This window comes from Sciurus vulgaris (genome assembly GCF_902686455.1).
Source record: "Sciurus vulgaris genome assembly, chromosome: 8".
Classification (NCBI taxonomy): Eukaryota; Metazoa; Chordata; class Mammalia; order Rodentia; family Sciuridae; genus Sciurus; species Sciurus vulgaris.
Window position 1 is genome coordinate 12,162,812 of NC_136468.1, and position 63,316 is coordinate 12,226,127.

The window sequence follows — 63,316 nt, forward strand, 5'->3', positions numbered from 1 at the left end:
ATTGTGAGTTGAGCTGCTATGAACATTGCTTTGGCTGTGTCTCTATAGTATGCTGATCTTAAGACCTTTGAGTATAAACTGAATATATATATATATATATATATATATATATATAATTCAGCTTTAAAGAATGAAATTATAGCATTTGCTGGTACATGGATGGAACTAGAGAATATCATGCTAAGTGAAATAAGCCAAACCCAAAAAACCAAAGGCCAAATGTTTTCTCTGATATGGAAATGCTAATTCACAATAAGGGGTAGGGTGCTAAGGAAGAATAGAGTTACTTTATATTAGGTACAGGGGAGTGAAGGGAGGGGAAGAGGTATGGGGGTAGAAAGGATAGTAGAGTGAAACAGACATTATTACCTCATTTACTTATATGACTGTATGACTGATGTGATCCTACAATATGTATAATCAGAAAAATGAGAAATTATACTCCTTTTATGTATGATTTATCAAAATGCATTCTAGTGTCATGTAACTAATTAGAACAAATTAAACAATTAAAAAAGAAAAATATGGGAAAAAAGTAATACATATTGCAAAAAAATTTTAGTTCATTTTATACTGACATGGAAAGATATTGATATATATAAAGTCAAGTGAAAATTGTAGATTGAAAAATAATATGCATATCATGGCCTCATTTGAGTTTATATGTGTTATTTAGATATAGAAAATATCCTGGTGGTATGTATATCAAACCATTATTGTTAGTTACTTTGGGAGAGTGGAATTTGGGTTGGAGAACCAGAAGGAAAACATACTTTCGCATTAGATTTTTTCACATATTTCTTTTGCAATTAAAAGCTAAATGAAAATAAATACAACATTTAAAATTTAAAACAGTATTCAATGAATTAAAATAAGATGTAAGGAATGAACTAAGAGGAAAAATACAGAAAGTGAAAGAACATTTCAACAATGAAATTGAGATTATGTAAAAGAACTAAACAGAAATCATGGAAATAAAAGACTATAAATCAGATTAAAAATTCACTTGAAAGCATTACCAATTCATTAGAACACAAAGAAAAGAGATTTTTCAGGTCTCAAAAAAAGAGCATATAATATTGAGAATAAAGTCAAAAATGAAGAAAAGATGTTAAGAGACCATGACAAAAATATTCAAGAAATCTGAGATAACATTAAGAGAACAAATATAAGAATCACAGGCATAGAAGAAGGTGCTGAGATACAAACTAAAGAAGTGCACCAGCTTTTCAATTAAATAATATCAGAAAAACTTTCAAACCTTAATAATAAGGAAATTGAAATGCAAGAGGTATTTATTCATTTATGACCCCAAATAAGATAATAAAAAAGAGCCTCTCTAAAACACATTATAATTAAAAAGCCTGATATACAGAACATGGATAGAATTATAAAAGTTGCAAGATAAAAATAATAGTTCACCTTTAGAGGTAAGCCAATTGCACCATACTGATCTCTCAGACCAGACACTAAAAGTCACCATGGCTTGGAATAACATGTACAAAGTCCTGAAAGATATTAGGTGCCAAACCAATATTTCTATCTCCAGCAAAGTTATCCGTCAGAGTTTAAGATGAAATAAGTTTATATAACATAAGCAGAAAATAAAAGAATTCATGACCACTTAGTCAACACTACAGAAAATACTTAATGAAATATTATACACAGAAGAAAGGCAAAACAAACAGAAGGACAAGTGATTTTATGAATCTCACTAGAAGAATCATCAAGTAAAGGAGAATCAAGTCTGAATTAAACATTATAAGTAAATCAAAATGGCAGGAAATAAAAATTATCTCTCTTCAATAACACTGAATGTAAATGGTCTAAACTCTCCAATCAAAAGACATACTGGCAAAGTGTACTAAACAACAAGGCCTTACTACACATTGTTTACATGAGACTCGCTTTACAGGCAAAATCATACACAGGCTGAAGATAAAAGATAGAAAAAGATACAGCATTTAAATGGAGATTGAAAATAAGCAGGAGTAGTTGTTCTCATATCTGACAAGGTAGACTTCAAACTAAAATCGATCACAAGAGTCAAAGGTCACTTGATGCTGGTTAAGTGAATCATCTAATCATAACATATAATGGTTTAAAATATTTATTTTAACATATAATGGTATAAAATATTTATTCCCCAAATAATGGTGTGCATATTTACATAAAATAAACTGTAATCAATATAAATACTCAATTAGACCACGGTATGATAATACTAGCTTATTTCAACACACCTTTCTCATCCATAGATAGGTTATCTGAGCATAAACTAAGTAAATACACTTCAGAACTAAAAAATGCTATTAATTAAATGAGCCTAACTGATATCTAGATGAAATTTCATACATCAAAAACCAAATTCACTTTCTTTGCAGCTGCACATGAAAACTCCTTTTATGACATGGATCATGTTTTAGGATCATATTTTGGGACACAAAGCAAGTCTTAGCAAATATAAAAACAATAATAATAAAAAGATTATTCCTTGTATCCTATTAGATCATAATGGAATAAAATTAGAAATCAATAACAAAATAAAAAATGGAAAGCATTTTAACACAATAGATTGAATACTACTCTTCTGAACAAAGAATAGGGCATAGAAGAAATCAGAGCAGAAACAAAAATTGTTAGAAACAAATGAAAATAGGGATGCAATATATCAAAATCTCTGAGACAATATTAAGGCAGTTAAAAGAGGACAGTTTATGGTACTGAGCACCTACATAAAAAAAAAAAAAAAAAAACAGACAACAACCAAGAAAAAAATAGAAAAATCCCAAATAAATTATCTAATGTTACACCTCCAGACCCAAAAAGGCAATAATGACCTCATTAAAAAATCAGCAGAAGACAAAAAATAATTAAGAATGGAGATCGGATTAATGAAACTGAGAATAAAATTACAAACGATCAAGACAACCAAGTTGGTTCTTTGAAAAGATACACAAGATTGATAAACCAAAAGAGAGAGAAGATACAAATCAACAAAATTAGAGATGAGAAGATATATATTTCCAAAGATATTTCTGAAATCCAGAGGATCATTAAAAACTATTTTGAAAATTTATACTCCAATATGTTAGAAAATATAGATGATAGGGACAAATTTCTAGACAAAAATGACCTATCTGAATAGAAGAAATAGAATATTAAAAATAATAAAAAAATAACAACTAAACAGACCAATACCAAGCAAAGAGATTGAAACAGCAATTAAAAAGCCCTCCAACAAAGAAAATCCCATGACTAGATATATTTTCAGTTAAGTTTTACCAGACCTTTAAAGAAGAGCTTATACCAATCTTCCTCAAATTATTCCATGGAAGGGAAAGGAATGGAATATTTCCAAATTCATCCTATGAAGTCAATATTACCCTGATAACAGAACCAGAACAGATAAATCAAGGAAATAAACTATAGACCAACAGAAATTCTTATAAAATATTACCAAACCACATTAAAGAACAAATCAAGGAGATAGTATACTGTGATCAAGTGGGTTTCACCCCAGGGATGCAAGGTTTCTTCAGCAAATGAAATTAATAAATGTAATTCACCACATCAACAGAATTAAGGACATGAATTAAATGAACATCTCAATGGATACAGAAAAGGCCTTTGACAAAATCCAGCACCCTTTCATATAAAAAGTGCTGAAGAATCTAGGAAAATAAGGAGCTTATTTCAATATTAAAAGGCTATATATGACAAACTCAAAGTCAAAATCATACTGAATGGAGAAAAACTGAAAGTTATGTCTTCTAAAATCATGAACAAAATGAAGATGTCCATTCTCACCACTCCTTTTCAATATATGTCTTAAAATTCTAGTCAGAGCACTCAGGCAAGAGAAAAAAAGTAAAAGGATGCAAATAGATTTTTTTTAAAAAGTCTAATTATCTCTGTTTGCTGGTGACATGATCCTATATTTAAAGACATAAAGAAGTCACCAGAAGACTCCTAGATCAATAAAAAAAATTCAGCAAAGTAACATGATACAAGATAATCATACAAAAATCAGTGATTTCTCTATAGTCCAGTCATGAATTTGCTGAGAAAGAAATCAGGAAAACTATTCTGTTCACAGTACTCTCAACAACAACAAAAATATGTGGGAATAAATCTAACCAAGGACGTCACAGACCTCTACAAAGAAAATTTCAGGACATTGAAGGAAGAAATTGAAGAGAACCTTAGAAGTTGGAAAGAACTCCCAGAGAAGCAGAATTAATATTATCAAAATGACCATACTATCAAAAAGCATTAGGTAGATTCACAGCAATCTTCATCACAATACCAACAATGTTCATCTCAGGACTAGAAAAAGAAAACCATTTTAAAATTCACATGGAAGAATAGAAGAACTAGAATTGCTATCCTGAGCAAAAAAAGTGATACTGGAGACATCACATGCCTGATCTTGGAATACACTACAGAGCTATGGTAACAAAAGCAATATGGTGTTGGCATCAAAACAGCCATGAACAATATTGGAATCTATAGAAGACACAGACACAAACCCACATAGATATAGTCATCTGATTCTTGACAATCGTGCTAAAAAGTTCCTTGGAGAAAAGACAGCCTTTTAAAAAAATATAGTAATAGGAAAACTGAGTATTCATATGTAGAAGAATGAGGCTAGATCTCTAACTTCCAGCCTGTGTAAAAGTCATCTCAAAATGAATCAAAGACATAAGAATTATACCAGAAATGTTGCAACTGCCAGAAGAAAACATAACGTCAACACTCCAACATATTGATGCAGGCTCTGACATCCTTAATAAGACTCATAAAGCACAAAAATGAAACCAAGAATTAATAAGTGGAACAGCATTAAAATTTAAAACCTCAGCAGAGCAAAAGAAATAATTAGGAGAGTGAAGAGAGAGCCTACAGAATGGGAGAAAATATTCTTTGTAGAATATACAAAGAACTCAAAAAAACTTACCACCAAAAAGTCAAATAACCCAATCAATGAATGGGTTTAAAAAAAAAAAAAAAAACAGATATTTCTCAAAAAAGAAAATACAAATGCCCACCCCCCAAAAAATGTGAAAAATTTTCAACATCTCTAGCAATCAGAAAACTGCAAATCTAAACTACATAGAGATTTCATTTCATTGCAGTTAGAATGGCAATGAAGAATACAAATAAAAATACATGCTGGCAAAGATGTGGGGAAACGCACACTAATATACTGTTGGTGGGCTGCAAATCAGTGCAATCAACTAGGAAAGCAATTTGGAGATTCCTCAAAAGACTAGAATTGGAAACATCGTAAGATCCAGGTATCCCACTCTGGTATTTCTGCCAAAGAACTAAAATCAGAGTACTATCATGATCCATGCATATGGATGTTTATAGCAGCATAGTTCACAATAGCCAAATTATGGAACTAATCCAAGTGCTCATTGAAGATGGATGGATCGAGAAAATTTGGTATATATATATATATAATGAATTGAGAAATTTTGGTATTTTCTCAAGCATGGAACTGCAGAACATTGTGCTAAGTGAAATAAGCAGGACCCAAAAAGTCAAAGGTTGACTATTTTCTCTCATATATGGAACAGAGAAAGAATCAGGGAAATAAAAGGGTGAGGTAGAATTGCATGAGAATAGAAGGGAAATCAGTGGAGCAGAGAGAGGGAGGGCTAGAGGAGGGATGAAAACTGGAGGCACGGTGGGATGAAATTGATTCAGTAATGTCATGTACACGTATGAATCTATCATAGTGTCTTCCACTTTATGTATATCCATAAAGCACCAAGTTAAAATAAGAATTAATAAATAAATAGAAGAAGGCCAGGAGGGTAGAGGAAGGGGAAGCCGGGGAGGAGAGGGGAGAAGAACACTGGAAGTACTGAGGATTGAGAGGGAGCCAACTGTATTCCATGCTTGTATTCATATGCCAAAATGAACTCCACTGTATATAACTATATTGCACTAATAAAAAGAGAATCGCTGTGACAGGCACACCAATATGCACTATCAACTTATACCTTGGTATTGCAAAGAGTAGCATGAATTTAACAAATGACTTCATCCTAGGAATTATGCATATGATTTGAGCCAGATTCTCCCAGAAATGTAGCTTGCTTGGTTTATAATTCCTCGGCATGCATATCATTGTCATTGCTGCAGTTTACTTAGGTTAAAATTAGTACATATTCCCCATTTTGTCTTTTAACAAAGGCCTTAGAAAGCAAGTGGAAAGGACACCCTTCCGATGGTAGATGTTGATGATGGGGAGATTGTGTATGAAGAGAGTTAGGCTATATGGGAACTCTATAGTCTGTTCATTTTTGCTGAGAACATAAAACTATTTTAAAATATAAAGTCTGTTTAAACGGAAATAAGAGAAATTGGACTTCTAGCTTTCACTTAGTTTGTATAAAGCTGAAAAGGGCATTGCTTTCATTGTAAAAGAAGAAAAAATTTGATAATCCATAATACTGTAATTATTCTTAAACTAACAAGAAAGTTGAGGTTTCAGGAAAATTGAGTTGCATGAAATTTAAGAAGCAAGAGTATCTCCGAGAGACATGGGCTAGGGGTTCTTTCTTACCTGGGTCAGAGCAAGAGATGAAACGGAGCCACCTTATAAGCCAGTAAGTACAGCTTTGAAAAGTCCTATGGGTATAGGGTGCTGAGGACCCACTGATAAAAGAGGAGTTCACGCCTGTTCTCAAAATTTTCTCCTCAGACTTTGTCTCATACTCAGAAGGAGGTTCAGGGGTTGGAGAACAGAGAAAGATACCATCTTGGTCCAGGTGGAGGTGAAGGCCATCTCAGGTGCCCTGGACAGACAGAAGGCACCTCCCTCCTCCTGCCAAATGTGCCCAAATTCATCACCCTTTCCCGAAAAAAAAAAAACTCTCAGAAAACCAGGAAAAGAGAACGGTCCTCAAACTGATAAATCCTATCTACAGAAGCGTACAACTGAAATCCTACTAAATTGTACTTTATTCCCTAAAATAGGGAATAAATCAAAGATGTCCTTTCCTACCAGTCCTGTTAGCACTGTGATAAAAGCCCTCATTAGATTTGTAGGACTACAGAAATAAAGAACATTCATGTTGGGAAGGAGAATTAATGTTGTCTCTACTCTTTGAGGGCATTATTATTTATATAGAAAAATCCAGTTTATTCATAGAAATCTACTAAAACTAATTATGAATTTAGCAAGATCACTACCTATGAGATCAATTCACAAAACTCATTTTTACCTTTCAGTACTAACAAATTGTGGAGCACATGATAAGCATGTAGGAGAGCCCTGGGTTCAATCCCAAGAACCACTAGAAAAAAAAAAAAAAAAAAGGTATAAATCTGTTAGGATATGTGATAGATGTGTATTCTGAAACTATAAACCAGATAAAAGAAATCAAAGGCCTTAATAAATGAGGAATTAATCACTTCATTCACAAAGTGGAAGATAACATTTTTTTAAAAATCAATACTTTATCACACTGATCCATAGATTCAATGCAAGACCAATCAATACTCCAGCAGGAATTTTTATAGGAATCAACAAACTGATTCTAAACTTTATAGAAAGGCAAACAATGTTGAATGACTGAAACAGTTTTGAAAAAGACTAAAATTGGACAACTGATACCACCTGATTTCAAAAGTTATTATAAAGCTACAGTAATCAAAACAGTGTGGTACAGGTAAAAGGACAGATAAACTGAAGAGTCCAGATATTTATTCACACACATGAGATCAAGTGATTTTCAGAATGGTACAAAGAAAATGTACTGGGGAAAAGGTTGACATTTGAATAAATATGAATGGACAATTGGAGTTCTATGTTCAAACAAGGACCCTGCATTCAAACCTTGAACCATAATTAAAAATTAACTCAACATGGATCAGAGACTTAAACACCTAGATGAGAGGTTTAAATGTACAGTTAAGGAGACTTAAATGATGTTGAAAATCTTTGTGACCTTGAATTAGGCAGAGATTTCCCAGATAAGATACCAAAATCATGACCTATGAATGAAAGAAATGGATAAATTTAATTTCCTCAAAATCAAAACTTCTGCTTCCTGAAAGTCCACTGCTAAGAGAATAAAAAGACAAACCACAGATCGGGTGAAGATGTTTGCAAAACACATTTCTCCTAAAATACTTGTACCCAGAATATTTAACGAATCCTCAGAACCCAATAGAGAGTAGGTAACAGTGAAAACTGGATAGAAGGTTTGAGCAAACATCCCTTCAAAGGCTTGCAGATGGCTGAAACACACAGGGAAATGTACTCAACATGATTAGTCCTTAAGCACACGCAAATTAACAGTATAATGAGAAGCCTCTTCCCACCTTAAAACAATGATAACACTAACAAGTGTCCTCTGTGAGGTGGAATAGCTACAACTCTCATATGTTGCTGATGCAAATCCAAGTGGTAAAACACTTATCAAAACAATTTGGCATGTTCTTATTAACTTAAACATGCCTTCACCATACCACCTGCCATCCAACTCTGACATAAGAGTGGATTCCAGACAAACGAAATAAAAACAAGAACTTTCAACAGTTTCATCCATAAGTATCAAATATGATCCCAGTGTACTGTAAAATAATAAATGAACAAATCATGGCATATCAATACAATGGAATATTACAAAGCAGTAGAAGAAGAGTAGTCTAATGACAAGTATGGAATGTGACTATGTCTCCAGTGCATTATGTTAAAGGAAAAAAGACATTTAAAGCATGCATGTTATATGATTCTATTTAAACTATATTTAGCTATAGGCAAGTATATAGACAGAAATCTGATCAGTGATTGCCAGAGGCTGGTGTTCAAATGAATGGATTGAGTTCAAAGTAGCACAAGAGTCCGGGATGAAAAATCTTTTCAATATCTTGATTGTAGTGATACTTACTTGATTGAATGCGTCTTTCAAAACTCACAGAATTGTGCAAAAACAGCATAGATTTTACTATTTGCAATTTATACTTACTACAAGTATACAGTTAAAAAAAGGGAATAGGCTGCATTATTTATTAATCCTAGCTTAACATTAGGTTCAAAAACTCAAAGAATTCCATGTGTTGACTAAATGTTGTTTTATATTATATGACGAATACCTGAAGCATTTCAATTATCATATTCTGAGTACTTGCTATCTACTTTAAAATGCAAAAAACTAAAACAATTCTAAATGCATTCGCAATAATTACAAAATCCAATTTACCAGTAATCATTTGGGCTGTGAGTTACTTGAAGGGAAAGACCATTTGATTTTTATAAGAAAACATTATTAGGTATACAAAGGAATCTTACATTGCCTTTCTGGAAGGGAGAAGCTCTGAAGCCAGGAAATGCACTGACTTCAAGTCCATTTCTTGTGGTTTGACTGGACAGAAGATAGCATTTAGAGGATTTAGTGAAACACAGGATTAGAGAAAAACGGGATTAAATTCATGTACATCCCATGTGACTGTTCAAGACAAAATCTCCACAGGAAAAGGGTTGTCAGTTTCCAAGTGGACAAGCACACTCACTTACCTTGGGTGTCAGACAACCACTTTCCCTGAGCACACCAGTGGTCGTGGCAGCAAAGATGGAGAATACCTATTAGTTCAGCAAGTTGGATTCCAACTAGCCAGGACTCACTCAGTTATCATCTCTGCTAAGCTTCTTCCTCTGCTAAGTGGCTGCACCAACTCCAAACAGCCAGTTGAATGAGACACTCAGATTGTGGTCTCTTAATGCCATTGTCCCCTAGAGAGAGATTTGTTGTGCTGTTGACCTTGGAGGTAAAAGCAGTGGCCAAGAGCCAAGGAATGGAAGCATCTAAGGAGGGAACATAAGAAACAGACTGCCCCCTAGAGCTTCCAAAGAGGAATGCAGCCCAGTTGATATTTTGATTTTGGCCCAGTGAAACCTATTTCACACTGACCTCCAGAAATGTAAGTTAATAATCATGTGTTGTTTCAAGTCACAAATTTTATAGTATTTTCTTATAGCAGCAATAGGAAACTCACAAAGATGCTCATTCATCAATATGGGACATTTGAACATCGATAAAGATGAAATCACAGTAGATGAAGATAGATCAAATAAATTTTGATTGATGATTACTTAATGATAATGAAAAGCATCATCAGATGTGCTGTATTAAAAATAGTAAAGAAAGGGGAAAAATCAAATTTTTTTCTTCCTTTCCTGTATCAACTATATCCCCAGGAAGTAGTTGTGAGAGGGAAATTTCTATTTTACAAATGTATTTCAGATAATATGGAATAAAAGATGGTATATATCACCATCTTGCAGCACAAAACAAATTCATGAGGCTAGGTCAGTAGTTCACCCCTGCAAGCAATCTTTGAAATGTTTGCCTGCAAGTGGGAGTGCTATTGCTATCTATTAGTTACAAGTCAGGAACTTTTCTCAATATCCTTAAAATGCATGGGATAGACCTCATAATAACAAATTGTTCAGATGCAAATATCCACAGACATTTGTTCCCACTAAGAAACTCTGGAGTAGGCAATGTGATAACTGCAGTAAAACCTAGAAAAACAGAGCCCAAACATTATGCAATTCCTGCTAGAAGTATTGTGATCATCTGTGAAGTTCTACCACCATGAAAAAGTAAACTTAAACCTCACCAAAGTTCTAGATGTAAGGGGAGATGTATGGTCAAAAGAAGGAAAAACTATTCTACCAGGACAGTACCAAAAAATCCAGGTTGCACAGAAAATCCAAGTAGGACAAACAATGCAGTTCTATTAAAAAAATAATAATTCAAGGTTAGTGAAGGGAGATTGAAGGTCAAACTATAGTTTAAAAAGACTTTTGGGGACATCATACACAACTACCATATATGGGTCTTCTTGGGTTTTTTATTTAAAAAAAAACTATGACTTTACATTCTATGTCTTTTTAAAGAAAAACTTTCAATGATGTTCATGTTATTAATTACCGAACAAGATTTTATTTTCAAATAGAGTACTACTCAGCTGTAGAGAAGAATAAAATAATGGCATTAGCTGGAAAATGGATAGAACTGGAGAACATCATGCTAAGTGAAATAAGCCAGACTCAGAAAATCAAGAACCAAATGTCTTCTCTCATAAGTGAGAGAGCAAAATAAGAGGAAGAAGATGGTGGGGGAGGGTATAGGATCTCATAAAGCTACAGGATAAATCAGTGGAGCAGAAGAGGGAGAAGAAGAGGGAGGAGAATAAAGGGAAAGGGGAAGGAATTTGAAACGAATTTATGAATATAACAAACAGAGTGTCACATACATATACAAAGGTTCCAAAAAGAATTCCACCTGCATGTGTATGTAGAAAAGGCCGGTCAAAAGCAATCAACAAACATATGGAAAAATGTTCAACATCTCTAGTAATAAGAGAAATGCAAATCAAAACTACCCTAAGATTCCATCTCACCCCAATTAGAATGGCGATTATCAAGAATACGAGCAACAACAGGTGTTGGCGAGGATGTGGGGAGAAAGGTACACTCATACACTGCTGGTGGGGCTGCAAATTAGTGCAGCCACTCTGGAAAGCAGTGTGGAGATTCCTTAGAAAACTTGGAATGGAACCACCATTTGACCCAGCTATCCCACTCCTTGGCCTATACCCAAAGGACTTAAAATCTGCATACTACAGAAATACAGCCACATCAATGTTCATAGCTGCTCAATTCACAATAGCCAGACTGTGGAACCAACCTAGATGCCCTTCAATTGATGAGTGGATAAAGAAACTGTGGTATATATATACTATGGAATATTACTCAGCCATAAAGAATGATAAAATTATGACATTTGCAGGCAAATGGATGAAATTGGAGAACATCATGCTAAGTGAGATAAGCCAATCTCAAAAAGCCAAAGGACGAATGATATCACTAATAAGTGGAGGATGACACATAATGGGGGGGAGGGAAGGGTTAGAGTTAGGGTTAGGGAGGGGGGCAAGTATGGAGGAAGGAACTACTGTATAGAGGGTAAAGAGGGGTGGGAGGGGTGGGGGGAAGGGAAAAAATAACAGAATGAATCAAACAACATTGCTCTATGTAAATTTATGATTACACAAATGGTATGCCTTTACGCCATGTACAAACAGAGAAACAACATGTATCCCATTTGTTTACAATAAAAAAAAAAAAGAAAAAAGAAAAGGCCGGTCAAAATTAATAAATAAACGAGCAAGAAAGATCAGTAGAGGAGAGGAGGAAGCATGGAGAGGGAGGAGGGAAGGGAAATCAGAGGGGTGGGATTGAAATAAAACTCCCTGTATGCATATTTTGTCAAAATGAACCCAAATACTTCGTGTAATTATAATGCTCTAATTTAAAAAGAACCTGTCATTGTGGAACTAGAATCACGTTTCTCTTTCACAAGATTATGTCTCACAGAAAAAAATACCCCAGCTTCTTTGCTCATTTCTTGATCATGCCACATTTGGCTGTGTTTCACACTTGGAATTTGTGAGCTTTCATTCTGTTTTCTCCTGATGGTTCTTGTTGTCTTTATTTTTTCCTCATTGGAAGTAAAGATGCCCATTTTATGTATCATGTTAGTTGACATCTAACTCCTTAGAAACTGTATTAGTTGGTGTATGCACACTGTTATTTTTTGAAGATATTCTCAAAAACAACTGACTTCCTATTTTAACTTGGACTTAGTTTTTTCTCTGAGATTTCTCAGGTCATTTTTTGTATGCAGTCATATTGTGCTTTCTTGAATTTCAGTTCCTTTAATTAAAGTTATAACCTCAGAAAGACACATAGGAGTCAGCATTCCTAGAAAACTTTTATTTTCGCCCTCATGTGCTATTTACTTTATAGCTGGACAGGAATTCTGTGTTCATAAAATTTCTATAGGATCTTTATTCTTTATCTGTAGGATTGTTTTTTTTTAAAGGTCCTCTGTTAGGGAGTCTAGGACAGAGAGCTAAGTGAACTACTGAACTTCATTCATGTGATTTTCTTAAAAAATACTATAATTGTTGCTTCTCTTAATTCCCCTGGTCATCAAAAATCTTGGAGGAGAATGCGTATATAAAAATATTTTATAAGTGTTCAGAATTTTACCACAGTAAGTATTTGTTGGTGAAAATAATATGTAATAATTAATATAGCTGTAATTTTCTACTTAAACAGTAAACTTTCATATCTTGGTAAAAGTGGCAGTAAATATTTGTAGATGCATGGGTACCAATTTAACTATAAATCAGATTTTTTTTTTTTTTTTTTGGCACCAGGGTTTGAACCCAGTAGCACTTAACCACTGAATAACATCCCCAGTCCTTTTTATATTTTATTTTGAGACAGGGTCTTGCTAAGTTGTTTAGGGACTCTCTAAGTTGCTGAGACTGGTTTTGAACTTGTGATTCTCCTCACTCAGCCTCCTGAGTCACCATGCCTGGTATTCCTTGGACCACCAATTGCCTTGCGTGCAAACTACCTTTGTTTTAAACCAATTATTGCAAAAGACCTTCAACTTTCTCCATTTACTACCTGCAGCACTCAGAGAACGGCATTGCATCCACCTTCAGTGGGTGCTGCACAAGGACATTTCCATCAGCCTTGACAGCAACACCCTCCTAGAACGCTGACTGACGCAGTGACCGCACGGGCTATATAACCACGCATTATTCTAAGTGAGACTTCAAATGTGAAAATGCATTTTGTCTCCACTGGAAACAGCTAAACCTTTTCCAAAATGTGTCTGCTAAGGACAAGTGGTCCAAGGAAAGGTCCATGCACAAGTTCACAATTAGAAACAATATGACAAATCAAAAAGGTGAGTCACATCTCAGGCCATGGGGATGGAGACTGAGAGAGGGAGGTGAGTCCAAGACCAGCATGCTTATCTCCGCTGACCACCCTGCTGTGACAGAATGCTCCCACATCCCACACCCAACACGCGCTCAGCCTCCCACATAACACACCAGTACGCGTTACGTCATCTGCTTCCTGGTTGCCAGGGCAATGCAGCTGATGCCTGTCACATGGAGTTGGGTGGGGAGAACAGAGGTGAAGCTCTCTTCTCCAGTGATGCGCCTGAGTCATCGCCTTGCCAGTTTTGACGTTATCCCTGAAAACTGTCCTAATAGTTTCTGCCAGGCACCCTTCACCTCCTTATTCCGTAGACTATAAATCATGGGGTTCAGCATGGGTATCATGGTGGCATAGAAGAGAGAGATCAGCTTCTCCTGAAGGACAGAGGGACTGGAGTGGGGTTGGGTGTAGGTGAAAATGGTAGTACCATAGCATAAGGTGACCACAGTGAGGTGAGAGGCACAGGTGTGGAAGGCTTTCCTCCTTCCCTGTGTGGACTGGATCTTCAGGATGGTGGAGATGATCTGGATGTAGGACAAGAGGACCAGGAAGAAGGGCGTCATAAGCAGCACTATGCTAGAAACCACGATGGCAACTTCATTGGAGGAGGTGTCCACGCAGGCCAGCCTGACCACAGCTAGAATTTCACAGGATATGTGATCAATATACTTGTTTGTGCACATGGGCAGCTGGAACGTGATGGTGGTCTGCATGAGAGAGTTGATGGAGCCACTGACCCAGGACGCGAGGGCCAACCGAGTGCACAGTCCCCCATGCATGATGACTGAGTACCGCAGGGGGTCACACACTGCCACATAGCGGTCATAGGCCATCACTGCCAGCAGAACAAACTCAATCCCACCCAAGGCCAGGGAGAAAAATAACTGGGCAACACAGCTCAGGAATGGGATGCCTTTGTGTTCCGCGAGGAAGTGTACCAGCAGCTGAGGGACGATGCTTGTGGCATAAGACACATCCACCAGGGAGAGGTTGGTGAGGAAGAAGTACATGGGAGTGTGGAGCCGGCCGTCCAGTCGGATCAGGAGAACAATGAGGAAGTTCCCCAGCACTGTCACCAGGTACATGGCCAAGAGCAGGACAAAGAGGGAGACTTGAGTGTCCCAGTCACTGGACAGTCCGAGGAGGATAAATTCACTCACCCACGTCTGGTTATCCCGTTCCATTTAAAAATGTATTTTTAATCAGCAGAAAGAAGGAAGAATAAGAGGAAGGAACTGAATAGCTTGGATAACTTCAAAATACATCTCGTATACAGGGTGAGTCTGTAGATCGTTCATCAGACCCAGATAAAAAGCTGATTCCAAAATGCTGGATATCTACTGTTCCAGAGAGACAGGTCAATGACTTAAGAAGGACATATCTCATCTCAGGGGGTCAGTTAAAGCTTAGAGGTAATATGGTGGAGTTTTAACAATTCTATATCTTCATCAGTTGCCTTCATTTTACTGGAGTGTAAAAAATAAGAGAGAAGAGCAGAGAAGGGAGACAGTAGGGAGAGAGGGCAGAGACAGAGGATCCAGGACAGACTAGCCTCTGAGCTGAAGGGGAAACCGTCAACACTGCAACTCTCTTGCCTGATGAAGAGCAAACCCAAGGAAGTATTTCCAGAAATGCCATCTCATTCATCTTCACAGAGCCGGGCACCATCTTTAGACTCTTCCCTCATGTCTTCCTCCAAACCTGATGCCATGGAAATTACAATTTTATTGACATCATTTTCATGCACAAACAAAATCTTTGTCAAAGAGTTTACAAAGTTAAATGTATTGTGGAAAGAAGAATTTTTATCTGATCCACAATCTAGTTCTATTCTATAAATAATTTAATTTTACAAATTGTAGTAATTATCATACTGTGTTTTATGCTAAAATATGTTACAAAAAGAGGATGTTTGCTGTTCATTCTTTACTATGTTTCACTGATGAATGAGCTGATTACTTTTAAGCAATGGAAATTGTTATTTACTTACTAGGCTATTGTCTTGATTTCACAAGGTTAATATTTATGTAAGCCTTTTTATGCACACATGGAGTTCCTTGAAGGACTCACAGTAAATAAGTAAGATGGAAATATGAGCCTTTTGAAGCCAAATGAAGGAGCCATCTGGGTAATTTTGACACACCTTCATATGGCACTGGGCTCACCGTCCAGTTCAGTACTTTTGCTGCCTGTTCTTAAGCATGGAGAATGGACTGGGGGCCAGAGAGGGTGCTTCCCTCCTAATCCCTCCTATCAGGCACCAGAGCTTAGTCTTTTCAGCTGTGCTTAACTCCCCAAGCCTCCATTTTCCAATGACGTCAATTAACTAACAGAAAACTGTGAATGATTTGCTCCGTTTGCCTATACAATCAAGACAATCAGAGCCTCTCAGCCCAGGGCTGCGCAGGCAGCTGAGGACCAAAGCCCTGCTCCACAGTCCGCAGACAGTGCCGCTGAGCTCCTGTTCCTGGGCACATGTGACGTGGGACCACTTCTCAGCAAGGGCCCAGCTCCAGCTCCGTTCCCTGTTTGCCAGCATCTAAGCTGCTCCAATAAACAGTGAAATCCTGTTTTACCTATTTGGGGTTCTCTATTCTCTTACTCAACAAACTGAAAGCATTCCTCTCCATGTATATTTTGAGATATTTCTGTCTCCTCAAAAGTGAAAAATTGAAGCTGCACTTTCAGAACACAGAACTAAAGAGCAACATAGCTGTGGTTCGTCTCGTTGGACATGAGCACGTGAAGGAAGGACTCCCTCTTGCCTGCATTTTGCAAATTGAGCTGAAGGCAGGGACAGATGAATGGAACAGAGCATCTGCCTACGTATGGCCTGTGCAATTGAAATGCTTCATGAAAAGAATTTCTCCTTAAGTCTCTGACACTAATGCCTGACATGTGTGTTTATGTTGAGAATTGTTCTTTTTACGAAATGTTCCAAAATAAAATAATACAAAATAGAAGGTTGGTGATAGGAAGTACCAAACCCACTGTGGACTCGCAGAGCAGCCTGTACTGACCCTGACAATGAGTCACCTGTAAGCAGAACGTGAGAGCGTCAGGTGTGAGTGACATAAAAACTGCCATGAAAGTCAGGAATGGAGCATGGGCAGTAAAGTCAAATATTTTCAGTAAAGACATTAACTTTGTTCCTACTTTAACACCTCTACTTTAAAGCCTTCTCCCTTTATCCAGCAATTATTAGCTGCAGCAACTATCAAGCCTCAAATGTTCTCTCAAAGACAAAAAGAAAAAAAGTATTCAGATTCCTCCCACAACTCTTTCCATGACACAATACACCTAATTTAAAATTAAATTTCAATCAACCAAAATCCTTTTTAAATAAACAAAATCTATGGATTCCATAGCAACTCTTACACTTTCATTATTATAAAAATTCAGTCAATATTTTAACAAAGCAAATATTATTTCTAAAGCTGTTCTACTTGATAAATTCACACTATTCATTTTCCTATTTCTTCAACGATCTACTACCTTATAGCATCTTTAGCTGGAAATATACATCACACCAACAAGATGAGTGAGGAATTCATACAATCACGCAGGCTGAGGTTAGAACCCGGATTGGCTTTCACCTGGATGGGGAAGATAAAATTTGACTGTAGACATCTTGCCTCCCTTTCTCTGAGTCTCTCTTCAAACCCTTCATCTATGAGCCTGATGACTTCATGCCATTCTCACTTCTCCACACCAGGTCCTGCCTTCCAGTGATGTGGCCCTTGCTCTAAATTGCCCTTCCTCTTGTCCTCTTCTAAGGAATGCCAAGGATGTCACAATCTGGAGCCATGTTATAGGCAGATTTCTAATGCTCATTCTCAGGCAGCGATTTGGCATGATTGCTGTCAGCATCTGGTACTTTGGAATCATGGAGTTGGGCATCATTTGACAAGTCTACAACTGTTTTCTCAAATCCGAAGAGTCAATCGCCCACTTAGAAGTCTCATTTATGTCCAGCTCCCACACCTCTGCAGAATGCCTTCCAGGAAAGGTACAGCCTGAAATGACAAGATGACCTCTCTACGTGACCACTCCTTCAGCCTCGTACCACACCTCCCCGTATCCCTGCTCCAGTGGAAATGATGAGACGCTGAAGATGCATGAGCTACTGTTCACCAAGAGAAAGATGCAAGATGAACCCAAAGGCATCGGAACCAAACATGACCAGGACTGTTCACCATGGTGTTCCCACATGGACAGGGCTATCATGTGTCATCTCTGCAAAGTTTGTTCTTTTCCTTTTGTTGTTGTTTTGGTTTGTTTGTTTTGTTTTGTTTTGTCTTGTTTTGTTGCATTTTTTGTTTGTTTGTTTTCTTTTTGGTACTAGGGATTAAAGCTAAAGGTGCTTTACCACTGAACTGTATACCCAGTCCTTCCTCCCTCCCTCCCTCCCTCCCTCCTTTCTTTCTTTCTTTCTTTCTTTCTTTCTTTCTTTCTTTCTTTCTTTCTTTCTTTCTTTCTTTCTTTCTTTCTTTCTTTCTTTCTTTCTTTCTTTCTTTCTCTCTTCACTTATTTTAAATCAGGGTCTGGCTAAGTGGTTGAGTGTCTGGCCAAGTTACTGACAGGGCCTTGCACTTGCCATCCTCAGCCTCCTGAGTCACTGGGACTTCAGCCAGCACCTCTGTGCCCTGCTCTGGAGATGTCTTCCATGCTGATGTCCCCATTGTTCTTGCACCTGTTTTTAGTTACACTTAGTTTCCTTTGCTGCTCTATGGGCCAACACTCAAAAATACTCAATCACCTTTGCAAGGAAGGAAGTCACCAGGGTTTGGTCCCTAAATGTCATATTCCTTCCCAATGGTCAATTCCACATTTCATTACCCTACCCCAGTGAGCACATAGCACATTTAAAACTATCTGACAGCATCTTTTATTTCTATTGGCTACCTTCTTCCATAAGTTATGATGTCTTTATCCCCACATTAGAAAAAAAGTGTGTTTGATGTTTTGAAAAATATGAGGTATGTACAGTATAAAAAGGTTTCTCAATGTCTATCTTCTGAAATAGTTCACAAAAATAATCCTTTCCACTCCCCATGTCAATTCAAAGCATGCGTGATTGGACACCTTGAATCAGGCTTGAAAATCCAAACTACAATGTGGTAAGGCTTGAGGGGAGCACATTACCTGAATTGTAGAGACAATACCCTGTATCACTATGTAGATTATGTCCTATAATAAGGGAGGAAATGTCAAAAGATGTGTGTGAGGGGGATTTTGTTTGTGCATCATCTTCTATAACACTCCATTGAGTCTTGATCATATCCAGCCTCCGTGTTGGAGACCTCCGCAATCTTAGCAGGAATAAGAGAGTCCTAAATTCAGGAGCACAGCACATGCAGCTATGACACACAGCTTACGCTTACTTTTCTTTGATGTTGGTCAGATAAACAGAACTTACCTTTACATAGCAGAGCTCTCAATGGAAATGGCACTTCCATTTAGGGAAAGATTCACGGGCCCTGTGCTGAACCTGTGGTTATCTACACTGACTGCATCCAACACAGGCAGGAGAGTCTCCACCATCCCAACATGTGGACCCCGAGGACCCCAGGGCCACGTAGGAGGGAGAGATGTAAACGTGACTCTATGGTCTCAGACAACTGCACTTTTTCTTCTAAGTCTCACGTCTACTTTCTCTCTGGATGAAGTTGCCTGACTTTTCACATGATTTGAGTCCAATTACAGAGACTCAGATTCTCAAACAGGTACAAAAGTCTAATGTACATTTGTGGTTCATTTTACCATGATTTTATTCCACAAATTCTCACATTCTTTACATCTCTTGCTCCCTGTATCTATTTTTTTTTTTTCGGTACAATGTTTGTACAAGGTTACATACCACATTACTAAAACATATTGAAGAGAAATAAGGGGATATCAGGGAACCAACCCTGACAGAAGAGTCAGGAGAACTCAATTCTAATATCAATTCATATTTATAATACTGTATGATTTTAGCAATCCTTTTAGTCATTTTGCATTTTAATTAATTCTCTTGATATAAAAGTAAACACACTTTTATATACAATCTCAGGGAAATAATTGATAAGAGACTTTAAAGCCATTAACAATTTATCTTTACTGAAAATGCAATATATTCCTACTACATGTTCATAAATATCAATCCCTCACTAAATGATTTATTAACCTAGTATTCTCTCTATGAAAGCGATGCAGAATTCATGTATCATGTCTCTAATTTTTAATCAATGATTATTCTCTTTCCCAGACCTCTGTTTCACTCTTTCTCTCTGCCAGTATTACAGTTTAGAATTGACACACTCAAATACCGAAAATGCACCTAAGCCTCCAGGCTCTGAAAAGCAGAATTATCTTACTGAATTGACTGTAAGGTAATTACCCTATGTGGTAATAAGAACCCAGTATTCATAGTTCATGCCTCTAATCCAAAATTCCTAATCAAATGGGTCCAAGTTCTGACCTTCTATAAACTCCTGTGTACACCTACCCTCTTTAATACTCCCAGTAAGAATTTTCAGTTATTAATTGGTGCCTGGTAATGGAAGTGTCTCCATCCTTCTAGGATTGCTTTCCATAGCGTCTCCCTCTAATGAAGGGCTGGACCATGGAGACAAAACGTCCCACTCCTCCTGGGTTTCACGGTTCAGAAGTCACCTGGGACTACTTTCAAGAAACTCCTGGGAGGAGGTTCATAGCTGCTCCCAAACAGGTTCAGACAGGGCAGGAACAGTGCGTGGAAGTGGCTGTACTGGCAAGGTGGAGCTCACCTATCCCTTTGGGATTGGAGTCTTAATTGCTGTCACAACTCTCAAATCTCAGCGGCATGGCTAGCATGCTGCCCTTCCTCTCCCTGTGCAAGGTGGTTCTTCACCTCTCTGCACTCCCAAAGTCCACTGCAGCCTTAGGTCATTCTAAAATCACAGAAGCCAGCTTTGTAACATCTGGGGATGCTCTGCTGTATCCCTTGATGTCTGTTTTCTAGTGAGGACCAAATGGGACTGAATCCATAAAAGTTGAAAAGAAAATTTCCTCTTCATCTATCTCCAAGTTGCCCTTCCTTCTTTTGAAGACACGAGTGTTATGTTCTTTTCCGCCAAGATATGTGCAAAGAATTCAATGGTCTGCTGAGAACTTTGCGATGTGGTGTGTAATCATTACATGTCTCACATTATTATTTAAGCTCCAAAATTATTGCATTTTGTAGAAAGTTTGAAGACTCTTAATAAAATGCACAAAAGGACAGTCTTAGTATCTACAGGGAAAAAATGGAGAAAAGCAGAGAGTCATTCAAAATAATGCAAAACAGATTAGCTCTGTCTACCTTTTCAATTTTGTAATATATATGAAGGGACTCAAAGCAATTTTAAAAGAATAGTCACATTGCCATTCTCTGGCACAGTTTTCGTGCCTCACACAACCATATGTGAATCATTTGTCCTTTTATTTATTCACTTCCAAGTTGCAGTGAAAGCACCATTACCTATATCTTCTCCTGTGTCCAACAGTCCATCTATCACTCCAATACTCACTCAACCATATTCTCATCTATCTCTCCATCACCCACATCTTGCATTCCATCACCCACTTGCCAACTCATTTATTTTCTTAATATCCATTAATTCTCTGCCACATCATCTGTACTCAACCAAGGTACCATCTATCTTCTCTCCACTAACTTAATCATGTTACTTATGACTTCAGATATTATAGAGCTCAGTGTCTTTGAGAAAGTGTCTGGAATATTCCAGATAATAAAAAGGGAAAGTAGAGGTTCTTCCCAGTCTTCATCTCAAACAATTATAGAGTTGAAAGACTTGGTTGGATATTTTCCCTGGAGCAAGCTGGCAAAATTCCATAATAGGGAGGGCTGAATCACAATATTCATATGTTTGCATTGCTACTTTTTTTTCTCCACTCATCTGCAGGCAAAAAAGTCAACTCCTAAATTTTAAGCTTTTAATAAGGGCCCTACAGCCTTCTCTGTCATTTTTACTCAAAACCTTGGGAAAATCTTCCTTCTCATTAAATCTCTACCATTCAACTCCTGCATTGAAATATCTCTGAGATATGTCCTTCCTTTCCATTATTAATATTAATTACCTCTATTATTTTAGTATTTTGTTCTTAAGGATCAAATAATTCAGTGCATTTCAAAGTGCTCTAGATTTCATTCAACCCAGACTTACTGAAATAGAAAGAACACAGATAGAGTCCAGGAAACTGTTCTGAGGAGTCTTTCCAGGGTTTCTGATGGAACAAAATGTGAGAACTTCTTGAGCAATTTGTTCTATAGAACACACTGAAATCCATCTTTCGGTACAATACTTTCTTCTAAAATTACTCAGTTCACAAAAAGTTGATCTAAAGTGTTCAATGACCCTAATATCAAAGCTCTACTCAACTAAGTACTAAGCGTCAAAGTCAACCATAGTCAAAGTTTTGGACTATTTCTCTCCCATATGAGCCCCCATTCACCCCCACAATTCCTGTTTTCTCCAAATAGGAGTTGCTGTGTCTTCAGCACAAGAAGATCATCTCATAGGTAGCTACCCAGAAATTGAGTTAGTTTCTTCAAGAACCAATTGTGGGACTGATTTCAAAATGGTGGAGTAGGTCTAGGCGACATCTTTGACTCCTGCACAGCCCAGAAGCAGTGAAAGAACAGTTGACTAGAGGGGCGGGTGATAGAGCAAACACTCTAAATCTCAATAGTGGACGGCTTTAGACTTGAAGAGGATTAGAATTTGGTTCTTGGAGGAGAAAAATGAGGAAAGAATTCTTTGGTTCCCAACCAGAGTGGGCCTGGGGGAAAGGGGTAACAACGAGAGAAAGAGAGAGAGGAAAACTCCTCAAGTTTACTTCCTTAACAACAGGTGTAAAGAAAAGCAGACCAAGTTACAATTGGACAGGAGCGGCAAAGACCATGAGGATGATCACACAACTGAGTCAATATTGTTGGCAGAAAACTATGCGAGGCAGGGCTGCCATTTTGTAGAGTCCACATTTAGCATCCCTAGAAGACATCAAGTCAATACAGCTTTTCCCCATCACAGAGAGTAACAAGTAACACAAGAAATGCCTCTGAAATGGGTTTTCTCAATAATCCATCTAGAAGGAAACTGCAAATGGATCCCTGCTAGTTGAAAGTTACCCAAAATCCATCCCCTTCATCATAGGCCAGGGCAGTGGAATGTAGTTCACCCCAGTGCAAGTCACTCCCTGGGAGTGCTAACCCCAACCTGGGGCTCCTCACATTTTCCGCAGGAGCTCAGGGGAACACAGACCAAATGACACACTACCCCTGTAAAGCCCTGCAAAGCCCCAGAGATCTGCAGCATCAAGGGTTGTGGTTTCTTTGCCAAAGACTGCCCACACAGAGCCTGCATGCATTATGGTTTCAGACAACCATGAAGCACTTTGATAGGGTCACTATTGATACCAGTGATGAGAATCAGGGCTGAGTCCCATTTCTCTCATGCGAAGATTGAACACCTGAGAAATGCCAAGGCAGGCGTAGAAAGCAAGTTTTATTTAAAGAATAGAACAGAGATAGGTTTCTCCAAAGAGAAGGTGTACCAGAGTTGGGTGTCTGAGGAAATGGGGTGTCCTGCCCCTTTTATACATTCGAGATTTCCTTTGTTTGCATGCTATCTCCTCCCCCATTCTGCAGAGATGATTAGTGACCAAAAGGTGGAAATGAAGCCACCCAGGGGTACAGGCAGGAAGGGAGAGGCCCAAGGGGCATTCATTTATTAACAACTTTTTGTAAGGAGGAAAATTCCCTGGAAATAGGTTACCTTGGCAACAGGTGGGAGGGGAAGAGCTCTGGAGATATTAACAATCCATTCCCTTCCCATCAGCCCCCCATCTTTCTCACCCAATCACTCACAACCTACACTAACAGTCTTTCCCCCCACCTCCTGCAGGCTCACTATGATCAGGTCCAAGAAAAAGGGAGAGGACATTCACCCATGCATAGGAGCCAGCCACACACATCCCTTAGCCCTGCACCCTGGACTCAACAGAACCTGCCAGGAGATGCAATACCATCCAAACATGCAGACTTGGGCCCCTGAACTGATTAACAATCACCAGCTGGTGAGAGAACCTTAGCAACCAGGGAAGTGGTTCCTGTGTCCCAGTACTTCTCGGATGGTTCACAGCTGTAAGTCCCAGAGATGCCAGTTAATTTAATTATCATTCAGAGGTACAAACCCACAGAAGGTATTTCCTGAGGATAAGTCAAGCAACCAGCAGAAAACCCTGCACATATGCAATGCCGTGCAAGACACAACGGAGTTTACAAGAAGTATCCCACAGACTTCAGCCACTGCCCCGTGCTCTGAGATACAAGCCCGCCAACCTGTGACCTGTGCACTCCAGAGGCTGGCAGTCCTACTTCTCTCAGTTAGCTACCGTCCCTCTACCACAAATCACCACACCCAACACGCTCTGAAATACACATGGAAAGTCCATCCTCGAGTTCTTCAAGAGAGAGAGTATACAAGTCTGCATCCCATAGCAGAGAGTAACATGGCTGTTACATCACGGACAATTAGGGACCATCTCCTCGGGCCATGGGAAAGTTAGTAGGTACCTAGACACACCAAAGATTAGAGGGGTCCTCCTAGAATTGTACAAGAGATGAGCTGGTATTATCGCTACCTCCATGCTCAATGAAACTCAGAAGCAAACTCAAGGGACAGTGGTTATCCCCTTCAGTCTTTAATGATGATAAAATCCAAATAAGGAAGAGTCAGTAAGAAATCTCCCCCACCCCAGCATGTTCAGCATGGAATATCATAAGTAGCTTTAACGTCAGTTTTGGATTTTTTTGTTGTTGTTTTTCTTTTCGTTTTTTTTGTTTGTTTTTGCAGTGCTGGAGATTGAACCTAGGGCCTTCTGCTTGCAAGGCAAGCACAGTACCAACTGAGCTATAGCCCCAGCCCCTAATATCAGTTTTGAACTCACAAACAATACATTTCATTTTAAATCAATATTCCCTTATTATTTGATAGTTCTTCTCTCAATCCAATTAATTGTATTTCTTCCAATGTTTTCAAGTATTAACCAGAATCATTCTTTCTATATTTGCATTCCTAGCTCAAGTTTACACTTGCTCTTCATAGTGTCTCTTTGACTTCTTGCATTACCTCCTCCCATCTCAAATTCCTTCCCCCATCTTTTCTTCTTTTATCTTAGTTTCTATTATTTTTATCTCTTTTCTTTTATCTTTCTTTTATTTTGTCTGCCCATTTTTTTCTATTTTCACTTTTTTAACACCTATGCAGTTTAGTACTAATTTTACCCTTTAATAACTAATTTCTCAACCTATTTTAGAACATTATTCCAATTTTGGAATTTCCATTTAGAGAACATTTTCAATAAGTTTTTTTCCCCATAGGGCTTATTAGTACATAACTTTGCTCTGGAGTTATTGCAGTTAATGAGGTTTAGTAACTAGCTTAGGGTGGTGCTAGATGTTTGGCATTGCAGCAGGCGTACCTTCAGTGGAAGTATTAAGAGAAACAAATTCAATAATAGTTCCTTGAATAAAAGTAGAAGAGATAATCATCACAGAAGATGGGTAGAAATGCACACTATGAAAAAGTAAGAGAACAAGTCATCTCCAAAAACCCACATGACTTCAACAACTGATCCCATTGACACACCTGTGGAGGAAATAACAGATAAAGAATTTAGAAAGTTTATAGTTAAAATGTCCAACTTAAAGAAGTCTAACTTAAGAATGTCTAACTTAAAGAAGATGTAAGTATGAACTACAGGAGTGGGAGAACATATCAACAAAGAGATAGAAATTCTGAAAAAGAACCAAACAGAAATCCTGGAAATAAAAGACTCTAAATCAAATTAAAAATTGAGTTGAAAGCATCACCAATAGATTAGACCACATAGATGACAGCTTTTCAGGCTTCAAAGACAAAGTATATAATCTTGAAAATAAAGTTGACAATAAGAAAAGTTGTTAAAAGACCAAGGACAGAATATTCAAGAAATCTGGGATAACATTAAGAGAACAAATATGAGAAACACTGGCAGAGAAAGTGGCACTGAGATACAAAGTAAAGGAATGGGGAAACTTTTCAATGAAGTAATATCAGAAAAATTTCCAAACCTTTGAAATAAGATGGAAATCAAAGCACAAAAGGCATTTAGAACCCCAAATGGACAATATCAAAAGAAATCCTGTTTCATTATAATTACAATGCCTAATATACAGAATAAAGACATAATTTTTAAAGTTGCAAGAACAACATGTCATATTTATAGGTAAGCCAATTAGACTTTTAAATGATTTTCCAGTTCACACTCTAAAATCCGGAAGAACTTGGAATACCCTACACCTAGCCCTGAAAGATAATGGTATCAACCAAGATCACTATCTTCAACAAACCTATCTTTTAGAACTAAAGACAAAATCAAACTTTCCAAAAAGCATAAACTAAAAGAATCTATGGCTGCTAAGGCAGCACTACAAAAAGTAATTAATAAAATTTTACAGCAGAGCGAGCTGTCTGCTGAGTCAGGCTACCTATATCGCGGAGGTAGGTGGCAGCTATCCCACCCAGCCAGCAGGCCAAGGACAGATGTCATAACTGAGTGACCCTGCCTGACCCCTGCACCTTGGTCGGTGCCATCACTGGTTGGTCGCAGTCTCGGAGCCAGCTGAAGCGCGGTAGCAGGCGAGCACCCAACCCACCTGCCTTGCGGAGCTGGGCAGTGTGTAGCCAACCTGCCCAACCACCAGGCCAAAGACAGACACCATCACTGAACAACCCCACCCAACCACCATGCCGAGGTTTGTCCCCATCACAGAGTTAGCCACAGGCTGGTGTAAGCATTTTGAATTACTCCTGAGGGCATGGTCAGCATTATTGGAAGGGCAACTCCCTTCCTGAGACACCTACAGGAGGCTAGAGGACCTTTAACAAGACCCAGGAGCCAAAAAGAGGAGGTATTGAGAGACTCAGGACCAACTCACAGCCACCAGGAAATATAACCCACCTGAAGGCCTCCACCCCAAGAAGGCCAGCTTCCTAGTGGAGCACCACATTATCAAGTTCCTCCAAGACTTCAGGCTACTGAAGGCTAAGAGGTGAGTTACTGGAAATCTATGAGACAATACTAGTCAATAGAGGAAATCTACAATACCCCAGAGTTTCACTACTAGAGGGGTAGATACCTGAACAATATGAGAAAACAAGGGAAGAAAATGTCCCAAACAAACCTAGATGATATAGCAATAAAATCCAATGACAGCATGGCAGAAGAAATGTCAGAAAGGGAGTTCAGAATGCATATATCAAAATGATCAGGGAAGCAAACGAGGAGATGAAAGAGCAAAGGCAGGCATTGGAGGATGAGACGAAAGGGCAAATACAGGCATTGAATGATCACACCAATTGACAGTTAAAAGAGCAAATACAGGAAGCAAAAGATCACTTCAATAAAGAGTTAGAGATATTGAAAAAAAAAACAAACAGAAATCCTTGAAATGAAGGAAACAAAAAACCAAATTAAGAACTCCATAGGAAGCATAACCAATAGGATAGAACACCTGGAAGACAGAACCTCAGACATTGAGGACAAAATATTTAATCTTGAAAACAAAGTTGACCAAACAGAGAAGATGGTAAGAAATCATGAACAGAATCTACAAGAACTATGGGATATCATGAAAAGGCCAAATTTAAGAATTATCAGGATTAAGGAAGGTACAGAGAAACAAACCAAAGGAATGAACAATCTATTCAATGAAATAATATCAGAATTTCCCAAATCTGAAGAATGAAATGGAAATTCAAGTACAAAAGGCTTATAGGACCCCAAATACACAAAATTAAAATAGACCCACACCAAGGCATTTTATAATGAAAATACCTAACATACAAAATAAAGACAGAATTTTAAAGGCTGTGAGAGAAAAGAATCAAATTACATTCAGGGGGAAACCAATACAGATATTAGCAGATTTTTCAATCCAGACCCTAAAACATAGAAGGGCCTTGGACAACATTTTTCAAGCTCTGAAAGAAAATGGACACCAACCAAGAATCTTATACCCAGCATAACTTATCTTCAGATTTGACAATGAAATAAAATCCTTTCATGATAAAAAAAATGATAAAAGAATTTACAAAAAGAAAGACAGCAGTAGAGATAATTCTCAGCAAAATATTTCATGAGGAAGAGATGAAAAAAACAACGATGTAAATCAGCAAAGAGAGGAAATACCCTAAAGGAATAGCCAAATAGAGGAGAAACCAAGTCTTGTCAAAAAAAAAAAAAAATGAGCCAAATGACCGGGAATACAAATCATATCTCAACAATAACCCTGAATGTTAATGGCCTGAACTCATCAATCAAAAGACATAGACTGGCAGATTGGATTAAAAAGAAAGATCCCACAATTTGCTGCCTGCAAGAGACTAATCTCATAGAAAGAGATACCCACAGACTAAAGGTGAAAGGATGGAGAAAAACATACCATGCACACGGACTTAGCAAAAAAACCAGAGTATCCATCCTCATATCAGATAACGTGGACTTCAAGCCAAAGTTAGTCAGAAGGGATAAAGAAGAACATTTCATACTGCTTAAGGGAAGCATAAATCAGCAAGACATAACAATCATAAGTTTCTATGCCCCAAACAGTGGCTCATCCATATACGTCAAACAAATCCTTCTCAATGCCAGAAATCAAACAGACCACAACACATTAATACTAGGCGATTTTAACACACCACTCTCACCACTGGACAGATCTTCCAAACAAAAATTAAACAAAGAAACCATAGATCTCAAAAACACAATCAATAATTTAGACTTAATGGACATTTATAGAATATACCATACAACGAGGAGTGAATACACTTTTTTCTCAGCAGCACATGGATCCTTTTCTAAAATAAAACATATATTATGCCACAAAGCTACTGTTAGAAAATACAGGAAGATAGAAATAATACCTTGTATTCTATCAGATCATAATGGATTGAAATTAGAAATAAATGACAGATAAAAAACAGAAACTACTCCAACACCTGGAGATTAAATAATATGTTATTGTATGATGAATGGATAACAGAAGATATCAGGAAGGAAATTAAAAAATTCTTAGAGGTAAATGAGAACAAAGAAACAACATATCAAAATCTCTGGGACACTATGAAAGCAGATCTTAGAGGAAAATTTATTTCATGGAGCGCATTCAATAAAAGAAGAAAAAATCAACAAATAAATGACCTGCACTATGGCTCAAAGCCCTAGAAAAAGAACAGAGCAACACCAAAAGTAGTAGAACACAGGAAATAGTTAAAATCAGAACTGAAATCAATGAAATTGAAACAAAAGAAACAATAGAAAAAATTGACAAAATAAATAGTTGGTCTTAGAAAAAATAAACAAAATTGATAAACCCTTAGCCACCCTAACAAAGAAAAGAGAGAAAACCCAAATTACTAAAATTCATAATGAACAAGGAAATATCACAACAGACACAACTGAAATATAAAACATAATTAGAAGCTATTTTGAAAATCTATACTCCAACAAAATAGAAAATCTCGAAGATATCAACAGGTTTCTAGAGACATATGAATTACCTAAACTGAATGAGGAGGACATACACAATTTAAATAGATCAATTTCAAGTAATGAAATAGAAGAAGTCATCAAAAGTCTACCAATGAAGAAAAGTCAGGGACCAGATGAGTTCTCAGCCGAGTTCTACAAAACCTTTAAAGAAGAGCTTATTCCAATACTTCTCAAAGTATTTCATAAAATAGAAGAGGAGGGAACCCTCCCAAACTCTTTCTATGAAGCCAATATCACCCTGACCTAAACCAGACAGAGACACATCAAGGAAAGAAAATTTCAAACCAATATCCTTAATGAACATTGACGCAAAAATTCTCAACAAAATCTTAGCAAATTACATACAAAAATATATTAAAAAATAGTGCACCACGATCAAGTGGGTTTTATCCCAGGGATGCAAGGTTGCTTCAACATCAGGAAATAAATAAATGTCATTCACCCTATCAATAGACTTAAGTCAAGAATCACATGATTATTTTGATAGATGCAGAAAAACTATTTGATAAAATACAGCATCCCTTCATGCTCAAAACACTGGAAAAAATAGGGATAGTGAGAACATTTTTTAACATTGTAAAGGCCATCTATGCTAAGCCCATGGCCAATATCATTCTAAATGGTGAAAAACTGAAAGCATTCCCCCTAAAAACTGGAACAAGTTAGGGATGCCCTCTTTCACCACTTCTATTCAACATCCTCCTTGAAATTCTAGCCAGAGCAATTAGACAGACCAAGGAAATTAAAGGGATATGAATAGGTAAAGAAGAACTCCAACTATCCCTATTTGCTGATGACATGATTATATATTTAGAGGAACCAGGAAATTCCACCAGAAAACTTTTAGAACTCATAAGTGAATTCAGTAAAGTAGCAGGATATAAGATCAATGCTTCTAAATCCAATGCATTCTTATACATAAGTGATGAATCTTCAGAAAGAGAAATTAGGAAAGCTACCCCATTCATAATAGCCTTGAAAAAAATAAAATACTTAGGAATCAATCTAACAAAAGAGGTGAAAGACCTCTTTTGAGAACTACAGAACACTAAAGAAAGAAATTAAAGAAAACCTTAGAAGACGGAAAGATCTCCCATGTTCTTGGATAGGCAGAACTAATATTGTCAAAATGGCCATACTACCAAAAGTGCTATACAGATTCAATGCAATTCCAATTAAAATCCCAATGATGTACATTACAGAAATAGAGCAAGCAATCATGAAATTCATCTGGAAGAGTAAGAAACCCAGAATAGCTAAAGCAATCCTTAGCAGGAAGAGTGAAGCAGGGGGTATCGCAATACCAAACCTTCAACTATACTACAAACCAATAGTAACAAAAACGGCATGGTATTGGCACCAAAATAGACAGGTAGATCAGTGGTACAGAATAGAGGACACAGACACAAACTCAAATAAATGCAATTTTCTCATACTAGACAAAGATGCCAAAAATATGCAACGGAGAAAAGATAGCCTCTTCAACAAATGGTGCTGGGAAAACTGGAAAACCATATGCAACAGAATGAAATTAAACCCCTGTCTCTCACCCTGCACAAAAATCAACTCACAATGGATCAAGGACCTCAAAATCAGACCAGACACCCTGCATCTTATAGAAGAAAAAGTAGGTCCAAATCTTCAACTTGTTGGCTTAGGATCAGACTTCCTTAACTGGACTCCCATAGCACAAGAAATAAAAGCAAGAATCAATAACTGGGACAGATTCAAACTAAATAGCTTTCTCTCAGCAAAGGAAACTATCAGCAAGGCGAAGCGAGAGCCTACAGAGAGGGAGAAAATATTTGCCACTCATACTTCAGATAGAGCACTAATTTCCAGAGTATATAAAGAACTCAAAAAACTCTACACGAAGAATACAAATAACCCAATCAACAAATGGGCTAAGGAAATGAACAGACACTTCACAGAAGAAGATCTTCAAGCAATCAACAAACATATGAAAAAATGTTCAACATCTCTAGTAATAAGAGAAATGCAAATCAAAACTACCCTAAGATTCCATCTCACCCCAATTAGAATGGTGATTATCAAGAATACAAGCAACAATAGGTGTTGGCGAGGATGTGGGGAAAAAGGTACACTCATACATTGCTGGTGGGGCTGCAAACTAGTGCAGCCACTCTGGAAAGCAGTGTGGAGATTCCTTAGAAAACTTGGAATGGACCCTCCATTTGACCCAGCTATCCCACTCCTCGGCCTATACCCAAAGGAATTAAAATCAGCATACTACGGAGATACAGCCACAACAATGTTCATAGCTGCTCAATTCACAATAGCCAGATTGTGGAACCAACGTAGATACCCCTCAATTGATGAATGGATAAAGAAACTGTGGTATATCTATATGTATATCTATATCTATATATACATATATAGATATAGATATACCATGGAATATTACTCAGCCATAAAGAATAATAAAATTATGGTATTTGCAGGCAAATGGATGCAGTTGGAGACTATCATGCTAAGTGAGATAAGCCAATCTCAAAAAACCAAAGGTTGAATGATCTCACTGATAAGCAGATGATGACACATATAGGGCGTGGAAAGGGGGCAAGGATGGAGGAAGGAGGGACTCTATAGAGGGATAAGAGGCGTGGGAGGGGTGGGGGAAGAAAAAAATAACAGAATGAATCGAAAACTATTACCCTGGGTAAATGAATGATTACACAAATGGTATACCTCCCCTTCATATACAAGCAGAGAAACAAGATGTATCCCATTTGTTTACAATAAAATCTAATTTTACAAAAATTTTACACACAGAAGAAATGAAAAAGCAAACGTTAGGACCAGTGAATGGATGAAGCCCACTAGAAGACCAGTCAGGTAAATGAGAATCAAGTCTCAATTTTAACTTTTGAAATAAATCAAAATGTCAGGAAATAAAAAAACAATCTCTCCGTATTAACACTGAATGTAGATTATCTAAACTATCCAATCAAAAGACAGAGTTTGGCAGAGTGGACTCACCAAGAAGACTGAACCATATGGTGTTTAGAAGAGACCCACCTCATAGACAAAAATACCCACAGACTGAGAGTGAAAAGATGGCAAAAGATACAACATGCAAACAGAGCCTGAAAATAAGCAAGATTGGCTACTCTCATACCAAGTAGAGCTTCAGTCTGAAATCAATCAGAAGAGACGAATAAGGTGGATTCAAACTGGTGAAGGGAAACATCCAACATTTTCATAGGAACTATTTAGTTCACCAAAAGCAATAGAAGACAGGAAATGATTAAAATCAGGGCTGAAATCAGTGAAATCGAAATGAAAGAAACAAAAAGTTGGTTCTTTGGAAAAATAAATAAAATGATGAATCTCTAGCTCTGCTAACAAAGAGAGAGAAAAACTCAAATTACTAAAATATGTGATGAAAAGGGAATTATCAAAACAGATGCTACTTAAATATGAGATAATTAGAAAATATTTTGAAAATTTATACTCCAATAAAATAGAAAATCTTGGAAACACTGGCAAATTTCTAGAGACAGATGACCTATCCAAACTTAATCAGGAGTACACACATGATTTAAACAGATGAATTTCAAACAATGTAATAGAAGACACCATCAAAAGCCTACCAATCAAGAAAAGCCCAGGACCAGGATTCTCAGTCAAGACCTACAAGACCTTCAAAAATTAACACCAATACTTCTCAAATTACCCCATGAAATAGAAAAGGAAGTGTTATGGTTTGGATGTAAGGTATTCCACAAAAGCTCACATGTGAGACACTGCAAGAAGGTTCAGAGTAGAAACAATTGATTTGTAAGAATCTTAAACCAATCAGTGATTTAATTCCCTGATAGGGATGTGGAGTCTCTCTCTCTCTCCTCTCTCCTCTCTCTCTCTCTCTCTCTCTCTCTCTCTCTCTCTCTCTCTCTCTCTCTCCCTCCCTCCCTCCCTCCCTCCCTCCCTCTCTCCTAATCATTGTAATGTGAGCTGCTTTCCTCCACCACCCAGTCCCACCATGATGTTTAGTCCCAAGGAATTGAACCTTCCCCCTGAAATGATGAGACCTCAACTAAACTTTTCCTCCTCTACAATTGTTCTGGTCAGATCTTTAAGTCACAACGAAATAGCTGAATAACACAAAAGGAAATCCTTCTAAACTCATTCTTTGAGTCTCGTATCACTCTGATACCAAAACCAGACAACAAAAAATCAAGGAAAGAAAACTTCAGAACAATATCTCTGATGAACATAGATGCAAAAATTCTCAATAAAAGTCTGACAAATTGCATATGAAAACATATTTAAAAAAAATAGTGCACCAGGATGAAGTGGGGTTCATCCCAAGGATGCAAGGTTGTTTCAACATATGGAAATCAATAAATGTAATTCATCACATCAGTAGACTTATAGACAAGAATTGTATGATCATCTCAATAGAAGTAGAAAAAGTATTTGACAAAATACAGCACCTCCTCATCCTCAAAACACTAGAAATACTAGGGATAGTAGGAACATACCTCAACATTATGCTAAGCTTAAGGCCAACATCATTCTAAATGGAGAAAAATTGGAAGTGTTCCCTCTAAAAATTGGAACAAGACAGGGATGCCATCTTTCACTACTTTTATTCAACCTAGTCCTTGAAACTCTAGCCAAAGCAATTAGACAAAAGAAATTCAAGGGATAAAAATAGGAAAAGAAGAACTCAAACCATCACTATTTGCTGATGACATGATTCTATATTTAGAAGATACAAAAAATTCCACCAGAAAATTTCTAGAACTAATAAATGAATTCAGCAAAGTAGCAGGATATAAAATCAATACCCATAAATCAAATAAATCCATACAGCAGTGATGAATCCACTGTAAGAGAATTTAGGAAAACCACTCCATTCACAATAACCTCAAAAAATAAAATAAAATATTTGGGAATCAATGTAACAAAAGAGGTGAAAGACCTCTACAATGAAAACTACAGAACGCTAAAGAAAGAAACTGAAGAATACCTTAGAAGATGGAAAAGATCTCCCATGTTCTTGGATAGGCAGAATTAATATTGTCAAAATGACCATTCTACCAAAAGCATTATACAGATTTAATGCAATTCCTATTAAAATCCCAATGACATTTTTCACAGAAATAGAAAAAGCAATCGTGAAATTCATTTGGAAAAATAAGAGACCCAGAATAGCCAAAGCAATCCTTAGCAAGAAGAGTGAAGCAGGAGGCATCTCAGTACCAGACCTCAAACTATACTACAGAGCCATACCACACCATTGGCATTGGCACCAAAACAAACAGGTAGACCGATGGTACGGAATAGAAGACACAGAGACAAACCCCATAAATACAGTTATCTCATACTAGACAAAGGTGCCAAAAACATTCACTGGAGAAAAAGATAACCTATTCAACAAATGGTCCAGGGAAAACTGGAAATCCATCTGTAGCAAAATGAAATTGAACCACTATTTCTCCCCTGAACGAAACTTAACCCACAGTAGATCAAAGACTTAGGCACTAGAAAAGAAACCCTGAGTCTAACAGAAGAAAAAGTAGGCCCAAATCTCACCTTGTCGGCTTAGAATCTGACTTCCTTAACTTGACTCCTGAAGCAAAAGAAATAAAGTCGAGATTAAATAAATGGGATGCATTCAAACTGAAAAGCTTCTTCATGGGAAAGGAAATGATCAATAACGTGAAGAGAGAGCCTAGAGACTGGGAGAAAATCTTTACCACATGCACCTCAGAACATTAATCTCCAGGACATATAAAGAACTCAAAATCTCAACACCAAATAAATAAAAAATAAATAAACAAATAACACAATCAATAAATGGGCTAAGAAACTGAACAGAAACTTCACAGAAGAAATACAATTGATCAACAAATATATTAAAAAAGATGTTCAATATCTCCAGCAATTAGAGAAGTGCAAATCAAAACTACTCTAGGATTTTATCTCACTCCAGTCAAAATGGCAATTATCAGGAATACAAGCCTCAATAAATGTTGGCAAGGATGTGGGGAAAAAGATACAATCATAAATTGCTAGTGGTACTACAGATTGGTACAACCTATTTAGAGATTCCTCAAAAAACTTGGAATGGAACCAACATTTGACCCAGCTATCCCACTCCTTGGTTTATACTCAAAGGACTTAAAATCAGCATATTACAGTGACACAGCCACATCAATGTTTATAGCAGCTCAACTCACAATAACTCAACTATAGAACCAACCCAGGTCCTTCAACAGATGAATGAATAAGGAAAATGTGGTATATATACACAATGGAATACTACTCAATCTTAAAGAATTAAATGATGGCATTTGCCAGTAAATGGATGGAGATGGAAAATATCATGCTAAAAAAACTAAGCCAATTCCAGAAAACCAAATACTAAATGTTTCCCCTGCTATGTGGATGCTAATTCACAATAAAGGTGGATGGGGTTAGGGAAGAATAGAGTTACTTTGCATTAAGCAGGAGGGAGTGAAGGGAGAGGGGGTAGGAAAGATAGTAGAATGAATTGGATCTTATTACCCTTTGTGCATATATGGCTACACAACCAGTGTGATTCTATATCATGTACAACCAGAAGAATGAGAAGGTATACTCCATATATGTATGATATGTCAAAGTGCATTCTACTTACAGTATAAATAATTAGAACAAATTAAATAATGCAAAAAAGTATAAAATGGTAAAAGAAAAAAAAGAAAAGACATTAAGAAGATTGTTTACCACGAGCAAGTTGATTTTATCTCATTGATGCAAGGTTTTTTCAACAGGGGCAAATAAATAAATGTAATTCATCACATAAATAGAATTAAGGACACAAATTACATGATCATCTCAATAGATGATTTGACCAAATCCAGCACCCATTCATGTTAAAATTGCTGAAGAAAACAGGATGGAAGGAGCTTACCTCAGTATTATAAAGTCTATAAATGTCAAACTCAAAATCAACAACATTCTGCATGGAGAAAATAGGAATGCATTTCTTTTAAAAAATCAGGATCAAGACAACAATGTCAAATCATTCCACATCTATTCAATATAGTCCTTGAAACTCTAGCCAGAGAAATCAGGTAAGAGAAGAAAATCAAAAGAATACAAATAGGAAGATAAGAAGTCTGATTATCTGTTTGCCGGTGATGTAATTCTATATGTAAAAGACTCAAAAGTCTCTACCAAAAGATTCTAGAGCCGATAAATTTTAAAAAGCAGCACAATACAAGATCAACATACAAAAATCAATAGTATTTCTATAATCCAATAATAAATCTACTGAGAAAGAAATCATGAAAACTATTCTGTTCATGAAAACCTCAAAAAAATGGGAATAAATCTAAATAAGAAAGCGAAAAACCCCTACAATTAAATCTATAGAACACTGAAGAAAAAAATTGAAGAAGACCTTAGGAGATGGAAAGATCTCCCATGCTCTTGGATAGAAAGAATTAATATTGTAAAAATGGCCATATTATCAATCTGTATATTACCATACACAGCTTCAGTGCAATCTCCATCCAAATACAAATAACATTCTTCACAGAACTAGAAAAAAAAGTCCTAAAATTCATACGTAAGAATAAAAGTACCAGAATAACCAGAGCAATACTGAACAAGAAAAGTGATACTGGAGGCATAAAAACACCTGATCAAATTAGGCTACAGAGATACAGTAACAAAATATTGGTATTAAACAGACATGAAGACTAGTGGAGCAGAATTGAAGACACAGAGACAAGCCCACACAGATGTAGTCATCTGATGCTTGACAAAGGGGTCCAAAACATGCGTTGGAGAAAAGAACCTTTTTAAGAAATGGTGTTAGGAAAACTGGGTAACCATATGAAGAAGAATGAAAGTAGATCCCTGTCTTTCACCCTGCACAAAAGTCACTGATGTGGATCATAGACCTAGGAATTAGACCATATATTTTGCAACAGCTCAAAGAAAACATACAATCAACACTCTAAGAGAATGACCAGCACTGATTTCCCTAACAAGATCAGTAGAACCTAAGAAATAAAACCACAAATTGGTGAGTGAGATGGAATCAAATTAAAAAGATTATGCACAACAAAGGAAGCAAGAGCACAAAGAGAGAGCAGCAGGGTAGGAGAAAACCTTTACTAGCTACTCCTCCAATAGGGGATCAGAATCCAGAATATATAAATAACTCAAAAAACTTAATGCCCATCAAAAAGACTCCGTCAACAAATGGGCAGAAAGAACTGAACAGATATTTCTCAAAGGAAGAAATGCAAATGGCCAATAAATAGATGAAAAATGCTTGACATCCCTAGCAATCAGGGAAATAAATGCAAATCAAAACCACATTGAGATTTGATCTCTCTCCTGTTAGAATGGCAGTCATCAAGAATAAAAATAATAATAAATGCTGGTGAGGATGTGGGGGAAAAGTCCATTCACACTTTGTAGGTGGGACTGCAAATTATGATAACCAGCTTGGAAAGCAATATGAAGACTACTCGCAAGACTAGAAATGTAACCACCATATGACCCAGTTACTCTACTTCTTAGTATTTTCCAAAGGAACTAAAATCAGCATACTGTAGTTAATGTTTCTAGCAGTGCGATTCACAATATCCAAGTTATGGAACCAGTCCTGGTGCCCATCGACAGATAAATGGATGAAGAAAATGTGGTATATATGCAAAATGGAGTTTTATTCAGCCATAAAGGATGAAATTATGGCATTTGCTGGTAAATGCCTGGAACTGGAGAACATCATGCTAAGTGAAATAAGCCAGAGTCAGAAAGTCAAGGATTGAATTTTTTCCTCACCTGTAGAAGTTAGAGGAAAACAAGGGAAAAAAGGGAAGGGACTCCATGAAAATAGAAGAGAGGAGGGTGAAGTAGAAGAAGAGGACTGAGTGGGAAGGAAGAGGGAAGGGCAAAGGGAGAAACTGCAGAATCGAATTAACATAGTTGTGTGATGTACCACAGTGAATTCCAATTTTGTATGCCTATAAAACACCAATCTTAAAAATAACAATGAGTAAACAGAGGGAAGATGAGTCAAATATAAGAAGGGACCTGGGTAGGTGAAAAGTGGAGGGAAAGAAGCAGAGGGCACTGAAATGGAGCCCAGTACATTCCATGCATGTATGAGTGTGTCAAAATGAGTCCTACTCTTACGCATAACCGTAAGGCACTAATGAAAACATCTTTAATAGACAAGGATCTGACCAAGCCACACACCTGCTGCATCCTGCCTACTTCCCCACTGTTCCCGCCCTTGCAATTGAGCTTCCAACATCTTTGAATTAGCATGCTTGCCTCATCCCTACGACTTCTTACCAGCCTTTCCTCATACAGGTGTCTAGTCATCCGAATGACTGAGTCTCATCGTTCTGGTCTCAATGTAAGGGTCCTTTGATAGAAAACCTGCTGCAATCATTCCCAGTGGGCATCCTGTCATTGAAACACTTGTCACTTGCATTATAATTGTTTGGTCATACGCCATCCCTACTGTGTGTATACATGCTTCTGTTGTGTTCAAGACCGCCCGCCCATGGACCCTGACACAGCCGATAGCCCACTGATACAGCTTGTTTCAACACTGATAGAAACTTATTGCCATCTCTGGAGATTCAGTGAGGACCGCATTTACTATCGAGGTAAAATTCAAATGTTAGATGGGCTTCAGATTATATAAGTCTGCAAATCTGTGGGAACTCTTAGCTTCTGAGAAAATGGGTTGACAAATATAGGTACCTCTAGTTAACTGACTTAAAGAAGTGATGCAGAGAATACTTAGACTCCTTCAGGGAAGCCAGAAGAACAGCTGTTTTCATATACTTTACTTTTTGTCCATTTTATTTTCCCTTTTTACTTATTTCTTTGACTTTACATGATTTGGGTCTTTCATGAGAGATGAGATCCACTCTCAAGCCCAGGTCACTAGGTTTATAAAGGATGACAAGCCCCGTCATCGGGAGGAGGGAGCAGGAGAGAGTTGAGGATAGCATTGCACAGCTGACTGACATGGAATTCCCCCAAACCCACATTAAAAGGGTCTTATCTTTCATGGGATCTGACTAACAAGTCTTCTCTTGCTTAGATTAACTATGCTTTGGACATTTTGGGCATTTTCTCAAAAGTCATGTGTTTATTTTGGTTTTAAAGATTCAGAGAAAAGTTAATGGATTTTCCAGAGATGAGATAATTTTAACATTTTTAAAAATACCCTTTTTATACTCGATGAAAGCATTCTTAAACTGCTTGAAAACTGTCGATTAGTGCCTGAAACTTAAATTTCCCTTGGACATTAATGTCCTTGGGTGAAAACAACTTTTGGTTACATCCCTATGGAGTAAACATGACCTTCATCTGATCTTTCTCCCATTTACTACCTGCAGCACTCAGAGAACGGCATTGCATCCACCTTCAGTGGGTGCTGCACAAGGACATTTCCATCAGCCTTGACAGCAACACCCTCCTAGAACGCTGACTGACGCAGTGACCGCACGGGCTACATACCCACACATTATTCTAAGTGAGACTTCAAATGTGAAAATGCATTTTGTCTCCACTGGAAACAGCTAAACCTTTTCCAAAATGTGTCTGCTAAGGACAAGTGGTCCAAGGAAAGGTCCATGCACAAGTTCACAATTAGAAACAATATGACAAATCAAAAAGGTGAGTCACATCTCAGGCCATGGGGATGGAGACTGAGAGAGGGAGGTGAGTCCAAGACCAGCATGCTTATCTCCACTGACCACACTGCTGTGACAGAATGCTCCCACATCCCACACCCAACACGCGCTCAGCCTCCCACATAACACACCAGTACGCATTACGTCATCTGCTTCCTGGTTGCCAGGGCAATGCAGCTGATGCCTGTCACATGGAGTTGGGTGGGGAGAACAGAGGTGAAGCTCTCTTCTCCAGTGATGCGCCTGAGTCATCGCCTTGCCAGTTTTGACGTTATCCCTGAAAACTGTCCTAATAGTTTCTGCCAGGCACCCTTCACCTCCTTATTCCGTAGACTATAAATCATGGGGTTCAGCATGGGTGTCAAAATGGCATAGAAGAGAGAGATCAGCTTCTCCTGAAGGACAGAGGGGCTGGAGTGGGGCTGGGCGTAGGTGAAAATGGCCATGCCATAGCACAGGGCAACCACAGTGAGGTGAGAGGCACAGGTGTGGAAGGCTTTCCTCCTTCCCTGTGTAGACTGGATCTTCAGGATGGTGGAGATGATCTGGACGTAGGACAAGAGGACCAGGAAGAAGGGCGTCATAAGCAGCACTATGCTAGAAACAATGATAGCAACTTCATTGGAGGAGGTGTCCACGCAGGCCAGCCTGACCACAGCTAGGAGTTCACAGGATATGTGATCAATATACTTGTTTGTGCACATGGGCAGCTGGAACGTGATGGTAGTCTGCATGAGAGAGTTGATGGAGCCAGTGACCCAGGACGCGGTGGCCAACCGAGTGCACAGTCTCCCATGCATGATGACTGAGTACCGCAGGGGGTCACACACTGCCACATAGCGGTCATAGGCCATCACTGCCAGCAGAACAAACTCAATCCCACCCAAGGCCAGGGAGAAAAATAACTGGGCAGCACAGCTCAGGAACGGGATGCCTTTGTGTTCCACGAGGAAGTGTACCAGCAGCTGAGGGACGATGCTTGTGGCATAAGACACATCCACCAGGGAGAGGTTGGTGAGGAAGAAGTACATGGGAGTGTGGAGCCGGCCGTCCAGTCGGATCAGGAGAACAATGAGGAAGTTCCCCAGCACTGTCACCAGGTACATGGCCAAGAGCAGGACAAAGAGGGAGACTTGCGTGTCCCAGTCACTGGACAGTCCGAGGAGGATAAATTCACTCTCCCATGTCTGGTTATATGTTCCCATTAAAAAATGTTAATCTGTAGTGAAATTGAGAAATAACAAGAGATATTTATCAAGAAATACAAGGAAAGTTTTCATGCCTTTATAAAGGCCATTGTGTCTTGCTTAGTCCTTCAGATCATCCAAGACTATCATCCAAGAAGTCGGGCTGGATGCCCATGTGTTTTTGCAGATCCACTTTGCATCTGAAAGGCAGTGGGGCGTCTTCATGAGGACACGATTTGGCACCAGGATGTCAGTTACAGCCTGGTGAGAGCGTGCTCCTTTCCAGAGCTCTGCCATTTTACTCCCCTCTGTCCAGGCCAAAGAGAATGGCCCTGAGGACTGCAGGTCAAACACCAAGCAGTGAAGTACACAGATGGCAGGTTAAAGAACTATCTTGAGTATGTCAACTAAACCCGTCTCGGGAATATACATAGCATTAGATTCTCTCCTCAGTGTTCGACCAACCCCAGGATTTTTCCTACTAGCTAGTCATCTAATCCTCCTTTAATAAACAATAAAATCCTAATTTATATTTTTGGGTCATATCATCCTCATGTTCAACAAATCTCAAAGCATACCTCTCCTCATGTTTTGAGATGTCTCTTTTCTCCTCAAAAACCATCCACGCTGCCTGCTCAGAACGTGGGGAAGAATGATCTACCCCTTAGAATTAAGCACCATGAGAGAGGATCTCCTTTTGCCAAGTCTTATGAATTATGGTGAATGTAGAGTAATCACTGTGGCCTTAGTGAAGAGAATACCACGTGACAGCATAAGGAAGGTATCAGGGCTGGGGGCACAACTCTGTGGCAGCGGGCACACTCGGCATGAGGAAGGCCCTGAGTTCAATACCCAGCACAAAAAGCAAATATAAATGCCATAGGAATATTATGCTAAAAACTGTCCCCTTAAAGGCCCTTCGCTAATGCTTGGAATGTATTGTGTTTATGTTGAGCATTGTCCTTTCTGTGAAGCATTTAAAAATGAAATAATTTTAAATGAGAATAAAAATAGAAGTACCTAAACTCATTATGAACTAGCATATTGAATTAAACGGGTCCTTTAAAATAATCACATATGAATAGAAAAAGGGAACTTTAAATGTGAATAGCACTGAAACTCCAGCAAAAGTCAGAGAAGAGGTGTGAAGAGCAAATATTAAAATATCTCTTAAAATATGACCTGGATGGACATGGCTAAACCAAGCTATGTATTGATTCACATATTGCTTTTTTGTCTGGTAAAAGTACTCAAGGTCTATACAATAAATGCATATAATTTTTATTTGTCAAATTATAAAGTGAAAAAATATTACCTTTTGTTGGCCCTACTTTAAAGTACCTTCACGTGCCGTCTATAATTATCCAGTAAGTGGAAAATATCAAGACTCAGTTGTTCTCTCTATGACAAAGAAACAAAGACCAAAAACAGGTGTTCAGATTCTTCACACAAACCTTCTTCTCCATGACACAATACACCTAATTTAAAAGTGAAATTTCAATCAACCTTTTTTAAATAAAGAAAATCTTTTTGTTGTTTCCATTGAAACTCTTACCACTTTAATTACTGTATGTCTGGATTCTTCTTCTAAATCTCCTTCCCCAAAAATAAGGCAGAATTCATCCATGATATTCGTAATAATCCTTCTCTTCCCCTTCTGTTTTAATCTTTCTTATTCCCCCTGTTGGTTCTAAAGTTTGGAAATGAGAAATCCATACAACACACACACACACACACACCACTAACTCTCTAGCTTTTAGAAAGCAGAATTTGCTATATTTGTTGTAAAACTTAGAAGATTTTCAACATTCATGCTCATATTTCTAGCAAATCAGATTAGTGCAGTTTCTGTCCCCCCAAAAGCCTATTTACTTTGTGTTTTTTTAAGAGCTCTCAAATGTTCATCAGCATCTGAAAAAAAATGAACATTTCTACTTCAGTCCAGGTTAAAGTTGTTTTCTGAAGAGTTCTCTCTCCAACCAAATGATGTCTGGTAGAATCAAGAGACCTCAACCCCTTTGGCTCCAGGGCTCAGAAGTCACCTGAGACTAGTTTAGGTTCCAAGGGAAGCTACGAGGAAGTTCATAAGTGCCCTCAAATTAGCTCCTGCAAGGACCTAAGGACATGTGGTGGCTGCACCAGCAGCGCGGGGCCACCAGACTCCCCTCGGGGGCTTCGTGCATTAGGGTGTTAATTGCTCCCACTCCCAGTTCTCAGGAGAAACGTTTCCACGTTGCCCTTCTTCTCCCCTTGGTAGGTGTTCATCCTCCCTCCAAAACGCAGCTGAAGCCTTAGGCTATTCTAAACTGTCATAGAAGTCTGCTTCATGAGTTTTTAGGATGTTTTCCTGGAGCCCAAACCAAACTGTCAGCCCTGGCACTCCTAGTCTAGCATGTCCTTGTCCTGAATCCTTGCCAGGTGAACCATTGGCTCTAGGATGCCATTACATCACTTCTGTAGATGAAAGGGTTTGGGTTTTGCTTCAGACCCTACAGTTATGTGCAAAGAATACCTTTAGGCATTGCAAGTGTTGAAAGACACCTGAGTATATTTACATCCTGCTATTAAAGTTCCAAAAATCATAGAGACACATTTTTTAAGATTCCAAATAAAATGTATGTAAAGAGATTTTTATGATCTATAGGGGAGAAGAGGAAAAGCACAAGATCATCAAGAATCCTTAGCACGAAATTGTTAACTTTCTGTACCCCTTTAAATGTTTAATATTTATGAAGAGGTTCAATATAATTTTTGAAGAATGGAATCACATTATAATTTTATGATATTCCTTTTTGCCTCATGCACTTTTACATGAATCATTTATTCATTAGTCATTCAACTACCAAGTCAAATACTCAGTCATACTTCTGCCTACCTGTCCATTCTTCTTCCCAGTTATCTACCACCATCTCAATTTCCGCCCATTCACTTTCACATCTGCTCATTCACCTGTTCTTGCATCCCAACATCCACGTGCCGACTCATCTATTTCTCAAATATCCATTAATTGCCTGCTAATCTTATATGCTCAATGTATCAAACATCTGGATGGCCACTATCATATTACCATGGCTTCTGATACTACAGCACTAGGTGTCTTTGACAAAGTTTCTGTATCATTCCAGACAATAGAAAGTACATATTCTCCTCATTCCCACCTCTAATTTATAAGCTCCAATTAAATTGAAAGATTTGGTTGGTATTTTCTTGGCAGCATGGAGGGATAATTCCATGACAATGAGGATTTTAGTCAGTCTCCAGAAGTTCTCATCTCTACTGTTTTTTTTCCACTCAGCTGAGGGCAATGAAAGTAAATTCCCAAATTCTAAGTTTCCCATCTAAAAAAGTGGAAGTTATAGAAACAGAGAGTAGAATGTTGGCTCCCTGAGGCTGAGGGGCAGGGATGGGTAGAGAGAAGGAAAATGTTGGTTATAGGTTACAAAGTTTTAGTTAGACGGGAAGAATACGTTTTAGTGATCCACTGCACAGCACGGTAGCACAGTTAATAACAATTATTATATATTTCAAAATTACTAACAGAGCAATTTTTAAATATTCTCCACAAAAATATAAGTAAGTCAGGTGATGGATATGTTTGACAAACTCTTCCTATAATTTGTATGTATATGTATATATTAATCAAAGCATCATATTATAGCCCATAAATATGCAGTTATTATTTATTGATAACTATTTTTTTAAAAAATACTCTTGCATATAATCTACCTCTTATTGAATCTTTAACATTCAGCAAGTTATATGAACACCTACTTCAAAAATCTATTGTATAGATCCTTTTAATTATTAATACTGATGGCCTCTATTATTTTAACACTTTGTTCAAAAGAGCCACGTACTTTAGTGTCTTTCAAGTTGTGATAGGCTTTATTTCACACATAGTTACTGAATTGTAAACTATGCAGATACAATTCATCAAACTGTGTAATAAGGAGGCGTTCAGTGTTTTTGATAAAATAAAATGTGAGAAATCCTGGAACAATTCATTCTGTAGACCACCTTCATATTGATCTTTCAGGGCGACACTTTGTTCTAACGCTAGCCAGTTCAAAAGTAAAGTCATCAATAACTTCTATACCAAATCTCAGATCAACGGAGTGAAGTATTTCAAAGCCGACTGCAATCTAAGTCTCTCCTTACTTTCTCCCCCATATAAACCACACTTATCGCTACAATTCTTGCTGTTCCCCAAGCAGGAAATATATTCTCTTCTGCAAAGAAAGGTTACCTCATAGATGTCTATCTGGAAATTGAATCTATTCTTTCAATAAGCATTTGTGACCAACACAGTAATATTTATTATGACTTCATAGGCTCCGGTTTGCAGGAGGAGCACCACTGGGAAACAAACTCCAACAACTCAACCCCGTGCTAAGCAAAGGTAGCATAAACAAATTTAAATTTGTTGGTGTCAAGGAAACAATCATAGTGACAAGAAACCCCAAATCCAATTCAATTTCTAATTGCACCGATTCCCATATCCCTCCCACACACTACTTGTTTAAGAGCCTATTATACAAAAGTCAATAATATATGACTTTTATATATGAACTATCATATAGGAGATTTAAATAACTTATTAATAAATATAAGTATCTAGTAGAAAAGGTAAACAGCCTGCATAAATGCATGAGGACTTTCAGCAGAGAAATGAAAATTATACTGAAGTATCAAATGGAAATACTAGACATGAATAATAAAATAATAGAGGGAAGACTGTTTTGACAACATTATGAGTAGAGTCAATAAAAATGGGAAGAAACAGCAAGTGTAAGGATACATCAAAATAATAGCAAAACTGAAGTACAAAGAAAAAAATTATAACAAGAAGAGAGTATCCATCCAAGACTGTGACAATATGAAGCAATCTTACAAATATAACTGGAAAAATTCAACAAAATTGAGATGGAAGAAGAAATACTTACAGGCATAGTAGTAAGAAAAATAGTGAAATCATAGCACAAATCCAAGAATATCAGTCCTTTCCCAAAAAATCTAAAACATAAACCAAAAACTAGGCATATCAGATTCAAACTGCCATAAAAATCTCAGAATAAAGTAAAAGTCTTGAAAGATAACAGGAGAAAAGAAGACACATCACATACAGAAGAAAGATTCAAATTAAAGCAGACTTCTTGTCAGAGACTATGCTAGCCAGAGGACAATGGAGTGACATTTAAAGTCCTAAGAAAAGCAGAATAATGCAGTGGGGTGGAAGAGAGAAGCTATCTGCAGGATCCCTTGCCTGACTGACCAAGCCCTGTCTGTAGGACCCATCAGCTCAACTGACGTCACCTTGCCTCCGAGACCCCCAGACTGATCACGCCCTGCCACCAGGATCTCTGGCCGACCATGCCCACGTGCCTGAGCTGCAGCTCCCCATTTGCCAACATATTTGGAAGCCAATGTGGCAATCTTGGATTATCCTGGAAACAGAAGCTCCCATCTTTAGGTGGGGCAAATCTTATCCTGACATGCCTGCTGGAGACTGAAAGCTCATTGTCAGTTACCTCTCATGATCAGGCTATTGAAGACTGGGAGGTTTGAATACTATATGACTGCTAAAGTGTAGATTTTTTTTTCTTTTTTTCCTCCTTTTTGAAAAATTCTAAGTTTTTATTTCTTTACTTTCTTGCTCTATTTTCCTTTTGCTTTCCTGTTTCCTCAGTCTTTTTCTCCCTTTCTTCATGCTAACAACCAACTGTTTTTGATTACACTTTCACTTTTTCTATGATATAGAACGTCTATATACTCTTTTCTTATCCCATTAACAGTTACATCCTACACGCCTCCCCATCCTCTTTGTCCTCCATTCGAAACTGCAGACTTTATTGCAAATCTATTTGTTATACTGTAGATAATAATTGAACTTATCCTATTTATTATGACAATATTGCTAGTGTCTTCATAAGGGTTATTTGGTTTAGGGCTGCATATTGTCTGTACTGGGCACTGCTAATGTTGATCTACCCCTTAAAGAAGAAGTTTTGGAAACCTATAGGGTCACTATAAGCCTATAGGGGGGAAACTGCAAAACCCCAGATTTGCATTGCTAGAGGGGAAGATACATGAACAACATGAAAAAACAAGGGAAGAAAATGTTAGAAACAAACCTAGATTCTATATTAATAGAATCCACTGACAGCAAGGTAGAAGAAATGTCAGAAAAGAACTTTAGAATATACATAATTAAAATGATTCATGAGGAGGAGTTTTTTTTTTTTTTTTTTTTTTTTTTTCCTCCTCATCTGAGGTGCCAGGGATTCAAACAGTGGCCCTTGCACATGCTAGGTGAGCACTCTCCAAAGTGAGCTATTTCTTCAGCTCCGTAAAATGATTCATGAAGCAAAGGAAGAGATAAGAGAACAAATGCAGACAATGAATGATCACTCCAATAAACAGTTGAAAGAGCAACTGCAGGAAGCAAAAGATCATTTCAACAAAGAGATAGAGATTCTCAAAAAAAAAAACCAAACAGAAAGCCTTGAAGGAAACAATAAACCAAATTTTAAAAAATGTTAGGAATGAAAAAACAAACAAAAAACTCAACCAAACCAAACCAAACAAATCAAATAAAAATAAGACAAAAAAACAGGTCTGAATTTGTATAAATGTCCATGATCCATTCAAGTCACAATTGAAGAGTAAGTTGAAAAAAATAAAATATTTAAAAATTTCTTTGAGAACACAATAATGTAGAGGATTTTGCTGAAAAATAAACATTTTTTCCATTAGATTTCCAAATATTCTTCTTAGATGTGATAGTTAGTATTGCCGGAGTGATGGGAAATCCCGAGGGCAAGGCTCTTGGGGACGGAATCTAGGTTTTGGGAGCTTTCAAGCTCTTCCTTGGATTGTTTGAAGATTTTAAATCAGCATACCTCCCTGGTGGAACAGATGTTGGGCCATGCTGGGAGACTGTCCCCCAGGGAAAACCCCTGGGTTTCACGTGTGCAGTGGGGTGTCAATTATATAAGCAATAATAAATATTGGCAAGGATGTGGGGGAAAGGTTTACTCATACATTGCTGGTGGGACTGCAAATTGGTGCAGCCACTCTGGAAAGCAGTGTGGAGATTCCTCAGAAAAATTGGAATGGAACTGCCATTTGACCCTGTTATCCCACTCCTTGGTTTATACCCAAAGGACTTAAAATCAGCATGTTACAATGATGCAGCCATTTCAATGTTTATAGTAGCTCAATTCACAAAGCCAAGCTATGAAACGAACCTAGGTTTGTTCAACAGGTGAATGGATAAAGAAAATGTGGTATATATAGACTATGGAATATTACTCGGCCTTAAAGAAGAATGAAATTATGGCATTTGCCTGTAAATGGATGGAACTGGAAACTGTCCTGCTAAGTGAAATAAGCCAAAAAACAAATGGCAGAATGTTCTCTCTGATATGTGGATGCTAATTCACAACAAGGGAGGGGAAGATTAAAAGTTCAATAGCCTAGACAAAGGGGAATGAAGGGAAGGGAGGGAGGATGGGAGTAGGAAAGATGGTATTTTTCCTATCCACATATATTAATACACAACCAATATAACTCCACATCATGTACAACCACAATAATGGGACACTAATTGGAACAAGTTATACTTATTCTATGTATGTATAATATTTTAAAATATATTCAGTCATTTTAATTTTTTTAATTTTAAAAAGGAGGCTTAGGATGTGACTCAGTGGTAAAGAACCCCAGGGTTCAATCCCTGATACCAAAATAGAAAAAAAAAATTTAAAAAGAACAAAATAGTATTAGTAATAAAGAGATACAGTGCCTAATGAAGAAGTATTAATAATTCAAAGGCCATAACAATTCTAAATGTATATGTATATAAAAAGAGGTCTTGGAAATTAATAAAGCAAAAACTGATAGAAATTAAAGGAAACAAATCTACAATTTTAATTCAACATTTCAACATCTGTCTCAGTAATCAATAGAATAATTACAAAGAAAGACTAAAATAGCATACAAAATTTGTATAGTATTATCAAATAATCTGATCTAATTGACATTTATAGCGCATTCCGCCCAACAGCAGATTAAATGTCCATTTGAAGGGCACTCTTAATATTCACTAAGATAAACCACATTTTGAGCTGTTTTTAAAAAACATCTCAAAGTATTTTTAAAACACCTAAACAATGCAGAATATGTCCTCATATCAAAATAAAATAGAAATCAATAACAGACATGCAACACTTTCAAATATTAGAAAAATTAAGGAAGTCACTTCTAAATAAACCACAAGTAGTAAAAATTACAAATGAGATTAGAAAATACCTAAATTACATAAAAATGAAAAAGAAATTGAAATTTGCAAGCTACAACTAAAATGGTGCAGAGAAGGAAATGTGGAATATTATGTATTTATAAGTTTATGTGAGAAAACAAGGGTTGTTCTATGTCAATATTTTATACTGCCTGTAAAAAAAATCCATAAGAACAACTGAAAATGAAATAAGCAGAAAGAAGGACAAACTAAATTAAAAGCAGAAGTAAATAAAGTTGATTAAAGGAAAAGAAGAACGAAAAGCACAATCCAGCGCATGAAAGGATGGAATTGATCAGTTTATCTTAATTGACCAAGCCAGAGGGAGAGAGAGTCAGATATAGGAAAAGAAAGGGGGAGAGAGAGAGAGAGAGAGAGAGAGAGAGAGAGAGAGAGAGAGAGAGAGAGAGAGAGAGAGAGAATACAAATAACCAATAGCAGGGAGAAAGGGAGAACAACCCTATAAATTTTACAGATAAGAAAAAGATAACTAAAAGAATATTTCAACATTAAAAATACCCAGAAATTTGAAAACTGAGATAGAATAGACAAATTCCTTTAAATACACATAGTACCAAAGCTTACTTTAGTAGAACAGTCTGAATAATTATGTGTCTATTAAAAATCAAACTCATTGAAACCTTTCAACAAATAAAATTTCAATGGTTTCACTTATAAATAATCCAAATATTTAAGAAAAAATATTACCAATTTCACACAACAGAAGAAGAGGGAACAACTTGTAATTCTTTTATGAGGACAGTCTTAACTTTGAAAGCAGCATCTGACAAAAAAGATTATAAGAAAAAAATTCTGCGAAGCTCTATTTCACATGAAGATAGAAACAAATTCATAACAACATATTACTAAATTGAATCAAAGAATATTACAAATGATAACAGTTATTACCAAGGGGTTTTTGTATTGAAATGCCAAGCTAATTCATTATTTAAAAGTCAATCAATATATTTCACAATTTCATCATTCTGAAGAAGAAAAACCATAGAATCCTCTCAATAAATGCAGAAAAATTATGTGACAAAATTCAACATCTATTCATGATAAAAACCCTCAGCAAACTAAGATAAGAGAATTTCCACAAGCCAATAAATAGCATCTATAAGAACCTATAATCAAACATGAAAATTATGAAAGATTAAATCCTTTCCTGCTAAGATCAGGGATAAGGTCCCCTCTCGTGCTCCTGTTAACACTGAACTGCAGGTCCTGGGCTGTTTGGTCTGGCCACAGAAATAAAGTGCAACTAACTGCTAAAGGAAGAAATAATTCTTTTTCTATTTGCAGATGACACCATTATCTATATAGAAATCCCAATTAAAATTACTGAGCCTATTTAAAGAATTCAAAAAAAAGAATGCTAATCACTAACATGAAAGTATAAAACTGGCAAAAATCTGCGTGCAAATTCAGACACTCTAATGCTGTGAGGGTGGTTTAAATCACTTGTATCTTCAGTCGTTTCGGATCCTGTGGTTAACACCGTAGTCCATTGTGAGTGCACTTTTGTGTATGGTGGGAGACATCTTGCAGACCTTTAAATTTCCCAAAACCATGTATTGAAGAGCCGATCCTTCCCCTGTTCTTGGCACATTCATTGAAAATCATTTGAACACCAGTGTGTGTTTCTGGTCTCTATTCTGTTCTATGTGAGTGAGTGTGTGTGTGTGTGTGTGTGTGTGTGTTTATGCCGGTACCATATTGTTTCAGTTATTAATGCTTTATTACAAATCTTGAATCAGGAATATTGATGCCTCCAACTTTGTTTTTTTTCTCAGAGTGCATTGACTATTCAGAGTCTTTCATGTTTTCATACAAACAGTGTTTATCTTCTGTTTCTATGAAGAGTGTCATTTAGAGATTGTATTGAATCTGTATGTTGCTTTTTGATGGTATAGACTTTTAATAATATGATTTCTTCCAATCCATGAGCACAGAATATCCTTCAATTTATTTGTCTTGAACTTCTTTCATCAATATTTTACAGTTTCCATTGCATATGCATTTCACCTCCCTAGTTATATTTATTCCTAAGAATATATTGACAAATAAATGAGATTTTCTTGATTTATTTTGCAGTTAGGTTATAAATGTAAAAAAAATGTTATTGATCTTTATTTTGATTTTGTATCCTACAACTTTCTGAATTCATTTGTTCTAAGAAATTTTTGTGAAATATCTGTTTTTGGTTTTGTGTATGTGTATTTTACATATGTTTTATATGTATTTATAGGTATATATAAATATGAAATATATTATTATACATATATATATAATCACGTCATCTGAAAAATAATTTTTCTCCTTCCTTTCCAGTTAGTACTTCTTTCTCTTCTCTGATTTCTCTGCTAGTACTTTGAATACTACATTGAAGACAATTGACAAAAATGCTTGTCTTTGCTTTGTATTTTAATAGTTGGTATTTTTCTAAAACTATCCATTTCCTTAAAGTTATCCAATTCAGTGATATACAATTGTCCAAAATAGCCACCTATAATCTTTTTAATTTCTGTGATGTCATTATTTTTCATTGACATGCACTTTGTTGTATTTAGCATTTTATTTTTTGTCATAGTTAAACTAGCTAAGGATAGTTCAACTTTGCTTATTTTTTTCAAAAAACCACCTCACTTCCATTGATTCTTTCCATTGGTTTTCTGTTGTCTGATTTATTTCTGTTATAATTTTTATTTCCTTCCTTCTGCTAATTTTGGATTCAAACCATTCTTTTTCTAGTTCTTTGAAGCAAAATGTTATACTATTTGTTTGGGATCTTTCTTATTTCCTAATGTAGACATGAATGATCAGAAACTTTTTTCTCAGAACTGCTTTGCGGCATCCCAGAGGTTTTACTATGATGTGTTTCCATTGTCTTATTTTTTCATTTCCATTTTAATTTCTTCTTTAACTCATCTCTTGTTTAGGAGCATGCTATTTGATTTCCACATTTTGATTTCAAGTTTCATACCAAATGATAGTAGATATTCTTCTTCCACTTGTTGAGAGTTGCTTCAGGGTCTAACATTTGGTCTCTCTCGAGGAATGTTCCATTACACTGGAGAAAAATATGTATTCTGATGCTGTTGGATGGAATTTGGTAAAAAGTGCAATTTGAGTACAGTTTTTACTTACTACTTTTCATCTGGTTGATTTATCTATCGTTTAAAGTGTTGTACTAAAGTCTCCTGCTCTTACCGTGTTGCTATCTACAGTTCCTTTTGGCCTACTAATATTGGCTTTATGTATTAGGTGCTTCCGTATTGAGTGCATTTATATTTACAATTATTATGTCCTCTTGACTAATTGTCCCCTCTGTCATTAAACAATGACCTTCCTTGTCTCTGGTGACAATTTTTTACCTGAAGTCTGTTTTATATCTTGATTACATTTGTGAGGAACATCTTCTTTTCATTCCTTTCATTTTTTTTTCTTTTATTTTGATTAAAAATCATAAATTTATATAGAGCAATGTTGTTTGATTCATTCTGTTATTTTTTCCCTTCCCCTCCACCCCTCCCACCCCTCTTTTCCCTCTATACAGTCCTTCCTTCCTCCATTCTTACCACCCTCTTTATCGCTAACCCTAAAACTAACCCTAACCCTAACGCTAACCCCTCCTACCCCCTTATATGTCCTCATCCGCTTATCAGCGAGATCATTCGTCCTTTAGTTTTTTTGAGATTGGCTTATCTCACTTAGCATGATATCCTCCAATTTCATCCATTTGCCTGCAAATGCCATAATTTTATCATTCTTCATGGCGGAGTAATATTCCATTGTATATATATGCCACAGTTTCTTTATTCATTCATCAACTGAAGGGCATCTAGGTTGGTTCCACAATCTGGCTATAGTGAATTGAGCAGCTATGAACATTGATGTGGCTGTATCTCTGTAGTATGCTCATTTTTTAAGTCCTTTGGGTATAGCCCAAGGAGTGGGATAGCTGGGTCAAATGGTGGTTCCATTCCAAGCTTTCTGAGGAATCTCCATACTGCTTTCCAGAGTGGCTGCACTAATTTGCAACCCCACAAGCAATGTATGAGTGTACCTTTTTCCCCACATCCTCGCCAACACCTATTGTTGCTTATGTTCTTGATAATCACCATTCTAATTGGGGTGAGATGAAATCGTAGAGTAGTTTTGATTTGCATTTCTCTTATTACTAGAGATGTTGAACATTTTTTCATATATCTGTTGATTGCTTGTACATCTTCTTCTGTGAAGTGTCTGTTCATTTCCTTAGCCCATTTGTTGATTGGATTATTTGTACTCTTGGTGTAGAGTTTTTTGAGTTCTTTATAGATTCGGGATATTAGCGCTCTATCTGAAGTATGAATGGCAAAGATATTCTCCCACTCTGTAGGCTCTCTCTTCACATTACTGATAGTTTCCTTTGCTGAGAGAAAGCTATTTAGTTTGAATCTATCCCAGTTGTTGATTCTTGCTTTTATTTCTTGGACTATGGGAATCCTGTTAAGGAAGTCTGCTCCTAAGCCAACAAGTTGAAGGTTTGGACCTATTTTTTCTTCTATAAGATGCAGGGACTCTGGTCTGATTCCAAGGTCCTTGATCCATTGTGAGTTGAGTTTTGTGCAGGGTGAGAGATAGGGGTTTAATTTCATTCTGTTGCATATGGTTTTCCATTTTCCCAGCACCATTTGTTGAAGAGGCTATCTTTTCTCCATTGCATATTTTTGGCCCCTTTGTCTAGTATGAGAAAATTGTATTTATTTGGGTTTGTGTCCGTATCCTCTATTCTGTACCATTGATCTACCTTTCTATTTTGGTACCAATACCATGCCGTTTTTGTTACTATTGCTTTGTAGTAGAGTTGAAGATCTGGTATTGCAATACCCCCTGTTTCACTCTTCCTGCTAAGGATTGCTTTAGCTATTCTGGGTTTCTTATTCTTCCAGATGAATTTCATAATTGCTTGCTCTATTTCTGTAAGGTACATCATTGGGATTTTAATTGGAATTGCATTGAATTTGTATAGCACTTTTGGTAGTATGGCCATTTTGACAATATTAAGTCTTCCTATCCATGAACATGGGAGATCTTTCCATCTTCTAAGGTTTTCTTTAATTTCTTTCTTTAGTGTTCTGTAGTTCTCATTGTAGAGGTCTTTCACCTCTTTTGTGAGATTGATTCCCAAGTATTTTATTTTTTTCGATGCTATTGTGAAATGGGGTAGTTTTCCTAATTTCTCTTTCTGAAGATTCATCACTTACGTATAAGAATGCATTGGATTTATGAGCATTGATCTTGTAACCTGCTACTTTACTGAATTCACTTATGAGTTCTAAGAGTTTTCTGGTGGAATTTCCAGGTTCCTCTAAATATATAATCATGTCATCAGCGAACAGGAATAGTTTGAGTTCCTCTTTTCCAATTCGTATCCCTTTAATTTCTTTGGTTTGTCTAATTGCTCTGGCTAGAGTCTCAAGAATGATATTGAATAGAAGTGGTGAAAGAGGGCATCCCTGCCTTGTTCCAGTTTTTAGGGGGAATGCTTTCAGTTTTTCACCATTTAGAATGATATTGGCCATGGGCTTAGCGTAGATTGCCTTCACAATGTTAAGGAATGATCCCACTACCCCAATTTTTTCTAGTGTTTTGAGCATGAAGGGATGCTGTATTTTATCGAATGCTTTTTCTGCATCTATTGAAATAATCATGTGATTCTTAACTTTTAGTCTGTTGATATGGTGAATGACATTTATTGATTTCCAGATGTTGAACCAACCTTGCATCCCTGGGATAAAACCCACTTGATCATGGTGCACTATCTTTTTAATATATTTTTGTATGTGATTTGTAAAATTTTGTTGAGAATTTTTGCATCAATGTTCATTAAGGATATTAGCCTGAAATTTTCTTTCCTCGATGTGTCTCTGTCTGGTTTAGGTATCAGGATGATATTGGCTTCATAGAAAGAGTTTGGGAGGGTTCCCTCCTCTTCTATTTTATGGAATACTTTGAGAAGTATTGGAATGAGCTCTTCTTTAAAGGTTTTGTAGAACTCGGCTGAGAACCCATCTGGTCCCGGACTTTTCTTTGTTGGTAGGCTTTTGATGACCTCTTCTATTTCATTGCTTGAAATTGATTTATTTAAGTTGTGTATGTCCTCCTCGTTCAGTTTAGGTAATTCATATGTCTCTAGAAACTTGTTGATGTCTTCAAGGTTTTCTGTTTTGTTGGAGTATAGATTTTCAAAATAGCTTCTAATTATGTTTTGTATTTCACTCGTGTCTGTTGTGATATTTCCTTGTTCATTCCGAATTTTAGTAATTTGAGTTTTCTCCCTCTTTCTCTTTGTTAGTGTGGCTAAGGGTTTATCAATTTTGTTTATTTTTTCAAAGAACCAACTATTTATTTTGTTAATTTTTCCGATTGTTTCTTTTGTTTCAATTTCATTGATTTCGGCTCTGATTTTAACTATTTCCTGTCTTCTACGATTTTTGGTGTTGGTCTGCTCTTCTTTTTCTAGGGCTTTGAGCTGTAATGTTAAGTCGTTTATTTGTTGATTTCTACTTCTTTTGTTGAATGCGTCCCATGAAATAAATCTTCCTCTCAGTACTGCTTTCATAGTGTCCCAGAGATTTTGATATGATGTGTCTTTGTTCTCATTTACTTCTAAGAATTTTTAAATTTCCCTCCTGATGTCTTCTGTTATCCATTCATCGTATAATAGTGTATTATTTAATCTCCAAGTATTGGAGAAGTTTCTGTTTTTTATTCTGTCATTTATTTCTAATTTCAGTCCATTATGATCTGATAGAGTACAAGGTAGTATCTCTATCTTCTTGTATTTGCTAACAGTAGCTTTGTGGCATAAAACATGGTCTATTTTAGAGAAGGATCCATGTGCTGCTGAGAAGAAAGTGTATTCGTTCTTTGTTGGATGATATATTCTATATAAGTCGGTTAAGTCTAAATTGTTGATTGTGTTATTGAGATCTATGGTTTCTTTATTCAATTTTTGTTTGGACGATCTATCCAGCGGTGAGAGAGGTGTGTTAAAATCACCTAGTATTATTGTGTTGTGGTGTATTTGATTTCTGGAATTGAGAAGGATTTGTTTGACGTACATGGATGAGCCAATGTTCGGGGCATAGATATTTATAATTGTTATGTCTTGCTGATTTATGCTTCCCTTAAGCAGTATGTAATGTCCTTCTTTATCCCTTCTGACTAGTTTTGGCTTGAAGTCCACATTATCTGAAATGAGGATGGATACTCCAGGTTTTTTGCTGTGTCCGTGTGCATGGTATATTTTTTCCCATCCTTTCACCTTTAGTCTATGGGTATCTCTTTCTATGAGATGAGTCTCTTGCAGGCAGCATATTGTTGGATTTTTCTTTTTAATCCAATCTGCCAGTCTATGTCTTTTGATTGATGAGTTCAGGCCATTAACATTCAGGCTTATTACTGTGATATGATTTGTATTCCTAGTCATTGGACTCATTTTTGGTTTTTGACATGATTTGGTTTCTCCTTTATTTGGCTATTCCTTTAGGCTAGTTCCTCTCGTTACTGATTTACATCGTTGTTTTTCATCTCTTCCTCATGGAATATTTTGCTGAGAATGTTCTGTAATGCTGGCTTTCTTTTTGTAAATTCCTTTAGCTTTTGTTTATCATGGAAGGATCTTATCTCATCGTCAAATCTGAAAGTAAGTTTTGCTGGGTATAAAATTCTTGGTTGGCATCCATTTTCTTTCAGGGCTTGGTAAATGTTGTTCCAGGCCCTTCTAGCTTTTAGGGTCTGGATTGAAAAATCTGCTGATATTCTTATTGGTTTCCCCCTGAATGTAATTTGATTCTTTTCTCTCGCGGCCTTTAAAATTCTGTCTTTATTTGTATGTTAGGTATTTTCATAATAATGTGCCTTGGTGTAGGTCTGTTGTAATTTTGCATATTTGGAGTCCTATAAGCCTCTTGTACTTGGATTTCCATTTCATTCTTCAGATTTGGAAAATTTTCCGATATTATTTCATTGAATAGATTGTTCATTCCTTTGGTTTGTTTCTCTAAGCCTTCCTCAATCCCAATAATTCTTAAATTTGGCCTCTTCATGATATCCCATAATTCTTGTAGATTCTGTTCATGATTTCTTACCATCTTCTCTGTTTGGTCAACCTTGTTTTCAAGATTAAATATTTTTTCTTCAATATCTGAGGTCCTGTCTTCCAGGTGATCTATCCTATTGTTTATGCTTTCTATGGCGTTTTTAACTTGGTTTATTGTTTCCTTCATTTCAAGGATTTCTGTTTGGTTTTTTTTTCAGTATCTCTAACTCTTTATTGAAATGCTCTTTTGCTTCTCTTATTTGCTCTTTTAACTGTTGATTGGTGCGTTCATTTAATGCCTGCATTTGTTCTTTCATCTCCTCGTTTGCTTCCCTGATTGTTTTAATTACGTACATTCTGAACTCCCTTTCGGACATTTCTTCTGCTATGCTGTCATTGGGTTTTATTGATATAGTATCTAGGTTTGTTTCGGACATTTTCTTCCCTTGTTTTCTCATATTGGTCAGATGTCAGTGGGACTCTGTGATATTGTAGATTTCTTCTATTGGCTTATAGTGTCCCTGTAGATTTCCAGTGTATCACCTACCAGCCTTCAGTAGCCTGAAGTCTTGGATTAACTTGATAACGTAGTGCTTCCGAAGAACGCTGCCCCTAGCCCGCTACTGGTTCCAGGGAGAGAGACCTGGAGAGGTTTCTTGCTGCCCAGCCCTGGTCCCAGAGGCTGTTTGCAGGTCAGAGGTCTCCAGTGGCTTGGGGACTTGTGGCTGGCTCTGTGTAGACAGACTCTCACTGGGCGGTCTGCCCGGAGAAGCTAGCCTAGAGAGGCACTTCCCACCGGAGGTGGCTGGGCTGCTTGGGGAAGTCCCTGGCACCCTGTGCTGGTCTCTGAAGCAACCTGTGGGTGGGCTGGAGCTGGCCACACGCTGCTTCTGTGCAGAAATGCTCTCACTGGGGGGCCTGCTCCGCGAGGCTGGAGAATCTATCCCTGTGGGAGGAGCCCACCACCAGAGTGCACAGAGCTGCCTGGGGAAGACTCTATATGCCCTGTCCTACTCTAATAAGCCGCTCAAATCCAGGCCTGCTGCCCAGCTGAGCTTCACTGGGTGGGGGAGACTCACCCGTGGTTCTATTTTAGTCCAAGTCTCTCAATGCCTCCCCTTCTTGAATCCTGTATTCTGGAGTGACTGGAGATACAGTCACCCTCTAGTCCGCCATCTTGGATCACCCCGTGGAAAAAGCCTGCAGCTGGAGGAGGGCAAGGCTGTCTGGAGAGGTCTCTGGCTGCCCAGCCCTGGTCCCAGAAGCTGCTTGCGGGTCGGATGTCTCCGCTGGCTTGGGGACTTGTGGCTGGCTCTGCGTCGAAAGGCTCTCTCCCATTCCTTTCATTTTTAGTGTAGATGTGTTAAAGCTTAGACAGGTCTCTTGTAATAGCATACAGTTAGATTATGTTGATTATCCTTTTAGCCTCCCTATAGCTTTTGATTGAAGAAGTTTATCCATTTATATTCCAGGTTATTATTGATAGAAAAGAGTTTATTACTGCTATTTTATTACTTGTTTTCTGGTTGTTTTTTAGAATATGGATGTAATAACCCTTATCTGAAATGCTTGTGACCAGAAGTATTTTAGAATTCAGACTGTTTGAATCTTGGAATATTTGTGTATAGGTAATGAACTATTTTGAGAGTTTTAACAGTTTGATTATAACATGCCTTGGAGAGAATCTCTTCTGGTTGTATCTATATGGCACCTTTGAACTTCATGCCCATATCTGTTACATGACTTGGGTAATTTCAAACAAAGATTTTATTAAATGAGCTTCTTTTCCCTTTCCCTATTCCTTCTCCTTCTGGAGCAAATATTCGTTCACTTGATGATGTCCATAAGCTCCAAAGACTTTGTTTGTTCTTTTTCATTCTGTTTCTTTTGCTCTTGAGACCTATCTTCAAGTTGGTTCAGTCAGCACTATTCGCATTTTTAATTAATGGAATCCTTTAGCTCTAATATTTCTATTTGGTTCTTCTTTACCACATGTATCTCTTTGTTGAATTTCTCATTCAAATCATTCAAATCATGAGTTGCTTTTCTGATTTCATTTAAGTGCTTCTTTGTATCTTTTTATATCTCAGTGGAATGTTTCTTAAATCATTATTTTGAATCCTTTTCAGACAATTCATAAGCTTTTCCTTCTGTGTGGTCAGTTACTGGATATCATAGGGTTTCTTCGGTGGCTTCATGTTTCGTTGCTTTTTCATGCTCCGTGTGTCCTTGCATTGGTGTTTGTGCATCTCCCGGGGGGCTATGTGACACCCATCCTGTCCCTCCACAGGAAGGAATGGAGAAGACCTGAGTCCTGGAGGGTGTTGCCCCATCTTAGTACCCATCACATTTCTTAACCTTCTGTTAAAATATCTACAAGAAGCTCTTCAGGGGATCTCCTGAGAAGAGCCAACTGCAACATGTAGTCTTCAGGCTCCACATTTGGATCACAGAATTTGATCCAGATTCTTCAAATCAGTTTGCTTTCAATTTGCTCTTGACCCATGAAAGAAGTAGTCAAAGAACAGACTGTAATGCAGGTGGAGGACTGGTTGCATTTTATAGGAATTTATTGTAAGACAGTGATCCTTGCACAGCGAGAGTTTCATGTCAATATCTTCAACATTATACCATACAAGGAAATAGACTAGTTAATCCATAAAGTGTGCATCAAGGCCTAATTTATCTTGAAAATTTTATTTTGATAATACAGATGTAATCTCCCCCTTTTCTGAACCTGTGCTTCAAGACTCAGTGTTTCCATGTATTTCCATTTAAACAGACATAGCTATGTTCACTGGGCCTCCTGGTCCCAGCTCTATAGGCCCCAGTCCATCATTGAACCTTAGTTCAGATTCCCTTAATAGCTCAATGATATTAATGAAGCAGCCCACTATCTTGACTTCCTGCTTCTAACTTTCCTTTCTCTATGTCATTTGCTGGGTGATTTTTTTAAAAAAATTACATTTTGCCTAACCATAGTCCTGCCTAAACATTTTTTACTGGTTCCATGATCTGACCACTATGGATTCATCTGCCCACTACTTTTCCATTCTTTAATGTTGTAAAAGTACAACTTTCAGATATTTTTGGATTCTCATACTCTTCCACCACTGCAATTGGGCACATATTTTTCCTTTGTGAAGGTTGCTTATTACATATATAACCTATTCTCACTTTTCTGGTGTCAAAATGGACCTTTGTGGTATTTTTAGGCAGGAAGATTTCTGCAGTCAATCTGAAGGCTTAATCTATCTGTAACACTTACACCATTGCTTTATACTTGTCCATCATTGTATATCATTGTCCATCATCCCTGCTATGTGATCAAACTCTTGGTGGTCAGGATGTATAACATAGACTAGTGAGTGCCCAGAACCGTTTATTGTCACCAACGTGTGGTAGACATTGTATTGATATTGCTTGAATTAACACTGATGAAAAGTTAGTTTTCTAAGAATTGATGTCTTTGGATACCTCCCGCCTATCTTGCAAAATTTAGGATAGGATTATAACTAAGATAAAACTGCAGTGTCAAATGGGTTTCAAATTGTATGAACCTTCAATTCTGTTTGAACATGAGGTTCTATTCTAACTCTTTTACCAAGGTGTGAGGGAACTGCCATTTAACTGATTTATTTAACTGACTTAGAAAAGAGACAAAGGGAAGAAAGTACTTGGATTACTTCAAAGGAAAAATTCAAGTATTACTAACATTACTTCTCCTTTTTCACCTCTTTATCCTTTAATATTTCCTGTTTCTTTTGCATTATTTTGACCTTTCATCAGAATGAGATCCACTTACAAGTCCCAAACACTAGACTTACAAAGATTGAGTAGGGCACTGTTGTGTGGGCATAAAGACAAATGGAAGACATCATTAGTGTGGAGACTTGAGGGTTTCTTCTGCACAACTGATGGACCTACCCTGATTACCCAAAATCCATATTAAAATTGTACTTATCTTTTAGTGACTTTGGCAATTTTCCTAACTGAAGCCTAACCTGCAGCCCTTGCCCAAATGCAGATTGCAGCTGGTGGAATTGCCAACCAGGGATATAAAGTCTAACAGCAACAATGAAAATACACAAAACAATGCTGTCTTTTCTTCAATTAACCATGTCTTTAATATGTTATATATTAACTAGTATTTTATGTGCTGGTATTGTTTGAAAAGTTTCAGGGAAGGAGCTTATGAATGTTCTAGACATTGAAAAGTTGTATCATTATTGTTTTTTAATTGATACATTTATATATATATATATTTATTTATGGGGTAGAATGTGATATTTGATGCATGTATATGGCACCCATCACAAATACCATAAAATTCTTTTCAGACTGAGAATTGTGAATTATTGACTAAAACTTAGTTTTTCCAAGCTCAGTAATAGCCTATGCATAATCTTTGATAACATCCCTATAAGGACAAAACACGACTCCATCCCCTAATTATTACTTCCAGTATTCAAAGACAATATATCCACATTTAGTAGGTCCTGAACAAAAGCAGTTTAGTCAGCCCCGATGAGAATGCTCTTCTCCGAATGTTGAATCACATAATTATGGCATGAGACTACATTCACCAAACCCTATTTCCTGTTTTAAATGTCTTCAAATGTGAAAATGCATTATGTTTCCAATGAAAACACCCAAAATATTTTTAAACGTAGGTGAGGTGACAGATCAATTACTATCAGCCATAAAATGGAATTGAACAAGTGAGGTAAGTTCTACAGCAGCAATGCTTAACTCCATTGAACGCGCTGCTGTAACAGAAAAAAGCTCCCACATCCCACACCCAACACGCTGCTCGGACCCCTACACAACATCGCCAGTACCTGTCATGCCATCTGCTTTCTGGTTGCCAGGGCACTGCAGCTGATGCCTGTCACATCAAGTTGGGTGGGGAGCGCTGAGGCAAAGTTCTTCTCTTCAGTGGTGCTCATGAGTCATCCAGTTGACAGTTTTGATGTTAACCCAGAGAACCAGCAGTAGTCACCTAGCCTCCTGAGTATTCCGAGATATTTCCCAAGAAGTCTATTCCAGTCTTACCCTACAGGAAGGACTGAGGCAGTAGCATAACTAACTCACCCCAGGTTATATAGGAAGAAAGGAGTGGCCAGCATGCAGATATGCTCCTACTAGCTGCGTCTCCCAATCAGAGATGCCAACTAACTTCATATGCTATCTGCAAAGTTAAGTTGGTTGCCTTCAAAGCACAATGTGAAGTTCAACTTAACATGAGTCCATGGACAACGAGTGTTCATGCACTGCCTCAGAGCCCATCCCAAAGATGCTGCCAAGGCTGTGAAATACCCCTGTCAGAGAATTGTAGGGGCTGGATCTGCATGATCATAAAGTGGCAGCACCACTCAGCCAAAAGCCCACAGAGCAACACTGCCCAAGCAGGGAGGTTTCCACCTCCACCCGTTTCAGAAAAGTGTAGGGGCTAATAGTCTTGATCAGCCAAGTCAAGTAGCTTCTGAAATCAGAAAAAGCCTCCTCCTACAGCTTCATCCTGATAGACTGTCCATGTTCAATCACGCAGTTCTAAGGAGCAAAGCCTCTTGTCCCACCTACGGTGACAGC

The 63,316-nt window shown here is 37.4% G+C and overlaps 2 protein-coding genes across 2 annotated transcripts; both read right to left on the reverse strand.

Annotated features, from left to right (window-relative positions):
- Positions 1-14,064: 14,064 nt before the first annotated feature.
- Positions 14,065-15,021, reverse strand: LOC306668937 (olfactory receptor-like protein OLF3; the record flags this gene model as incomplete). The annotated part of the gene is made up of 1 exon (XM_079152654.1): positions 14,065-15,021. One exon carries the CDS (start codon positions 15,019-15,021, stop codon positions 14,065-14,067), a length of 957 nt encoding a protein of 318 aa, XP_079008780.1.
- A 25,373-nt stretch (positions 15,022-40,394) lies between these two features.
- LOC306668938 (olfactory receptor-like protein OLF3) lies at positions 40,395-41,351 on the reverse strand (the record flags this gene model as incomplete). The annotated part of the gene is made up of 1 exon (XM_079152655.1): positions 40,395-41,351. The coding sequence occupies one exon, from the start codon at positions 41,349-41,351 to the stop codon at positions 40,395-40,397; it is 957 nt and encodes a 318-aa protein (XP_079008781.1).
- Positions 41,352-63,316: the final 21,965 nt, after the last annotated feature.